The sequence below is a fragment of the Gobius niger genome, assembly GCF_951799975.1.
Source record: "Gobius niger genome assembly, chromosome: 14".
NCBI classification, from domain to species: domain Eukaryota; kingdom Metazoa; phylum Chordata; class Actinopteri; order Gobiiformes; family Gobiidae; genus Gobius; species Gobius niger.
Genome location: NC_136865.1, coordinates 15,441,672 through 15,495,454, shown reverse-complemented (window position 1 = coordinate 15,495,454; position 53,783 = coordinate 15,441,672). Strand labels below are relative to the sequence as shown.

General features: G+C 40.1%; 4 protein-coding genes across 4 annotated transcripts; 2 read left to right on the top strand and 2 right to left on the bottom strand.

The window, feature by feature from the left end:
• Positions 1 to 6,522: 6,522 nt before the first annotated feature.
• On the bottom strand, positions 6,523 to 17,961 carry LOC306973558 (catenin beta-1-like). Its single transcript, XM_079570484.1, has 17 exons — positions 17,818 to 17,961; positions 16,173 to 16,222; positions 14,376 to 14,585; positions 14,061 to 14,311; positions 13,714 to 13,952; positions 13,436 to 13,637; positions 13,215 to 13,359; positions 13,024 to 13,127; positions 12,788 to 12,922; positions 12,503 to 12,706; positions 12,246 to 12,404; positions 12,049 to 12,168; positions 11,814 to 11,964; positions 11,604 to 11,725; positions 7,766 to 7,826; positions 7,497 to 7,692; positions 6,523 to 7,416 (listed from the first exon to the last, which is right to left on the bottom strand). Exons 2-16 carry the CDS (start codon positions 16,183 to 16,185, stop codon positions 7,502 to 7,504), a joined length of 2,307 nt encoding a protein of 768 aa, XP_079426610.1. The 5' UTR covers positions 16,186 to 16,222; positions 17,818 to 17,961; the 3' UTR covers positions 6,523 to 7,416; positions 7,497 to 7,501.
• Positions 17,962 to 19,180: 1,219 nt separating this feature from the next.
• dync1li1 (dynein, cytoplasmic 1, light intermediate chain 1) lies at positions 19,181 to 25,901 on the bottom strand. Its single transcript, XM_079571108.1, has 13 exons — positions 25,649 to 25,901; positions 25,340 to 25,413; positions 24,301 to 24,417; positions 23,988 to 24,218; positions 23,730 to 23,884; positions 23,477 to 23,570; positions 23,145 to 23,280; positions 22,957 to 23,068; positions 22,773 to 22,832; positions 22,633 to 22,677; positions 22,465 to 22,552; positions 22,268 to 22,384; positions 19,181 to 20,445 (listed from the first exon to the last, which is right to left on the bottom strand). Exons 1-13 carry the CDS (start codon positions 25,750 to 25,752, stop codon positions 20,327 to 20,329), a joined length of 1,452 nt encoding a protein of 483 aa, XP_079427234.1. The 5' UTR covers positions 25,753 to 25,901; the 3' UTR covers positions 19,181 to 20,326.
• Positions 25,902 to 27,341: 1,440 nt separating this feature from the next.
• cpne4b (copine IVb) lies at positions 27,342 to 45,672 on the top strand. Its single transcript, XM_079570680.1, has 16 exons — positions 27,342 to 27,634; positions 30,497 to 30,686; positions 32,672 to 32,851; positions 33,999 to 34,070; positions 34,206 to 34,280; positions 34,762 to 34,845; positions 35,011 to 35,100; positions 36,925 to 37,023; positions 37,098 to 37,184; positions 37,837 to 37,896; positions 38,001 to 38,134; positions 38,289 to 38,343; positions 38,543 to 38,594; positions 39,064 to 39,197; positions 40,449 to 40,685; positions 44,808 to 45,672. The coding sequence occupies exons 2-16, from the start codon at positions 30,516 to 30,518 to the stop codon at positions 44,937 to 44,939; spliced, it is 1,662 nt and encodes a 553-aa protein (XP_079426806.1). The 5' UTR covers positions 27,342 to 27,634; positions 30,497 to 30,515; the 3' UTR covers positions 44,940 to 45,672.
• A 1,813-nt stretch (positions 45,673 to 47,485) lies between these two features.
• On the top strand, positions 47,486 to 53,465 carry mrpl3 (mitochondrial ribosomal protein L3). Its single transcript, XM_079571506.1, has 10 exons — positions 47,486 to 47,668; positions 48,799 to 48,980; positions 49,049 to 49,140; positions 49,731 to 49,829; positions 51,194 to 51,293; positions 51,373 to 51,433; positions 51,776 to 51,887; positions 51,999 to 52,076; positions 52,171 to 52,248; positions 53,244 to 53,465. Exons 1-10 carry the CDS (start codon positions 47,580 to 47,582, stop codon positions 53,391 to 53,393), a joined length of 1,041 nt encoding a protein of 346 aa, XP_079427632.1. The 5' UTR covers positions 47,486 to 47,579; the 3' UTR covers positions 53,394 to 53,465.
• Positions 53,466 to 53,783: the final 318 nt, after the last annotated feature.

Here is a 53,783-nt window from a genome sequence, read left to right as displayed (position 1 = left end):
TGTAGTGACCCAGCGGCTGTATGAGTGGTCAGCCTGACGCCTTTACTTTCCATCACAGTGGGCTCTAAGACGCTCCAGGATCAATTGTTTTTGGGGGTTTTCAGCAGTCTTAGAGACCACTGTGATGGAAAGTAAAGGCGTCAGGCTGACCACACATACAGCCGCTGGGTCACTACAAGGTCAAATACGCCCAAATATCAACTGTTTTTTTCCCTATAAAAAGTTGCATAATGCACCTTTAAAGAATTGCCAATGGAATTTAAGGTTTTTGTCAGACTTTGGGCTTTTTATCCATGCTGTGTAACATATTAAAATCAATTATTAAAGAGTCTTTGTGCAAAGTAGGACATAAAATTCTGTGCTGGGATCGTGCTTGATTTACAGGGTGGCTATTAATAATCAATAGACTACAATTGGTGTTGGCCTGGATAGCACCACTGTTGACAACCTCCTTTGTGAAGCAGACAAACAATCTGTAGTCTGATATAGTCGAGCAATAAAACTATAAATAATAAGCAAGGGTCATTTCACTTGATAAAGAACATTTCCTCACTCACCTTTCATCACCTGTATTTATTGTAAAAGTGTGTACAAAAACATCTGAGTGTATAAGGGTTTGAAATGCAAAGTGAATAAAAGGAATGGTATGCAAATTTCGTAAACCTGGCTAGTGGGTGGTCAAACTTCCCTGGGTGGGCGTGGTCGCTACGAAGGAGACGAGCGCGACGTGACCAGCGCACACCGGATGTAAACATGACATCGCCGTGTTGATGATCCCCCAAGGTTGATCCTCTTACAGCCGCACCTTAAGAACAAGCGTGGGACAAGTAGCCTAAGCACAAACTTCGCACTGGGTTGTTGTTGTTGCACGTAGTTAATCACAGGCAACGGTGCGAGCTTTGCACAGTGTGACTTGTTGCACGTTGGCGTCACGCACTAGTCGGCCCAAATGTAAAGTGTGTGGACGTGACCATTTGTGTGGCGATATATTACGGACAGCAGTCAGTTATGCTAATACTGGTGCTTTCTGCATACACGTTAAGTAGCATATATGTTTCTAGAGATTTGAACTCTTCATACTCTTCATTCAACTTCATAAGATTCACAAATGCAGTTTTTGAATGTTTTGACATTTGCAATCAATGTGCACACAAGGTGAAGACATTCATACTATGTTAACTTTACTTGCATGACTATCATTAGGCTACGAGTCAGTAGCGACAGGATATTGTTGCGTTTGTCACTCGGTTATGTGTCGTCCGAAGAATCGCAGAAAAGGTAGCACTGTAAATCACAAGAGGAATCTAAGAAACGAGAAGAGAAATGCTTCCCCAGTGTGTCACATGCTCTGCAGCTGTAATAGTGTGTTTAGCTCGTGCTCAGTGTGTAATCTGTTGACTAGGATATCTGATGGAGGGAGGGGACCAGAGGGAAAAATACAGGGCAGCAGGGCTGGAACTGCAATCTAGGTCGTCCAGCAGTAATCCCATACAGCGAAAGAGTGGGCATCTGATGCCAAAAATCTCTTAGCTTGGAGTCTGTCTACAAAAGTTCTCAAAGAAACAAACATATGCCGATCTGTGGTAACTATTAAAAGCACAAACATAGGCTAATTAAAGGGTAGTTCTACAACTGGTTGTTTCACCATAATGGATTATCCAAAAAAATAAAATAAAAAATCCATTTACATCAACTGCATCACATAGGCTTAACAAACATAGGCCAGGCATAGCTTAATACGATCCACAAAAATAACATAATATACAATACCTTGCATGATACTGTATTAAGCTGTTATGTTATTATGCTGCCCCCTACCGGCCGTCGAAGCTCTTTACGACAGCCCCCGCGGTACTGCTCTCCACATAAGGACTTTTTCTCCCCAATAGATTCCATAGAAACGATGCTGTAATCGTAGCTTCACTGGACCTTTGCATGCAGCAGTTTCAGGTTAAGCAGACAGAGCCTCTGCTCTGATGATTTCATACGTGTCATATTTTTTGGGATCTGTCCAGTTTCCAGTAGGCTTGTCTTGGAACCATAGGCAGTTAGTACTCAGTTACATTTACTTAAGTACATATACATGAGTAGGCCTAATTGTTTGAATTGTAGCCTAATTCTTAGACTAGTTTTACCATTTTTATTTTTTTTATTTATTTATTTAGCTTCTACTTGTCTTGAGTAATATTTTGAAGTATCTACTGCAGGTATCCCTTACTTCAGTAAAAAATAATTGTTGCTCATGTAGCTCAGTAAATTAGTGTCTTATCTAGTGGAGTCGCAGCACAACTGTTTTAAATTGTTTTTATTAACTTATTGTCTGTCATGTCTGTTGTGACAATGTGTGATTTTGTGACTGTGATGCTGAACCAAAGACAAATTTCCACCTCGGTGGACAATAAAGTAAATCTAATCTAATCTAATCTTTAATTTAGCCTACTTTATTCTTAAAAAAAAAGTTTTATATTTCTCTGGCATTTCCTTTGAAAATAGTATTTTATTATTATTATTATTATTATTATTTACATAATTTTATGTATTTTTTTTTACTTGATTTTTATTTAAAAATGACACAACAAAAAAGTCAATTTGTCCAGAAATGTGCTCCAATGATACACTTCCAATGTATTATTTCATTGGGTAATGGTGGAGAGGCTGAGCCAAGAGACCTTAATCATTTTCTTTGCAATTAAAAGTAGTATTTGTAATTGGGAAATGTTACATTGTGATCGGAGGTTGCTCAGGAATATTCCCAATATTGTTCTCAACATTTGGTTCCAATGAAATTTCAACACCTTAACAATTTTTGATTTCACTTTTTATGTCTTTCCAATAGTTCATTAATTTTGGACTCTACTTATTACTTCTTCTTCTAAAAAAAAATCCACAGTAAAGTTACTCTTGAGTTAAAATTTAGCTGCTCTATCCACCTCTGCTTTTTACCAATGTGATGTGTCATTAAAAAAGCATTTACTAGAGAGATTTGAGAACTTAACATAAGAAATGGGTTATGCTCATGAATGATTTAATACAAAATCCTATCCTGCCTAACAACTGAATAAACTCTTTTGCTCCACAGATTCTGTATCCTCACAGAAATCAACCCGTCATAAAAAATAAGACGAAATCACAGCAATATTTTTTGAATATTCCACATTTCTCTAGGCGATGTCTGACTGTCAGGAGCAGCTTCAGAACGACAGAATGACTTGTTCTTTGTCAACAAACCATATCGAATGTGGCCGATTGGGAAGTTTCAAATCTCTTCACTACTTTGATACTTCTGTGTAAAGGCCTGTTTACCCATTAGAGGACGTCCATTCAGATTCATGGTTTGATGCATTAGTGTGCAAATGCTCGACTTAAAAGCAGCCCCATAAGCCACTATGTTAAAGACCTAAACCGTCTTAACAGTTCTCCAGTTTTTTGTTGTAGAGCGGCTTTTCTGGAGAGTTCATTTGCAAAATAGATTTGTGCCACTGAAGAAAATCAATGTGTACTTTTTATAGACAATCTTATTTTAGTTTAATAAAAGTTGTGAGCACATTTATTAGTATATTTTTGACCACATCTAGTAAACTTTATTTGGTACTGTAGGTACTGAGGATTACTGATAAATATAATAGAAAAATGTAAAGTGAGTTTATTTTATATAATGTTATATTTTTCATGAAAAGAAAACATGCCTTTAATTTATTTTGGATTTCAAATCTGTAGCTTGAATAAAGCCAATATTCAGGGTTTATATTGTAGACATTTAAAGTAAAGAGTGATTTTTAGGTATCTTTTTAAGTTAAAAGTCTAAATACAAATTTATAGGATCAAAGAGTTTTTTTCTCCTGCTCAAAGCTATGTTAGGTTATATATATTGTCAGAGAAGAGATGATACCCTAAGTGGAAATAAGCTCTTACCACAATGAGAGAGAAATATATGTTGAGGAAATGAAGTTTACAGGCCATTAAAATGATGAGTTTTGCTTGAACAACTCTCGATTTACAATTTACAAAACAAAGCAAACCTTCACTGAACAGTCAGATTGCCGACAGTTCACGCCCACTCACTCGGCTCTTTAAGATGTAAGTGCTGCCTCAATGTACAATAATCACCGGCCATTTACATGTCTGATTCACATGCATAGGGCCCCCAGACAGTCTAAACGGCTTAACTGAATCCACTTTGCTTTGATTTAGGGAGAGCCCAAGTAATATCATCTTTGGAGCCTCAGTTATCTCTGTCAATAAAAGATTTATAGTTAAGTGACAAGAGGTACAGACAAATCATTTGTTTCAGCCCAATGCTTCGTCTTTTTTGTGTGTGTGTTTGCTGGTTAAAAATTAAAATGGAAAAAGTCAGATTTTATTCTTAAATATCAGCTTGCCCAATTATACAATATAAAAGCATTAGCTAGAATTCAAAAGAAATAGCCCATAAGAAGATAATAATGCTGCTAGAATAATTAGATTAAACATATTAGCTCATCTTGAATTATTGTTAAAACTTTTTTTTCTTCTAAAATGATAGGAATAAAATTATATGTGTCTATTATTTCTATTATATTTGCTGTACAACTCTTAAGTAGCATGTCTGAACTATTCAATACAAACTGCCAGGCAAAACATCTAATTCATTTTATTGTATTATTCAAGTTTTCTACTAATTTGTTTACTTTCTCGTTTGCCTGTCTTACTGGGGACACCTAGATGGCTGCATAGGATAAAGTGAAAGACCAGGTGATCCTGTTAATCTGATGCAAATGACTTTGGATGCACACGCAGCGCTGGCCCCACCTTGAACATTTATGACCCATCAACTTGTGAAAAGAGTGCCATTACCCAGGTGAACACACCCTCCAGTGCTTTTGTCCCATACAGGTATAAGTACAGAGCCTCCGAGCCCCAAGTCACTGCTGGACTCCAAGGACCACAGACATCACTCTCTGCCAGCCAGCCTCAAGATGGTGAACTTGGGATGTCAGCTACCTGCTTTTGTCCCAAAAAGCCACATAGAGCACTTCTTGAAAAGCACAACGTACCTGGCTAAGATTGCTTTGATTCTCCAAAACGCTCCGGACAAAATGCTTACTTTCAGTCAGGTATGAAGATTCATTTAAATATTAGGAAAGTGTATCATTAATAGGCACTAAGTTATTGCATTTTTGTGGTTTCAGTTGCTTTACAGACTGGCACCGCTGATCCCGGAACCAAGAAAATCTGTGGAAGGCAACATACGCGTCTGTCTGTCCAGCAACAATTGTTTTGTTAAGGTAAGGAGTTGACCTTTTTATAGGCTCCTTTCAATTATGTGTGATTTGTGAATAGAGGGTGTTAAATGTGTTTTCGTGTACAGGTCCCAATGACCCCAGGGTCCCGAGACAGTAAAAAGAACTACTGGAAACTGGACACGCAGCAGGTCACAGAGAAGATGGTGCGTCGTCACTTCAGAGGTATCCTGGAGCTCTTCCCTGAGTTGGTCTCCAAAGTCCAAACCCCATCCCCACCACTGCAGCAGAGGCCTTCTGTCTGCTCATCTGGACCTGCTGCTTGCAAACGTGAAGTCAAGTTTAGCAGTCCCTTTTCCATTGAATCTATTCTGAGGAGAGACAGCCCATATGTTCAGACCCCTAGACCATCTCCGGTGTCTACTGTCCCGTGCAGAGCAGAGCCGCAGCCCGGGCGCCCGCACAGAGGGTTAAAGAGGCGCTACAACTGGGACACTGAAGAGATGGAGCGCACGTTTGACCCGTCCCCCAGGTGGCCCGTAGGGGGCAGCACACAACAAAGCGTCATCACATCACACGTGGGCTGCGACCTCTCCTCGTTCCCTGTGTATAACAGTGGAGCCAGCTTCAGCGGCCCACACAGCAGTTACGTCCCAGCACCGACTCTGAGCCCTTTTACATCTTGGGTGTAATGTGTAAAAATTGTAGAGCACTTTGGTTTTGATTAAAATGTCTTTTAAAAATATATGTTTCTTTGTCTCACTCTCAAAGCTGTATTTACATTTCCACATCCAAAATCCATCTCACTTTGAAGACCGATTTTCTGGTTTAGAACAGACTGTTAAAAAAATAAACTCATGACCATCAATGCAGCGCCATCTGAAGAGCAATGGTTCTCAAACGGTGGTTTGTGTACTTGCCACCACTGATGTCAAATTGTTGTAGTCTTACCATATCTTATGTTTTATTTTTTTTTATCTTCATTTCAATATTCTTATAGCTTATTTTTTACTCTGTTGTGTTTTGTTGTTGCATGTCTGCACCGAGAAAAAAATCCTGGTTTGTCAACGTGTTCTCAAACAATGGCAATAAAAACTATTCTGATTCTGACTTCGGCTTCTACAGGTGACTTTATTTTACTTTGGGCTTGCTTAGACATGATTTACATCAAATTTGATCTGGTCTGGCCTTTATTTGTTCTTGCTCCAGGCCTGGTGTACTGGAACATTTTGAAATGGTACTTTTAGTCAACATTTTACTTGTGCCGTAAGGATCCTCCTTAGAATAAAATAAATCAGACACGTTTGAAATCAAATGCCTTTTTATTATTCAGTCGTGTCATAACTGTCACAGCAGGACTACAACTGATTCATCAACCTGGTTATCCTCAATAGCACATAAAACTGGGTTTTATTTGACCAGTGATAGCATTTAAGATTTTCTATCAGACATCCAGTAAGCATACAAAATAGTTAACCTACAAGTGATACTGTATATAAAACACTTGTCTCTAGATGTATCCCCAACCCACCCTTAATTTCTCCCTCTTCCCCTTTAGAACATTTGTGACACTGACATTTTTATGCTTAAACAAGCACATATTAAGAATGCATAATTCTCCATTTTCAGGATTATAAAAAAACTACACAATGATACACTTTAAGTCAAGAGTACATTAAACTGATTATTAGTGTTCTACACATTCTGCCATAGACCTAAAAAAAACGAAAAAAAGAAGTATAATATCACTATAACTTAACACTACATGTAATATATGTATAAAAAAAATAGAAATGATTCTTAATTAAAAGATAAAATGAAGGCTAGTGTGAAGGCAAGCTGGGTCGGTACCATAATAGTGAATAATACAAAAAGAAATAAAAAATATATATAGATGAAAAGATTAAACAAAAAATGATAATACAGGCAAGGCTAAACATGTTTCCAACTAAAACCACCTCATGTGCACCATTTTTTTAACCTGCTTCAATCCCTCTGCAGTGTGATTTCACATCTTGGTACTCTTTTGATAAATCGACTTGCTTAAAACATTCCAGTGGCAACCATCTTTGTCATGTTTCAGGCACTTTCCCAGAACCCTTATTTCTTCATACCTTCAACAACTTTTCAGGCCAATTCTAATGCTTCTTTTAAGATAAAAATGGGCCAACCACAATGCAGGTTCTACTGAATAAAACTGTAAGAAAGAATACAAAAATCACTTTTTATTTCTTTGGTTATAGCTATGCACAGAGTATCAGAGTAACAAAGTCTTACCATTTCTACAGGTCGGTGTCAAACCAGGCCAGCTGGTTGCTGTCCATTAGGTCCTGGGTGTGTCCAAGATCTGGCAATGGATCAGTGTGGTGGCCCAGGTCTGGCAGAGCCTCTGCGTGATAGTCAGCTCCTTCCATCATGGGATCCAATAGAGTGTCCTGTCCATAGGGTGCTGGATAGGCCCGGTATGCTCCATCTTTAAGATCACAGTGCCTCATTATAATCTTGACATCAACAGCGGTGACAATTTGAAAATAAAAGATATCTACCATCTTGTCTGTAGGCCAGTGGGTCCCCTTGAGCACCAATGTCCAGTCCCAAATCTCCAGTCTGTAAAAGTAAAGGACACAGTGTTAAGAATGCAGTCCCAACATACCATATATTCGTTCGTTCTAATACAGTGAAAATGATCATATGTTTAAAAGCACGTGCTGAGCTCGTTTGGAGTGGGGTGTAAAAAAAAGTGCATATGACAAGTTTCAAAAGGGACTAGATGCAAGTTGGTCATTTTATACTCACTACTGCCACCTCAAGTCTTACTCGTAACTGCAGTCTGTATATTAAACTCGTACATGACGGCACTTCGGGCCCGACGTAACAACTTTGTGTGTGACAGTGCAGGATTTTAGAGGCAGTTGTGAATAGGTCTGGGCTCATTCTACACATTAGGACATTGCAACAGTCCCTTTAATGCTTTTGAAAATATAACTTATTTAGAAGAATAGCTGCAAGCTCATCAGTTGCATAATTATCATTTTATTTCAGTGAAACATCAATTTTAAATGAAGAAATCTTAGGCACAAAAGTTATTTTTAGGGATGCACGATAATTATTAGCAATTTTAGCCATTTTTGACATCATCCCCGATAAGCCGATATGTAATTTTTTGGCCGACAATTATAAGCTCAAATTGCATTGAATCTGCGGCTCCAGCTCGCCGCCTTTCTCTCGACGGCCCGGAGCTGCTGCAGATTCATGACAGCAGCAGATATACGCTCTGCCAGAGAGCATTGTTTTAGAGTATTCCAGCAAAACAACGCAGGCGCTCTCCGTGAAGGAAGCGTTTTTTACTTTTTACATTGAAGTTACTTCAACATTTTTACCGCAACAAAATACGGAAATGCTCCACGGACCGGCACTCAAGTCCGTTTAACACTCGAACTGAGTGGATCCTAAACCTATGTATTATCTTTGCATTTCTGAGAAAATAAAGACAATAGCCCCGTGATCAAAGCACTAGCGAGAAAAGTTTTACATTGATGAAATGAGCTTCGTGTTTTCTGCCACATGATGCATAAATGCACAAATTTATGCATCATGTGGCACAAATTAGCCCAATGCAGGAGAGCGTGTCTTGCTTTGGTGCTGTCGTATCTACTTAATGCGCAATGCAAATGTGAATCTGTGTTAGGCACGAATTTCGCATCACTTCTCGTGTCAGCGACAGGTTACAGCAGCACTGGACAAAACGGCAGGAGGAGGAATAAAAGACACCTCTAGATTCAGTGAAACAGGCTATTCTGTCTTTCACCAGTTTTGCATCTAAGAATTAACTATAATGATGTAAACAAAAAGAGAAATACTACTGAGGAAATATTTTTTGGTAGAGTTTATACATTTTTGGCAGAACTGTTACATCGATTTCTTAAATAAAGTGCAAATATATATACACATAATTATTGATGGTTATTATCGGTTAACGGTATTGGTTGACTGGGAGTTATCGGCATAAAGGTTCAAATTTCCATTATCGTGCATCACTAGATATTTTTAATTTTCAAGCTGTTGACAGAAAGTGACAAAGTTAACGTACCATAGCAGTTTGACTCATTTCCTCTGGACTTAACATGGTTGGTATGGCAACAGTTTGAAATTGTTTGCCTCTATCTATGTCACTTCCTGTCTGTGTCCATCACAAAAATGGCCACACTAAAGAAAGTTGGGTACAATTTTTAGCACATGGAGTGACGGATGCGATTTTACAGCGTAGCCATTTTCCAAATCATCTGTTTTTAAACGCATGCATTGATTTAATTAATTCGATTTCCAGGCCTAAAACATAGCTGATTCATGAACTTCATGAACAAACCTCAGCTCAAAAGAAAACCTTTCCTTCAGTTTTATTTAAACACACAAACCTCTCCCATCCAAAACTGTTTCTGCCAAAGAAATGTCAGTATTATAAAACCCTATGATTGCCATTGGCCAAATTAGAGATTGCAATTTTTATAAAAAATTGATAAATTGCCCAGCCCTACATAATATTGTGTGTTTCATGTACAGTACTGAGAAAAAGCAATGGGAGAGAGGAGATGCACGTCCAAGACCCACACATTCTCTCTCACTGTGATACATGTATTTTGATACTCTTATTAGAGACAGTGCTTGAACTTACAATTGCAAAGTGAACATTGCAACATTACTGGCAGATAATTAGCTGAAAAAGTATAACTACTGTGTTCAAAGAGTCTCGCTCATCCGTTTCAAAAGCTGTGCTCTTTGTCCATTTCTTTGTTAAAAGGTTTTATAAACCCTAAGAAAAGTGCTGCGTCTTCCTTCTGCCTGTTTGTTTACTTAGTGCCGCTGCAGTAGCTAGGGCTTGTGAGAAATGTCGTCCTAATTTATTTAATGCAACTTATGCATTATTTATTCAATGCAACTTATAAACGTGCCGGACAAGACACGCAAATCAAATTTCCTGTATGAGTATTGTGTGAAGCAATGTGTGAATCAGCAGGTAGCCAGGGAACTACAGGAGCACCCAACCAGCGCCATAAGTGACTAAATATAACCACACGTATGCTAATCAGCACGAGGAAGAGATTGGCCGAGGTAAGATCTGAACATGTTTCCCGGAAGTGTCTAGACTGTAAAACACAAAGGAACTTCATGGAAGTTCTGTGACACACACAGGAGTATGGGGTCGTGTTTAAAGGTCCTATATAATGCAAAATCACGTCGTGTACGGTAAAACTGGTATAGTTTTTAGACACCGGTGTAAACTTTCATACAGCGGTAGATGAGATCATTTGCATGCGCAGCTGATTTCAGAACCACACAGAGACGCTGCGCTCAGAGTCACTCACAGCAGACTGTGCAGCTGTGCGTCTGATCGGGAGAGAGACGCGAACAAGAGAGATAGTGAATTATTTGAAAACCACCATAGGCAAACACATGTCCCACGTTAATACCCGCAGGTCTATCCCCAGTCTCCTGACAATGAAGACGCAAGAAACTGCACAGAGGCAGGTGAACTTACAGGAGCATTTTACTTGGAGAATAACTAACAATATTATTACTATCTTATCTTGGAAATAGAGATTTAGGTGACTTTAGATGAAGAAAATAAAATACCAGTAAAGCTTTGATTTTTAAGTATTTTGCCGGGTGTAAATTATATCGCCAAATATATCTTAAATTGCCTGTCGTGTCCGCGCTGCTCCTGCAGAGTAAACAAACACGCCTTCTGAGTAAATGAAAAAAGTCATTTTTGCGCCAAAGTTCCTGCGACTAACCAGAATCGCGCTGGTTACAGCAGAGGGACAGGCTAGAGCAGTATGTAAATCAAAATGCGTGCTAGCATGTGTGTTAGCCATTTATGAAGCTGTGTTGCATATGTCAACTCCTTATAACTGAATTGTGAAGTAACTTCACTTATTGCTGTGGTAATTATAGCTCAACTACTGGTAATGTTGCACAGGCAGCATCAACTCGGAGAGGGGCGGAGTTAACTGAATCCAAGCGTCTGGTCTTCAAGGTTGGAAAAAAACAACAACAAAAAGATAATACTAACAAAAAATGAGCACCCCTTAAGGTCAGCACACACTACACGACTTTTCTGGTCGTAAACGATTTGATATAGAATGGGGGGTGATAGAGGTACAATGTATCATAAATGCCTATAGGTTACTTTCGAATTGCTAAAATAGCATGACATAGGCCCTTTAAAATCACTAACTGAATATGCTGAAATCACTAAAACATGCGGAAATCTAACAAACCACCACTCCAGGTTTGTTTTTGATGAGGATTTTAACATTATAACATGGCCAATATCTCAAAAAGTCGATAACACATGATTTACTGAAGGCCATTTGGGAAACCTACCTCATTCCAGGCCATCGGTTCAGTTCTGAACAAAGAGCTGGTCAGTTCCACTGACAGTCGTTTCTTATAGTCTTGTGGCTTGTCTTCTGACATACGGAACAGGACAGCTGCAGCATACGTTGCTACAAAAAATATATATACACATCAATACTACTACAATAGTGATTTAATAAAAGGAAACATGGCTATTTCTGAACAAATTCAACTCACCAACACCCTCATTTCTTGAATGCAGCAGCTCAGTAAGTGGGGCAGTTGCTCCTTCAGCTTCTATTGCCTCTGCTGCTTCTTTGTCCTGAGCTAATTCACAAAGCACACCTGCTGCCACACGCTGGATGTTCTCTACTGGAGAGTACAGCAGCTTCAGAGGGAAAATCACAGCCAGGTTATGTTAAACTTTAGAAATATAAATAACCAACTGTGAGCATTAACCTGAAAGGCTCACCTGAACAAAGAGCGGAATGGTGTTCAACCCTCGGATGACAATTCTGTTATGGACGTCCCGGGCCAGAATGTGCAGGGCACCCGTGCACCCCTCCACAATTTCCTCCATGCGCACTCCCTCCTGTGTAATGGCAAAATATTGAGCAATGCATAGAGCACAGGAAGAACTCTGACACCTTTTTCAGTTTAAACACATACCACAAACTGCTGCTGGTTGCCCCCCATGCTTGTGCGCCTCTGGGTGTCCTGGTGTGCCCTCACAAGCAGCTGCACAAGCCTGGGGATTGCTCCTTGCTCACGCAGAGCACTGTGATTGGCTGGACAAAGAGCGAGATTGCGAATCAGTCCAACAGTGGCCTACAAAAAAAAAATGAAATAATTGTTAGACATGATAATACATTATTCTATACTAAAGCGTGGCCAACAGTGATATAAAAATACAGAAAGACAGTGACCTTTATGAGAGGCCAATGGGATGGAGGGTGCAGTAGTTTCACCACAACTGGCAGACCATAGTGGAGGCGCACAGCATTCTGTGCCATTTCAGCATCCTGGTGTCGGGACGTAAGGTGGCGCAGGGCACAAACAGCAGGCTCCGTTATGTCCTCCCTGTCCCCAGCACGGAGCACTGTTCTCACAAGGGCCTCAATGCCTCCAACCTTATTCACATGAGATGATGACTTAGTTGCAGTTACATAGATTCATTCATTTACATATTTGTTTTATGTGCTACAGTGTACCTGGCAGACCATGAGTTTGTTACTGTAGTTGTTGCATGTAAGGTTGGAAAGGATGCCTGCAGCACATGTCACCACATTGATGTCATCGCTGCCCAAAAGCTGGACCAGAGTTCCCAGGAGACCTTCCATTCCCTCCTGCACAGCAAAGGTGTAAAAAAAATAATAAATACAACATTTCAAAAGAATTGTGCACTGTTAAAATGTGTCCTCAGTGCTCCCAGCAAACTCTCTCGTACCTGTTTTGTTGCAGCATCTGACAGATTCCTCAGAGTCCAGAGGCAGTTCTGAACTAAACGTTGACTGGGGTCTGTCAGATGGAGCCCCAAAGCCTGCATGCCCCCTACACAAGAAAAAACGAATATTAATACTATTACTAAAATGAAATATACATGTTGTACAAGGTCTACAATATTACTAGTGTACATACCAGCCTCCACAATAGCAGGTTTGTTGCTAGAACAAACCGAGAGTACTTTGAGCACCCTGCTGGTGGTCCACAGCAGTTTCTCATATGTAAATGTCCTCATGATGTTGACCAAAGCTTGGGGCCCACCACTGGCCAGAATGATCAGCTAAAAATAAAGTAGGTGATAAAATAATATTTCCGTCACATTGTCAATAAACACAGAAATCAAACTTGTACAGTACCTTGCTTTCCTGATTGCCATAAGCCAGAATCTGAAGGCAGTCAGTAGTGATAGCCAGAAATTTGACATTTGTATTAGACAATAGTGCAACCATTTTCTGCAGCCCTCCTGCCAGGCGCACTGCCATCTTGGCTCCTTCTTGGTGCAACAAAAGGTTGTGAAGAGTGGTGATGGCATAAAACAGCACACTGTCCACAGGAGATCTGTGAATACAGGGTTAATTAGTTTGATTTCAAGTTGCCAAACTGACATTGCATATTGTAGGCAAGCGTCGCTCACCCAAGCATTTTGACTAAGGCAGGGATCCCTCCAGACTTAAAAATTGCAAGCAGCCCCTCACGATGATGAGAAAGATTGTGCAAAGTTCCAGCTGAACAGCGAGCAGTCTCCACATCACCAGTGTTCTGCATGGCACGGACCACAGCAGACACCATCTGTGGAGAGCGCATCAGGGCATGTCGGGATGCCTCCTTCTTTGACAACTGGTGCACCATAACAGCTGCTTTGTTTACAACAACCTGAAACATTGTAGGAAGTAAAAACATTTAATTAAACATTGCACACTTATAAAGCTTAGAATGAAGCTCAGTTAAACAACACAACATTCTTGTTTCATAGATCTGTACCTGATCTTCATCATTGAGCAGTTTAGTGAGCTCAGGTATGGCACGCGTAGCCAGCTCCGCATCATCTTGGTAGTTAATGAGATTGACAACCGCATGCTTTAACATCTGCGAAGGCTCAGCCAAGCGCTGCACGGCTGTAGGGTGGGCAGCATCCAGCTGAGTGGGAGGAATCTGAATGCCCTCCTCCAGGGTCTCAGGGAACATGGCAGCCCTTACACGCTGAGCCCGGGTCATGGCAAACCCTTCGATGTCTGAAAAGGATTTTTACTTTAGTGCGAGTCTTACAGAAGGCAGCTGTATCTGTGAAGCACCTACCTGCAGCCTCGGGGGTGAAGGGCTGGTTAAACTCCCAGTCATACAGAGATGGGTCATCTTCCTCTGCGTCTGGGTTTCCTTTGCCACTCAGAGAAGGAGCTGTGGTGGTGACCCCTGACTGAATGCCTGAGTCCAGGTAGGACTGCTGCTGCCACTGGCTGACAGCAGCTTTACTGTCTCCCATGGCCATGTCCAGCTCCATCAAATCAGCTGTAGATGAAGAAAAGAAAAAGATTGTCAATTTAGAAGCAAAAATTCAACCAAATGTTGTTCCATAAACGTACAGGTTCATGTAACTTCTACATTTTAATATAAGATAAGACTTTATTGATCTCGCAATAGAGATATTCACTTATTACAGCAGCTCTAAAGAAGACATAGCGGGGTGCAAATAGTTAGGATATGTGCAAGTAATAATAATGGCATAAAAGGTATCTTATGCACATAAATGAACAGTAGTACAAAAAAAATCATGTATACATCTGTAATAGATTTACTTAAAATATATCTAGTCCATTCTTTTTTCCATAACTACATTAACAATGTACATCTACAAACATTTCTGCAAATTAGGGCCCAACCGATATATCGGCACCGATATTAGGGTATTTTCAATACTGGCTATCGGCCGCTAAAAAGGCCGATATACCCGAAACCGCTAAAAAGGCAGATACAGTGTATCCTGGAAAGTGTTCACACCCCTACACTTTTGATCTTTGATCTGAAATATCACAGGTACACAAGTATTCACACCGTTTGCTTTGTCACATTTAGAACTGAGCTCAATAGCATCCTTTTTCCACTGATCGCCCTTGAGATTCTACAGCTCTCCTGGAGTCCACTTGTGCTAAATTAAATGGGTTGGACTTGATTTGGAAAGACATACACAGCTGACAGATGCATGACAGAACAGAAACTAAGCTCTGAAGTCAAAGGAACTGTCTGTAGACTCAGAGACAGGTTTGTATCGAGGCACAGACCTGGGGAAATGTACAGAAAAACTGTTGCAGCATTGAAGGTCCCGAGGAGCAAAGTGACATCCATTATTCGTAAATGGAAGATGTTCAGAACCACCAGGACTCTTGCTAGAGCTGGGCCCGTCCAAACGGAGCCATTGGGGGAGAAGGGTCTTGGTCAGGGAGGTGACCAAGAACCTGATGGTCTGACAGAGCTCCAGCATTATTTTGAGGAAATGAGAGAACCGTATGGACGGACAACCATCTCTAACAAAGTCTGATCAGCCGCGTGCTGCAGTTTTAATTTGAATGAATATGCAAAACATTCAAAAAACCTTTTCCCACTTGTCATTATGGGGTATTGTGTGTAGATTGATGAGAAAAAAAAACTTATTGAATCAATTTCTGAATGAGAACAACCTTCTCTGCAGCACTCCACCAATCAGGCCTTTATGGTGCAGTGCTGCAGAGATGGTTGTCTGTCTGTAAGGTTCTGCCTTTTTCTCAGACTAACTGGAGCTCTGTCAGAGACCATCGGGTTCCTGGTCACCTCCCTGACCAAGGCAGGGAGGTCTCCCCCAACGGAGCCCCAATGGCTCCGTTTGGATGAGCACAGCTCTGCTTTATTTTTAATACATTTGCAAAACATTCTTCAAAACTTTTGAAATGAGGCTGCAACATAACAAAATGAGGGAAAAGAGTAGGTGTGTGAATACTTTGCATCTCCGGAACCAAAAGTGATAAGAGACTTCACTCAGAGGGGAGGAGAAACATTGGGGGTGAATCGGGGTATTTGAACATCTTTAGTTAGTTTTGTAAAAAATATTTGGTGTTTACTTACACTGAGTAGCCATTGTACTTGCTGACCCTCAGCCCGTAGATCAGATTTTACTGCAAGAAAGAGACAGAAATTTGACAACTCACTCAAGTTTTCTTGCAAACCTACCGCGAGTTCAGTGATTATTTGTTGACTAGACTGAAATTCACCTTCTCAGTAGTACCCACCACTACCTGCTTACTAACATAGAAGTGACGGGAAATGCCGAGCCACCACCTCCAATTGAGAGAGCAAAGCGGTGGGTATTTCCCGGCCAGCATGAACACAATTCACCATTCAGCAGCAACGAACATCAAAGGCATATTTCTGTCCCTCCCCCCACCACAGCCAAGGCCCGACCTGGCAGATTGGGTTTCCAATGAGCGAAACTACGTACTTCACTCCACAATCACTTCCACGACTACTCACTATAAGTGCACAGCAACATCTTTCCGTTTCTGAAAAAAAAAAAACCATCTACTTACTCTAACCAAAACACAAGGTGATTACTCTGTGAACCAAACCTCAAAACAAAGCATACATACACTTGATTTCACCTATCAAAGTTTCAACAGTCAACTTTAGAAATGTATCTGAATTGTACCAACATAAGGTAAGGTATACTTTATTGCCCCCGTAGTGCAATTTGTCCTCTGCATTTGACCCATCTTCCGATGCTGCTGGGGCAACACGCAAGGAGCAGTGGGCGCCCAAGTAATTGTATTTGCTTTATTGTAATGTGACTATAATACATGTATTTCCTCTATAAATTCCATCACGCACTGAAGCATGTGAGGATGTGTTCCCAATGTCTTAAACAATACAATTCAAGTAAAAAATAAAATAAATGAACAGAAAAGTGGTCATTTCAGCTGGAACTTACACCTGCTGCTGCTCATTGTCACTTTGATGAACATTATGCTACAAGCAAGTCATTTATTCCTATAGTTTCTAACGTATGTGTCGGTGATCTGTTTTTGATCTTGGTTTTAGTTCAAGGGACATGACTGAAGACACAATATCAATGTGTGTACCGATTCTGAAGAGTCATTACATGCACTTACAATTTTAAATTGGTCACACGTGTGTTTGTTTTTTACGATAGCAAAACTGTATATGTGTCGCTACGTGTCTGTGCTTATAAAATGTAGCGTTATGGCTATATTATTAATTAGAGATTGATTTGTAAAAGTATAATTGACCAAAATACACCCGTGATGGTTGAAACTCCTGTGTCTCACTCAATTTATTCCTGAAACTAAACTTCAATTCATTGGACTTTGTGTTAGCTGAATAACCCACCTTCCTTCAACGAAAGCTAACCTTGCGTGCCTAGCTAAGTGCTAGATAGCCAGCTAGCTAGCTAATATAAACAAACCTTAGCTCAAGATTCGCTAACATTACAAGAGCACTGCGCACGTTAGTTAATGGCAATTGCGTTGTGATAAATAGTACACAAACATGCGAGACCTTGACAAATCATCCACATTTACATTGACTCGGTTAGCTTAGCCAGGACGTATGAAAAGTAGATCCAACAAGCTACCAGCCAAATAAGAAAACCCCACCGGAGCCCACTCCCTTGCCAAAAGATGATTTTCCTTGGCGAATCAAACACTGACGCTTTCCAAGCACAATCGAGCGTTATATAAAAGCACCGTATCTTTACCAGTATGGAGTGGTTCTTCCGTGGTTCTTATTAAAAAAACAAATCCTCTTTTACTCGACTGAAAATAGGAGAGGGCTGCTGTGAGGTGAACCGCCCGTTTGAGTCCTAACCACACCCGCCGTGGCTCCACCGAAGATGCAGCTTCCGCCAGTAAGATCTAACGCAAAGCTGGCGGAAGGAGACATGAAGGTATTCTGCCGCGCTTGATAAAATAGAGCGCCATATTAAACTACTACTTCAGCTGATAATAAAAGCTGAGCAGTGAATTGTTGCAAAATTGTGGATTTGAATCGATGAAAATCAGCTAAACAGAAAGCACACGACAAATGTATGTTATATGAGGCAGTGAATTAGAGAGGCACGTTGCATTCATTAGTGAGGAATGTGGTTTATGAGCTGCTACTGTAATTGGAAATTTGGGGGGGTGATGGGTGGTAGAGCATAAGGCCTAGAAATGCATGGCTATATATTACATAATAATAACAATAAATAAATAATACTGTGCACTCGATTATTTCATAAAACCCAACCTGGCTTGTTAATTGAATAGATAAATAAATATTCTAAATGGGTCTTTGCATGCAGCAAAATCAGACAGACCATTCATTTGTGTGTCTATCTCTAAGCATAGATCAAGAACTAATCAGGACTAAACTTGGTGCAAAATAGCTCTGACATGGACTAAATTATTTCTGAACAGGGTGTAAAACTCCAATGCATTAAAAACAAATTAAGTTTAAAATTGCTGATGACCCCAAGTACCAGCACAAGTGCACGTACCAGATTTTATGAACCACAGGTCGACAGTACACAACAGTAAGAGTCAAAGTACATGGTCTCGGACTCAGACAAAGGATGCCTTGTTCTGAACAATTAGTGTAATGCATCTTACAAGTTCTTATACGAGTTCCTCTCTATACATTTATTAACTGTTAAACGATCATATAACATTTGGTGTACCTGCTATAGGCTGTTCTGCAGAATCCTTCGATTCCTTGCCATAAACCAAATCACATTTTTCAAGTCTAAAAAGAAAAATGGCTGTAAATATAAGCTAACAAACTGGTGACAAGCTTACACTTAAGTTATCAACTAACATGTCTTTTTCACACCACTGCAAATCTCTAAAAATGGTCTTTTCAACTTTGCACCATAGTAGACATGCCTGATGTGCCATCTATTTATATGGGCTTTGGAATGGCACGAAAACAGTGCAGTCTTGTAGACTCCTGGTGGTAGCAAGCTCCCACACTGATGCCAAATAGTCTTGGACCACCAGCAGATGCAGGTGTAACTGTGATAACAGTTTGTAAAGGAGTGGGTGTGGTTTGGTTACACACAACAGCCAGACAGTGTACTCCGAATAAATACACCTTTTATTTGAATGGTTAACAGATTTGATTATACAAACGCCAACACAGAGCTCTGAAAGAACAGGACCAATCAGCATGACAATTACTGTACATTCTTGATGTGACACTCCCATATTCTGACCCCTCCCTCCATAACAATGACCAGATTTACCTCAGAATTATGTCTTTCTGTACAAATAAAGCTTAGCTATTCAGCCACTGCACAACTATTGCAGTGTTTTGTTTTTTTCTGTTTTGACCAATTTAATGCATGTAATGGACAAAAGTATAATGTAAAACATGACATTGTGAAGTGGGTCCTCCATAGTGTGTGGATGAATAATTTACATGTTTTCCTTTGTAGTTTGACAGGCAACTGTTGACAATTAGTGTAATGTTTTATTCATAAGCATAGTAATTTAGTTGCACCTGGAAATCAGAAAAAATCATCAACATACAGGTCTAGAATAGAAAAAAAAATCCTTCTATTTATCTTCATGTGCCACATTCTCTCTTCTCACACACAAAAATAATTTTCTCATGCTCTCAAGACTCACACAAGCAAATACTGGTCTGTTTGTCCCTTTGTCTTAAACGTTTGCAATTGTTGTTAACAATTTTGTTTTAGGCATTTCTTTAATCTCTTCTTCCAAAAACATTGGCCAAAAGTGCCACCACATACAGTACAAACATTCAAACAGCCTTTCCTACAGTACCTAAGTGCAGTTTATTCAACATGCTCTTTGTAAATTCTACAGTAAAAACCAGTAACAAGACCATCAATAATTTGATGGATCCATCCACTCCAAACAACTTATTTTGTCTATCCACAAGTGATTCTCACTCCAACTTATGCTTCTACAATGGCCCCAAAATCTATTACAGATCGTCCTGCATGTAACAGTGGCAAAACAATAGCCTTCGCACAACAGCCAGGAAGAAAAAAGATGAAGGAAGAAGAAAGTTTATGAAAGGTTGTACAGAGGAATTGGGACTTCTCAAGTGAAAGGTGATGGAATTCTGTCCTGTCCGAGTGGTTTTCCTCGTCCTTTTTCTCCTTTCTCATCTTCAGAACCACAGGGGAAATGGGGGGGTGAGGGTGGAGGAGTTGGGACTCAGAGGTGACAAAGAGGAACAGGTTTGATGTGTGTCCGTCTTCATGTGTCCTGTCCATCGGTGGCTGGGGTTTCGTTGGCATTGGACAAGTCTACATCAGTGTCTCGACTGGATATGCGGTCCAACTCTGCCTGTACATCACTAATTCCCAGTTTTGAACCTGCATCAAAACAAATCCAATTACTACAAAAAGAGAAAGAAAAATCCTTTTGATCACGTCCATGCATGATCTAAAATATAATTAATATTTTGGTGCATTGTTTGCATACATTACAACTGGCAAACAGGCATGGTTTTAATTAAGGATGGGAGAAGAAGTTTCTTCGGTCTATTCAGTGCTTCATACAAGAAATCTAGTCCATTTACAAAATGATCAGTGTATGCAAATCCAAGACAAAAGAAAAGCTTATCAAAATATGGCAGTAACCAGTTTAGAAGAAACATTTGTCCAGTAACCAAAAGGCTGGGAATTGTATCATAAAAAGCAAAACATGTATCCGCTTCTGTTACTGCAATACTGTATACTTTGTTACTCAGCCTTTGTTAGCATGCTGTGATGGCAGGCATAAATGAATGTGCCACAAAAAGAAATGTAGGGAAATAATTATCATGAGCAGTTTACAAAACAGTCTGTTTCTTGCAAGTTTTGTTTTTATGTTGGTGTAAAACCTTATCCAGTGGTAAAAGGTAATGAAAAATGTAAAAGAATCTGTATAGATACTGGTTAACTTAACACTGCTCAAAGCAAGCCAAGAATGTGCGTGTGAATGCTCTTTGTTATAAAATTACATCAATCATTTTTATGTGTATTTTCCCCATATACTGCAAAAAATGCAAGAAATCTAAATAATGAATTTTAACACATAAAATACATTGCTAAGAATGACTCCGCACACCCGGGAGGCGACAGGTGCGTAGAAGGCAGGGCAATGAATGCAAAAATTAACAAAAGCGTCCGCACACCGTCTCACTCATTTATTGCTGCAACGTTTCGGTCAATCTGACCTTCGTCAGGCTTGAGGACAGCCCCTTCTGTCAGGTATTTTATAACCTTAGGTACTGCCCCCAACAAATAACAACCAATCAGGTATAGGCCATGTGTGATCTCCACAATCGAGTGATTGATTCACATAATTATTCACATTGATTCACATAATTATGTTTTAAATTAAGTTTAAAACAAAGTTTCCTTCCATTCTGAGCAGTTGGGAGAAGTATGCGCCACCTTTGGTGACGCGTTTCACGTGTTTATTCTGAAGAAAAAAAAACCTGTTAATTTCTTGACGTTTTTATTTATCGTCTTTATCTACATAATTATGTTATAATTATGATTTTTTTTAATTAAGAATATATGCTGTAATTATATGTTAAATATTGGCAATGCTTTATGGGTCACTCGATTGTGGAGATCCCACATAACCTGATTGGTTGTTATTTGTTGGGGCCAATACCAAAGGTTATAAAACACCTGACAGCTAGGGCAATCTTCAAGCTTGACGATGGTCAGTTTGACCAAACGTTGCAGTAATAAATTTCTTGAAGAGTGAGCTGGTGTGCGGGAGCTTTTGTTCATTTTAACACATAACATAGAAAGGGTTAATGATTTGCCTCAAGACAGACTCAAGCAGCAGTGATTGTGATGTAGTGACTCTCACACACCTTAACGTGGCCAGCATCCTTTGACTAGTGTGCACGCACACACATACACACAGTGTGAATGATATTAATGAGATTATACAACAAATACTATGAGTGTTGCTATGAAAGAAGAAGTTTTAAACACAAAATTATGTCGATATGTTATGTTTTTGGTACAAAATGGCATGGCAAGGCATGTTTATTTACACCACACAGTCAAGGACATGAACCAAAACATGGAAATGAGCAATGGTAGGCATCAAATTATGATATATGTGTGCCAGGAGTATACAGATGAAGCCTTTTAATCTTAACAATACAAACATATACAGGAGGGAAATTACCTGATTTCCGTACTGTTCCAGGAGTGTTGTTACCGCCCGTCCCAGGACCACTTGATCCAGCCTTTTTTGTCAATAGACTGTTAAAAAAGTTGGCCAAAACACCCTCACTAGTCTGACCTGAAGCATAAATTGACAACCACATAAATGACATGCCACTATAGTCAGTCATTTTGCTGTAGGTTAAACCTTGGACTTACCCGCTTGAGGCATTGCATTTGCAACATTGGCTGCTGCTGAGCGATTACTTGTTCTCGGGGAACCAGTGGGTGCTCTGCTGGTGGTGTCCTTTGAACATCAAAAGTGCATTTTACAGTCACTTTAGTGAAGGTAATTAAATTAATCAGACAATCAGTAAAAACATTTACCACTGGCCGTCCTGTGGTCACAGCAGGCTGTTTTGCTAGCAGAGACTGCAAATTAAAAAGTAAAAATAAAAACCTATGAACATCTACCTCGTAATGAATAAAAACAATGCCTAAATCTACAACGTAAAAACAAGCCTGACCTGAAGTTTCACCAGAAACACTTGGTCATCTTCAGCTTGGATCTCCTTTTCATGGACAATCTAGGGCAAAAAATGTTAATAAACTAGTGCCATTTCAAATCTAAATAGTTTAAAACATATTTTAAATGGTAGTTCATACTTTTGAGTTATGTAGTTGGACAACACAATTACAACTATGCAATACCTTTCTGACCGGAGGCTTGACTATAACATCTTCATAGCCGTCATCTGCTTTAATTGTTTGCAAGTTTTCATGAAGGATTGCAATTTTCTTTTCATTGTCCCAACCTGATGGACTAGTGGCAGAGAAAAAGATCCATAAACACAACACTCAAATATTCTGGATGAAACGGTCTAAGTAATAAGACTTACATGAAAACAGCATCTCTTTCCACTACTTGAGCAGGACACTGAAAAGGAAAGCCATAAAGTCGGTGAACCAAGTATTTATAAAGCACATCCAGATTCTTCATCTCCTTTACTGATGTGTACACCAGAGACGCCCCATCTGACATGACTGTCAAGGATAACTTCTACAGCAGTAAAGCCACACATAGAAATTCAAAAATAGGACTTCAGAGCAATGACATACTCAGTTTGCACATCTTTCCACAAAGCAAACTTCCTCAGAATCACAATGAACACCATTTAAACTTTGGATAAACTAGGAAAATAAAGATTTTGAGCGATGTAATGAAGGATACACTGTAGACAGAAGTGTCGGACGTGGGACTGAATAAAGTCAAGGTGCTCATCTCTGTAGTCGTGCTCTTTCTCCAATGTGCTGATTGCATCACACTGGGGAAGGACAACACATGGTCAGAGGCTGTGAGCGCAACCAGCACATATATTTCTCCATACAAAGTAAAACAGCTTTTTCTTTTGAAACCAATTGTACCAAAGTATAGTATACAAAATCACAACACACCTATAGCCAAATAAAATCTTGTGATTTACCTTGGTGCAGACCACTACAACTGGTATTCCTAGGTTATGTGTTAATGTGTTGTCGCCTAAGGGTAGAAGAACACTTTCTTCTTCTTCATTCCTTCTTTGTGGTGTGCCATCCTCTCCACTACCTGGCTCTGTGTATTCCTGAAATTGCTTTACAACTATAATTGAAAAAAAAGAAAGAAAAAAAACATTTTTTTTTTTTACATTTTGTTGTAAAATGTGAAGAAACACACGTAAATGTTATCACTATTTTAGACTTACTTTTATGTTCTAGCTCCCGCAGTGTTTCCGGGGGAACTCGGAGTTTGTCAATGTGCTCTCTTGCAACAGCTGCCCATTTTTGCAAAGAGTCCAAAGCATTCCATGGTCGTGACATATCAACCGTTATCAACAGCAGTGTGTCACTGATTGCATCCACAGGTATAGCTACTCCCTGCAGACCTTTGTGATAGAGGTCTCCGTCTAGGACCCACGCATTGCATCTTGTGTGGTCTAAAAACACAAAACAGAATTTTAAAAAGCTCAGCATATGTTTCATAATTTCTATAAATTTCTACATAAATTTATGGATTACCATCAATGTCATCATCATGGACACTGAAGTAGAGGTATTCAAGGCCACGCCCCTTCATATACTCTTCAACTCCTTGAAGTTTTGCAACTAAAGTGGTTTTTCCTGAGCCCACCTCACCTTAAGGATTAAATTGTATAGACATTTATTTCCACCTTTTGTTCATATACAAAATATAAGCATGCAAAAATAACAAATAGTTGAGCAAATCGTTCCTTGTACAATAAAACAAACAAGTAAACAAAAACAGACAGTGACGATGTCCTACAAGAAGTACATTTGTAGGGCATAACTGTAGTTTTATGTCTGGTAGAGTACAGTAATGCCAAATGTGTTTTCATTCTTTGTACTATATTTCCTTGCAGTGCATCTAGGCCAGGTCATCGTTGTAAATGAGCATTTGTCCTGAACTGATTTACCTAGTAAAATAAGGAATGAATAAATTCAATTCAATAAGGCAGACCTGAGGGAATTTGGCCATTGCAGTAAATCTTCTCTTAGGATGTACTATAGGTATGTCATATTTGTCTATACCGACAGGGGGACTCGTGAAAACACTGGATGTTGTCGTTGTCAGCTTCGTCCCCACTACAATCCAATCTGCTGTAGTCACGGTTTTCATCGTGCACATGATCAGGATATTCATGCGTTTGTCATCAGGGTTAAGCGAGAAGGCGGGGATGAGTCTGAATGATATTGACCCAGCCCTGGTGGTTGTACACGATGATCATTTGCTATCAGCATCCTTCTGGTGCTGCTACTAGCATCACTCAAGGCTAGAATGACTTGCACTGCATCATTTGGGAATGTGTGATACGAGAAGTGCATGTGCTAAAGACCGATTCATAATATCATAACATGCAACGGTCTAACCTTCAGGACACAGACAAATACACTGTAAATTAAAGCATTTCAATGCACCATCAAGCCAAGCTGCATTAGGGCATCAGGCAGACCAAGTGGGTTGGAGATTCCTGGCTAATCAAGCTAACGTTGCACCTTGGTTAGCAACTAAACTCAGACATATAACATGGATACCTACCCATAATCAGGACATTTTTGCCAGCGGGTAGTTTTGATCTTGAATGGGTAGACACTTCACTCAGGATCGTCGACCTAAAACAAACACTCCACGTTATAACAAACCCCACCCAGCCTTTATTTTCTACACACAACAGACAACGACTGACAGCGAGAAGCTAATACAAGCTACTGCTGTTGTGTCTAGTGGCCAGTGTCTGGTCCTGATGCTAGCTAGCTTTATTAGCAGGCTAGCTGTCAAACCAGCATCATCTTGGCAATAGTGGCCACTCACCCAGCACCACTAAAAACGTCTTTTTTCTAAGCCTACCACAAATTTTGCCCGTCATCATCTTCTGGGTTGGAGTTTTCCAGTGTAGCCTTTGGTCCAGTTGATGAGGAGGATAATAATGCACTCCTCCCTGAAGTCGCCATCTTCGCACGGCTGGTAAACCGAGCGGGGCGCCCGGATGTAGCAGCTCTGCGCTAAACCACTAGCCCCGTGTCCTGTGTCTAGCCATGGGGCCGGGGCGTGGTCCGCTCATCCATGGGTCTCCTCACCGCACAAAGCCCTGAACCCAATGCGCTTCACTCTCAGCTACGTGTGGGACTAAAGGGTACCACTTACTTAGGGTTCTGAATCAAGCTCGCAAAAGGCAATCACAAAATTTGGCCAAATATTTTTACTCGAGTAAGAGTAACGTTTCTTTATAATTTAGTCAAGTAGAAGCGACCCAATTATTAAATAAAAGTTTCAAAGGACTTTGTGAAAATGTTACTTGTATGCACTGTAGGCCTATTTTTTGAGCGTAAATGTTTGATCTCCCTAATGTTTCAGTGCTATAATGACTAATGAGAACAACACTTTTAATTTTGAATGCTTTTGAAAACTTATTTAGAAGGATATCAGTTGCAAGTTCATCAGTTGCATAATTATCTTTTTTTTTTCAGTGAAACAGCAATTTAAAGAAGAAATTTGAGCTGAAAAGTTAATTTTATTTTTTATTTTTCTTATTATTTATTTATTATTTTTTGCTGACAGGAAGTTACAAAGTCCCATTGGCCTAACATGGTTGCACGGCAACAATTGTTTGCCTTCATCTATGTCACTTCCTGTCGGTGTCCAATAAGCAAGTTAAGATAGGCTATATAAACATCACAAAAATGGCCAAACTAAAGAAAGCTGATTGATATCTTTAGAAAAATATTCAATATAATTGTGTTAACCTGTAGGGTTAGGGTGAGCAATTAGCCTATTTAGGCTATAGGTAGGCCTACAAATCTCAAAGCGTATTGACTGGAGAGATTACAGCCCATATGCCAGTGTGATACCTCATCTGAAAGCCTCCTAGTTTTGAGATAGATGTGAGAGTGAAACACAACTTACATCACATTTGCCTAACCATAACCCTGATTAGGGTTACCTAACCCTAGCCCCCTGATCAGGGAGAACGGTAGGCTATAGGTAACAGGTTGAGCAACAACAACAACAACAACAACAACAACAACAACAACAACAACAACAACAACAACAACAACACAAATGTGACTGATGTGTCATATGTTTATATAATGTGAAAATCGTGAATTTCAAAGAAAAAAATAAATCATATTGAGAAAATCTCCTTCATATGATCGGAAGGTCGGGGGTTCGACTCCTGTAGGTGCACATTGTTGTGTCCTTGGGCAAGACATTAACCCACCTTGCCTCCCGTGTCTGCATGAGCGTGAATGAGTGAGTGAGTGTTGCTTGCTGTGACGCGCTTTGAGTGCCTATGATGGCAGAAATGCGCTAGCCTAAAGCCTATGTTGACGCGATCTGGTCTTTCAGATTCACACTGCGTGTACTTGAAATGATCGCGTGTGGTCTCAGGTGTACAGCCTGAACAGTAGGAAATCAAATCGCGAGGCTGATAAATCGTCAAACTCTGGACCTGAATGATCTGTTCCAGGAAGCGAACACAAGATGGCGCTGACACTCCGTGCGCACTGGCTGCTGGTCCCTCGGCACGGTGCGCTCTCTGCGGAGCCCGATGGAGCGAGAGGATTACAAACTCCTGTTAAGTGGTGCACTGTCCTCCTCCTCCCCATCTTTTATCCAGAGTCAAGCCAAGCGCACGGAGCACATCCTAGTCGTGGGAACTAGATCCAGCTGGAGGCAGCGCTAAAGCGAGTTGCCATCTGCAGTGGTGGGTATAGGAAAACATTTAGACAAAGAGTGAGGGGAAGGAGATGGGTCCGGAGGCGGTGAGGTATCCGTGATCGTCAAGTAAACGGCGGTGAAGTTCTCTGCGCTGCTTGTCTTCAGGTCGTTGAGGTGAGTTTTTCCCCATGGGTTTAAAAGCACCCAAACACTTGCAATCCTTTTTCATGGACTAAATTAACTAATGTCTGACTGTTCTGTACCCTCTGAGTGCGTTTCATGTCATTTGAGGTGTTTTTGTGAATTGATTGGTTGTGAATAGGTAAAGATGGAATCCTGGTTTAGCAGTTTATGTTAGCTTATAGATTGTTTTTAGAAACCAACATTGTCACTTGGCTTGGATTTATTGAATTAACCTGCTATAAGCCATTTTTAGTCATTTTTCACTTGCATGTATCAGTTTTGTTTTTCCTTTCTCATCATCTTATGCATCACCCACAGCACATGCCCTCCTGCCTTTCTGCCAGCTTTAATAGCCCTGTGAGTTTGTAGACTGCTGTGCTGATTCCCCTCAGTGTCTCTTCTCCTAACCCAACCTCCTTTTCTGTGTCCATCCGTTTTGTTTAACACGCCGCTCCACTGTCACCTGTCATGAATACTATGCTGTATGGAGTTGTGTACTGTCCCATCGTTGTAGTGTCTTAAATGCCTCTTTGCCTCACATAGTATTGTATAATAATCAATGAAGCTTTACAAAAGGGGTCTTGTTCCATCCTGTGGGCATTATAGTTATGTGTTGTCATATATTTCCAAAATAAAAAGGAAATGGATTATGTATTTGCACTTTGAGAGGATTTATTCCTTGTTTGTAGATAAGAGCTGTTGAGCCTTGGAGTTATTTAGAGATGTCTTGCATCGCTCAACAATTTGTGGGGTACGCAGGTGGATTATTTTTGATTTACACATTTTCTGAGCAAGCAAGGTTGTTCAGAAAGCAATCAGTCTCATGTTCACATAAATGCCTTTAGCGTTATCCATAAAATGTATTGTGAGAACATGCAATGCAATCTGTCATGTGCAACTGAAAAAAACGTAGCTCACTCTTGTGCGCTTGGATTTTTATTCATGGGGGAATATTGATAATTATGCAGTCTTAACAAGGACTGCACTTTTATTACAAATGATTGCTGTTGGGGTTGCAACAATTGTAAAAAAAAAAGAAGAAAAAAATCCTTTTTGTCACAATCCTAATTTAAATGTTAACGTAACTGTTCCTAGACACTGTAAATCTCAGTGACACCAGTTTATTTCTGGAACGGAGTGTTAAACTTTGCAGTTCATGTTATTGTACAGTAATATAATTCAATGGAATAATATTTCTGTTCTTTCTGTAAACTTGAAATCTAAAGTTGTTGCCAAATAAGGAATTGCAACACTTTGTGACAAGGTGAAATCTAACACTTCCCTGTCACCTCTGTCTCACAAAGTGCAACCCATGTGTTAACATAACACAGTAATCTCGACTTGCATGGTAAAGATGGCTTTTGCATCCAGCTCTCAAACAGCAACTGGCTGTATAAATCTTCCACATTCCCCGTCACTACCAGTGTCATCTGCTGTCAACCGGAACAGACAGGCATCGGCTGCTGACTGCATACACAGCGCAGTGCCCCATACACCCAAGACACGGACAGGGCTCCTCCACACAGCCGCGTTGTACATCACACCTGCTCTGTGTTCGCCAGTATACAACAATTTGGGGTACTTCTCTAAAAATAATCACTGAGCCCGCACGCACACGCATGCACACACACACACACGCATGCACACACACACACACACACACACACACACACACACACACACACGCACACACACACACACACGCACACGCACACACACACACATTGGGCATGAATTATGGAAGAAAGAGGAGAGAGAGAGACATTCAGGTCAGAGTCAGACCCAGTTCTAAGAGCTCCGTTCCCTAAGGATGATACTACTAGACCGCTACATTAATATTCAGTTTGTACCATCCAGCAGACCTGTGGTTATCCATTAGTTTGAACTTACTGGATGTGAGGATTCCCAACAAATTTCCCCAAAAAAGTACATTATGCCTGTGACAAATAATTACCCATACAGTACATTTCTTAGATAACTGGGGATCAATTTTCATTTCCTAGATAACATGCATATTTGTTTCATCTCTTACAGTAAAGCATGTTTTTTACACTTTGCGTGGCTCGACAGCATTTTTCTAAACAGATTAGTACTCAGCGCCATGGATATGATGAAACATGCAATCAGTTATTTGTCGACTGTTGCCATATATTCACACCGGTTTCTGCGCACACGTCATCAGCAATTTTTGATTTCTCAGGGTTCACTCACAGGTCAGAGGCTGTGCTCCTAGTCGATAATAACAATCTTCGAACAACGTTTATAAAAAAATGGCAACATGACAGTCTTTGAGGCAATTAATTAGGCAAAGTCATTATAATGCACCAGTGTGGGCAGACGATCCCGACATTTACATAAAATACCACCTCTATGATCAAGCAATAATGCAATTTGATGATTTAAAGTGATGGTTGCATAAAAAGATATTCTTTCTTTCGAACTGTCTCTTTCTTTTTTGGTCCATTTTGTAAACCAATCTGTTCTGTAGAAACCTGAGCAGAGATCCTGTGATTTGTTCATTACTCAGCACAACACACTTGGTCCCAATGTGTGCGCCTGTTTCTTGTCTAAAAACATGCATACGTGCACAGTTTATGAACCTGCTGGTTAATTCTAAAATCCATATTTGTGGGTAATTGCGCGTACAGTAATGCGTCTTTGTATGTGTGTCTTTGCGGGGACCTTCTCTTGATACTCTGTGGCTCCAGAGGCCTGACCTTGTAGTGCTGTCTGCTTAGTCAGGGCCACTGCAAGCCACTGCAGTGATTTTCTTCTACCTGGGAATAGAACATGTTAATGATCTTATGCGGTCTATATATAATCCTGTGCATTCTCTCTGTTCTCTCCTTACAGTGGTGATTGTGTGTTCAGCATGAGTAACATCTACGAGTCGGCCGAGGCCACGCTGGGCTTCATCAGCTCTCCGTGCCTGACCAAAGTGGAGCTGAGAGTAGCGTGCCGTGGAATCTCAGACCGCGATGCCCTCTCCAAACCGGACCCCTGCGTAGTGCTAAAGATGCAGTCACACGGCCAGTGGTTCGAGGTACGATAATGCTAATGGTTTTTGCAAAAGGGCACAGTATGTTCTCACAAGCAGAATTACAGCGCAATTACACATCCCCAGGAGTCGTACGAGTATGGAAATAGCCCACTGACCCACATATAGTTGAATGCATTTATTCTAATGAACAACTAAGCACAATCTGCTCATTCAACAGTTGCAGGAGTCCAGACACTCTGGGTGTCTTTTTGATTTTGGTGCACCGGGACATAATTTAGGCAAACCACTTTAGAAATGCCCTGAAAGTAGCTCAAAGCAGGGATCAACAATGTTCATGCTTCAACAAAACATTCACCATCTATGCATCTATTCTATTGTAATTAATATTCTCCACAGCCATACATTTTATATAATAATAATAAATAATGTAGCAATATACATTTAAGCTATTACTTCCATAGATTCAAAAAGGAACTTATAACAATGCATAGGTGCATACACAGAAAATGCTCACACCAAATCAACTTAGGTGAATGGACACCCAAATTGCTCTCAGTCTGGAACCCTGATGCACTGCTGTTCTAATAGTTCTTCAGATTTCCTATGTCTAACATGAACATTTCTTATGTAAAATTTCAAATCAATTCCTTTCTGTGATGTAAATATAATAACTATATTCATCCTACTATTTTTATTAGGTAATTCATCCTCTTAGGTTGAACATGTCTTAAGTGCTGCTCTATGAAAATGACAGTGTGTGGCTTCTATTTGATTTTCATCCCACTGAGTCTGTCCATGACCCAATAATGTACTTGTCACACGGGAAAGGTTGCCACATTGACTTAACGACCCAGTTGCTGATGATTTCTCATACACGCACACACACACACCCAAATACATTTCTGTGCAGAGAGCACTTGAAATAATTTGAAAACGTTATTGAATTCACGTCTGACTTAATAGGTTCGTGTAATCAAGCGACTGTTGTCATGCAGAGGTGTGATTGTGTCATTTCTCACCTGTGCCACTGGGTTCTGTTTACATAATGGATTCTCATTGATTAAACAAGAAAAAAATTGCTTTTACAGACTCATTTAAAATGAGTTTTAAATGTTTTTTTTTGTTTGTTTTTTTATGTTGAAATGTACTCAGCATTCAAAACAGCTTATAATTAATCCTGCAAATATTTGTATTTCTTTATTTCTTGTTTTGTATTGTTGAATGATTGCAGGCTGCTGCTGGAAAAGTATCATGATTATTTCTGCATCATTTAAAAGAGTCTGGCCAATGCTTGATCCTGGTTTTGATTCACTATGTGGGACAATCACCATATGGTTTGTTGTTGTAACATTAGCAGAGTGTTAGCTGATGCAGGGAAGGATATGCACTCTTTGAACAACTCGTCTAAACTCTTGAACTGTGCTCGTCTAGCTTCTGTGGATGTGTTACAATAAGCCTTTGTGCGAATGTGGAGAGGGATAAATGCTATCGCTGTCCATCAGATGTGATATTTTTAATTGGATAATTGTTTTGTGTTGTTTGAGCTTGTGTGTGTAGTGTGATATGTGTGCTATTGAGGTAGTAATAGCAGTGCTTGTGGAGTTTTGTGGCACTTGTAGTGCCTTTGTGTGAAAGGGTTATCAACAATGGACTGAGACTCAGTTATTCTTCTGTGCTGGATTTGTTTTGATGGCGCCTCTGACAAAGCCTTTTTTGTGGCTTTTGGTTGTTTCTGTGAGGCAGTTAGAAACATTTGAATCAATGTTACAATTATAGTTTATTTTTGTAAAGTCAACAGCTTGTGTGATTTCTGCTATCAAAGAGAATCTATATTCTTGATACACCGGTTGAGAAGTGTAAACAATGTGGCAAAGCTGTTTGCTTCAAATTGCTTCAATGTTACTGAGTTTTGCAATCAGTGCAGGCTGGCGGTGGGTGAAGTGTACTGTGTTTAATTCAAAATTCTGTTTCATTTAAAAAGTTGTGTGATCATTGTTTCAGTAAAGTGTATTGTTGATGTGACGCAGGTGGACCGAACAGAGGTGATTCGCAGCAGCAGTGGCCCTGTGTTTTCCAAGATTTTTCTTGTGGATTATTACTTTGAGGAAGTCCAGCGGCTTCGGCTTGAACTTCATGACATCAGCTCTGGAAACAATGGCCTCCGTGATGCTGATTTTCTGGGAGCCATGGAGTGCACATTGGGACAGGTGAGTGCTCTCCGGAAACAGTCAGCACTTGTCCTGATGGGAAAATATATGGGATGGAGCCTGCTGGAAATAGCTTCTCCATTTAGTGTTACTCAATACATTCAAGGTTGCTGTGTGTAAGTGATGCATGCAAGTACACTTGCAGCTCCTGTTTACATGAACGCAGTTTGAGTGTGTCTGAGACCCTGACATACCTCTGACATAACCAAGTGTTTTTATTGCACCCGTGCACCTCAGATCATAACTTAATATTGTAGGTAACTAATAAAGTACCAAGACTTCTATAATAATTATTGTATTTTTTAATTATTTTTATTTATTTATTGAGTTTTAGCTAAGGGAAGTAATAGTGAGTCATTTCAATGTGGATGTTCGAAGATCGTCTGATTTTTGTTTGTGTCTTGTTTTCAGCTTCTTTCATATTCAGTGTTAAGAGTACGCTGACAAATGACCTTAATGGGTGGGATGGAAGAATGGGTCAAATGCAAAGGATGAATTTTACAGTATAGTACAGTTGTTGATTAATGACAAATAAAGCGCCTTAACCTTTATGAGCTCCTCCTCCTATTTTTTTGCATTTCATCCCACAACTCATTATCATAGAGTTGTCAGAATTTCTTTTACATCGCTACTATCCTATTGCCAATCTTTCATTCCATTTAGGCCTATAGTATATACTCTCTCCTATAGTGCGTACATGGCTGTTCTTTTGTAATATTTTGTGACAGAGGATAAATATGTCAAACAACCAAATTTAATGACTCATAGTAATTGTCATGGAGTTACCATGAGTAATGTGATTTGGTAGTTTGACATTATGTTTATGTCACCATTTGCTGATACTCGGTTGGTGGGTTTTTGGTCCTTAATTCTGTTAATTTCACATAACACGGCTCTCACTGTGTGCTCCAAAACATTCTCCACTTCAGGATCACGATGACAACTGAAAAAGGGCCAGCTCTTTTATAAGCTGGCAGGGTATACTTGTGATGAAAGGAAATAAAAATACAATTTGACAGGTGTTGAGAAAGGTGACAGCGGTTCAGTTTTCTTTCTGTTGGATGTCTACTGTATGTCTTATTTTGTGAGAGGAGAACAGCGCTGATACTGGGTTTTGTCTCCTTGTTTTTTGTTGTTTGTGTTTTAGATTGTCTCACAAAGGAAACTGACCAAAGCCCTGCTCAAACAAGGCAACACAACTGGAAAGTCTTCCATAACGGTAACATCCTGTCGCGCTCTCAGGCACTCAATAATTATTTCATGGTGTTGCCTGTTCAATTTGTTCTGTTCCTCATTTCCATCTCATTTTCTTCTTCCTTCCTTTGGACTTCGCCCCACCTCTCCGTGTGCGAAGGTGACAGCCGAGGAGTTGTCTGGTAACGATGATTATGTCGAGCTCTCGTTCAGCGCTCGCAAGCTAGATGACAAGGTCTGTGCATATGAGAGAGCAGTAGCCTTACTTCCTGCTTGAGACACAAACGACAAATTAATATTTAGAGATAGGAGTTTTTATGTGCACCCCATGAGTGTTTGTCGGAGTGCGTGGGTGGAGCACTCTGGGATTAAGGAATGAAGTACACACACAAGTAATGTTGCATTAAAGAGATAGCTTCCCTTTCTCCAAGTCCTACAACCCACCCCAACCCTCCACCCACACAGATAACTTTATTAATTTCTTCCACCATGTGCACACACATGGACACACGCAGCTACGGATGACTAATCTAAAGAAGTTGTGCCGAAGGGGGGAAGATGAAGACTGAAAGCAAAAGGGGAGTGGAGCAAGAGTGGGGAAAGAATAGGGAGAATAGAGGGGTAAAAGAATGATTTTGTTAGTGCATGAATGATTTATGGCCATCAAAGAAAGTTCTAAGGCAATGGCTTACTCGCACGTTTCTCTCTCTTTGAAGGATTTCTTCAGCAAGTCAGACCCCTTCCTGGAGATTTTTAGAATAAATGATGACGGCACAGAATCGCTTGTACACCGAACTGAGGTAATTACATGAGTAAATGAACCACATTTCCACAGAGCATTAAACAAAATTAAAAGTAATTCAACTAATTTTGCTAAAATTAAATCCGGAAAAGGCATTAAAAGCATTAAATTAGGCTTGGTGATTTCAGCTTATACCCTGATTAACTGTTGTCTGTGTGCACAGACGGTGATGAACAACCTGAGCCCAGTGTGGAAATCCTTCAAAGTCTCTCTGAACACTCTGTGTAGTGGAGACCATGAACGAGCGCTAAAGGTGAGTAGTAATAGCAGCTCATTACGGAGGCACAGTCATTTTTATTTAGCCTAAGAACAGTTTGTTAATGTTTTAGCCCCTTGAAGCCCACACATCAGCATGTTGGTTTATGCACTGAGGGACAAAGCCATATAATGCAGCAGATCTTTGTGCGGGATGCTTTTCTTGATCCAGATGAAAATATAAAAGCATGTCATATACAGCAGTTGCTTTTGTACACTAATGGGGTCATTTACCATGTGTTTGCTAACGTGCAAAATGTGTAATATGTGCAAAAGCGGAGCAGTATCTGTGCATTTTTGCTCACACAGTATATACTCATTTATGTATCAGATTTGTGGCCGTAATACAGTCATACGCATAATTTTGAATGTTTAATTAAGTGCAACACGCCCACAAAATAGCATCATTTATTTTTCAGCTTGCACATGATATTTAGCACATCCCTTGATACATGGCCTTGTAGATAGATGTGTGGCTAAAATGACAGAGCGATAAACATCTCACTGTACTCACAGAAGATCCAGGGTCAAGTGCTGTTCTAAGTGATATTTAAAGAACTGTGCACATGTGAAAGAGCTCAGGGGTTGTCCTAATGTCCCACCTTTGCTCTGCAGAGTTGTGCATATTGTGTTAAAACCTCACGTCAGATCTTAACAGTTATTCTTTCCATGAATAAACATGAGCTTGTTCATTAAATATTCAAAGGCGTCTTAACTCGGCATGGCTCCTGACAGCAGGAGAAAGGGCTCACACACACACACACACACACACACACGCACACACACACGTGCGAGTGGCTATGGTTTCCAGGGCTACCTGTTTGAAAGATCAGAGCTATAGTGTGAAATGGCAGAGCTGAGATTTCTATTCAGACCAGAGCTTCCTCTTCAGCAGGCTCTTAGCTGGCCAATGCATAAATGCATTACCCCTTTCTGCTATGTCTGGCTGTCTCTCCTCTGTATTGGCGTTATTGGTTTCATCCCTTCACTACTTTCCTCCACGTCCACGTGTCTGTACGTCCACCTACTCTCACAGTTGTTTGTATTCGATGAATGAAAGCTTCTTCGCTATAGCTCCTTGCAGTGTGTAAGCAAGGGCTGTGAGATAGGAACCACCCTTCGCCAGCCGACATTACAATCCAAAAACTAAGCACAATTGATGACACTGTGCACACTTGAGGTGAAGCCTCTCGGAGTCTGAAGTGGCCCATAGGAAATAACAGGATTACAGCCTCTTGAGATTTTTAATCAAGGCTCAGTTCAGATCACTGGTCACAGTCATGACCTCATGAGAGAAGGTCACAGAGCTCTTCAGTGTAATGACTCATTGACTGCCATTAAAACCCCAGTTTCAGAGCATTTCTATATTTCTTCGTGTGTGTCTTGAGCTGACAACTTTATTGACAAGTATTGATTGTTGAGGCGCTGTGGGACCACTCTCAAGATTTTTTTCCTTTTTGACGTGATCGTTTTCATGCTTTCTGATTGCCTCAGCCTTGGCCTTTTTGACCAGTACATTTCACCAGTGATTGAGACCATTTATCTTGTCTGCTCCTTTGAGAGCAACAAACTATTGTGCGTAAACAGGGACCTCCTCCTCCAGCACACACAAAGCGGTGGCTTAAGCTGCGTTTCACTCAGCATCCTCAGATTAATATTTCACCGCTCTATTGCCCCCCCACTAACACCTCCTTATCAATCTTTCAGCATGGCATTTCCCTGCATGCCTTCAAGTGCATGTATGTGTGTCGAGATGACAGTGTTGCAGCAGCTCTAACTGAATTAATGGCCGAAATATGCATGTGTGTACCTCTTGTTCCAGTGCACTGTGTGGGACTGGGACTCCAATGGGAAGCATGATTTTATAGGCGAGTTTCAGACTACTTTTAAAGAGCTGAGAGCAGAGCAGGAGGGCAAACAGGTAAGTACTCAAATATCAAATACAGGGGGTACTGAAACATGTTCTGACATTTTCCTGAACATGTAATTGAATAGATTCAATGGGAGTGCATCAATCCAAAGTACCAAGTGAAAAAGAAGAATTACAGGAACTCTGGCATGGTCATACTCAACCATTGTAAGGTAAAGAAACATTTAATGATTTTATACAATTTTGACCACATGCAAAGGAGAGAGTTGTTTTTACTATTTTAAAGTAAATTGCAGAATATGAGCTTCATGTTGGAACGCAATTAATAATATTTGCTTATCTAGATACCAAGTATTTTCAGCCGACTAAAAGAAGTACAGTCTTCTTTTGCTCATAATAAGCAGTATACTACTCTGGGTCCTGTGGGATCTACTGCATACATGAAACATTTCTTACTCATCAAAGGTGGAAATACGCTTAAATGCCAGGCCATGAATAATGTATGATAATATTGGCTTGTCATCAGATTTCATCTTCATTAATACACCTCTCATGTACAGTATACAATTCAAGTTTGAGTCTATTCCAGTCTCACCTTTTACATCCTTCCTCTGTTGGTAAACTTTATTTTAGCACAGTATTAATGTAAAATCACATTAGCATTTAAAAAATTCATTTACCATTTGAATGTCGTGGAGACAACAGCACACCAAAGAACAAGTACAAATACATTTGTATGTTTTGCCTTTGGGATGTCAACACACTAATTAAAGAAAATAATGGATCTCATCATTTTCACTGTTTTACATGACTGCACTTTGTTTAACAATGACACGCTCTGAATTTCCATCTTTCTCCCAACAGATTATCAAAATGTATTCCTTCCTGGATTATATCATGGGAGGTTGTCAAATCCAGTTTACAGTATGTTCTCTCCAGTGCAATTCCACAACATACAACATGTTTTTTCTATGCCCGCTCACGCTATGTGACTACATGTGTGCGATGCTATGTGCTTTCCATCCCAGGTGGCCATAGACTTCACAGCGTCCAATGGGGATCCGAGAAACAGCTGCTCCCTTCACTACATCCACCCATACCAGCCCAACGAATACCTCAAAGCGTTGGTGGCTGTCGGGGAGATCTGCCAGGACTATGACAGGTTTGAAAATGCTCCCATCAATCATAATTTATTCTCACACGCGCCCAACCCAGATATTCTTCAGAGGAGTGTCCTTTTGATGAAAAGGCCTCGATAAATCACAGAGTTTATCTTAAGCCATATATTGTTTAGCCCTCCTTCTGTGTCTTTCCAGTGATAAAATGTTCCCGGCATTTGGTTTTGGGGCGCTGATACCGCCTGACTTCAAGGTAGGACACTGGCAGTTTGAGAGACTGTCTTGTTTGTTGAAGTAGCAGCAGGGGCTTGAGCTCTAGTGTAGTTCAATATTTTTAGATTTTTATTTTTTTTCTTGAATGAAGGCGGCACAGCTTGCTTTTGATCCAGATGAAAGGCAAATGCATCTGTCAACCTGTAAATTCCACTGAACGTGCTGTCGGTGTGTTGTAGGTTTCGCATGATTTCGCTGTGAACTTTGATGAGGATAATCCCGAATGTGCTGGTAAGGCCCATGCACATTCATTCATTTTCACCAATGTTGTAGACTCTACTGCCAGTGCCATTTTTCTCCCCCTATACTTCATCCCCCTTCTCGCAGTTTGTCGCTGTCTGGCGTTCAATCCACACATACAAACACACTGCTCCGCGAGTCGTCACTAAGCTGCAGGCGGCATTTGGGCCGGCTCTAAGATACAATGAAACATAACACTAATCTCTATGTGTGAAATGGGCTTCTGCGCTCTTTTCCCAACATAGCTACACTGCGTGCTTGTTATGTGTTTTCTGTATCTCTCTGTAACCGGTCAGTCACCTTGGAGTAACATTACATGCGGCTTATGCGTTTTATTTTAGCATGTAGTTTTGCACGTACAAGAGCCTCGACAGTGTGAGGTCAGCGTTGTGGCTACACAGTGCATAAAGGAAGACAACCAAGTCAATAAACGTTGCTGTGTGTGTGCGTTCTCATATAGGAATCCAGGGCGTAGTGGAGGCCTATCAAAATTGCCTGCCTAAGATCCAGCTGTACGGCCCCACCAACATCGCCCCAATCATCCAGAAAGTGGCCTCTTCAGCCTCTGAGGAAATGCACACCAAGGAGGCCATGGTGAGACAAACAATGAGAAAACAGAAACAGAAATAAACTTAAGAATATTTTACCTATACATGCTTTTCAGTCGTGTGACTTTTGTTGTTATGGTGGCCATTTTGAATACCGAAGTAAAACTATTGCATGTTACACTATATGCAGTGTAACATGTAACAATATCTGTACTCAAGATGAAAATGAAAGACAGCTGACTGACAGTGACATTTTTATTTACTCGTAGTCATTGCTCAAGAAGATAGCAGTAAAAACACGGTCCCAGAGAGTGCATTTATGTGAAGAAACCAGTGAGTCAGTGTTTAAGCTGCTCAAGATGATTGCATGCAACCGGTTAGCATTTAGCTTCAACAGCTCAGCTCTGACCTCCCCAATAGAAAGCCCTGAACCACACTCAAAATATCTAGCCTTGGCTACAACATGTGACAGAGGTCAGAGCTGAGCTGTTACTGTAGTATTTCCTCAGTGTTCATAGATGTGAGCCACACATGTTTTTATCGTGTTGAAGTCAATGGTTGACGCTAAATGCAAACAGCAACATGCTAATGTCTTGAGCAGCTTAAACACTGACTCAGACTCAGAGATGCTGTTGACATGATAAACTGTAAATCACAGAGAAATGTTTTCTGTTTCCTCTTTGATGTGTTAATTTAGTCTGAGGGGTGAAGCAGATCAATAGTAAATCCTGCTGTAGCTCGACAGAGCTGCAACATCTGTACTACATTTGCTGGTTATATCACATAAACGTGTGCACTCTGGGGCTGTGTTTTAACTGTTATCTTCTTGAGCAATGATTACGAGTAAATGCCAAGGTCAATCAGTTGTCTTTCATTTTCATCCTGAGTAGAGATATTGTTACATGTTGTAGTACTGCATAATGCTACTTTGGTATTCAAAATGGCCGCCTATCCGTGATGTCATTGGAAACGCATGTATTGGAATTTCAGCAGGGACAGGACACAATGATGTGACACAAATGAAATATTACACTGGCCATTCAACTAAATAAGGCAAAAAGGCATTAAAAAAATGCTGGAAAAACAGTTGTGCAATTGATTTTTATTTTATTTCAATCATACATTTGTCTGTCTGTGTCTTAATGCATCCCGCCTCTCCCCAGCTCTTCAGCGAATTAGAATAAGTTTTATTCAAATTAGCCTCTCACTGGAAGTCACTTTCAAAAGATATCGAACCCCATCAAGAAATCCACCATCTCTTCCCACCAATTTTTTCTGTTCCCTCCTCTCCCACCAGGAATACTTTATCCTGCTGATCCTGACAGACGGAGTGATCACAGATATGGCAGATACGCGGGAAGCCATCGTGCATGCCTCCCACCTGCCCATGTCGGTCATCATCGTGGGCGTGGGCAACGCGGACTTCACCGACATGCAGATCCTTGATGGCGACGACGGCATCCTGCGCTCGCCCAAAGGGGAGCCGGTCCTGAGAGACATCGTGCAGTTCGTCCCCTTTAAGGACTTCAAACATGTGGGTGTCAGCAATATGTCTATGAGATCTATGTGTGGTTTTGTAGGAGATTTAGATATAATAAGATAGGCCTATATTCTCAGAGGAACAACAGCAATATTGAGAAATAGGGCAAGCTAAAAATACTGGCTATTTAGTCAAATGTGACAGCGCTAGAGGATTTTTGCCTGTTGCTGTTTTTATTGCTGTCAGTCAATACAACATAATAGGGAAATGGACAAAACCACAAGGTTGTTATATATATATATATATATATATATATATATATATAAAGTAGGTTAATCAGGTAAGACATACAAGTTACAAGTTACAGTACCAGAGACACCTTGTTTGAAAGTCTTCTTTGTGAAACAGGCCAAGGCCCCTATACAGACCTCAAGGGACTTCCATCTTTCATTCAGTGTATTTGTGTTTCTACTTCTGCAGAAGACTGTATTTTACCCTTTTTAATACTTGGATGTGTGATCTTGTGGCATATGTAGTGCTGTGAATCGATACATTTTTGCGATTAGATTATTCACACTTTTGATATTTGTCTAATCACAGTATATTTATGAGATAAAACACTCTAAATGAAAGCATTTGCTCACATTTCATGAACAAACAAAATACTATTTCAAAAAATCTATGTGAAATGCCCACTGCTTACACTTTGTAATTTGTGACGCAGATGCTCTGTATTTTTGCAAACGTGTGTGCGCTCTCATACAGGAGTGCGTTTGATCAAAACATATGATGCCATATGGCATTAATCTATGATTAATTAGTTAGTACTTTATTGTCCCCATAGGGAAATTTGTCCTCTGCATTTGACCCATCCTTTGATGCCGCTGGGGCAATTTGTCAGGAGCAGTGGGCGACCGCAGTGCAGCGTCCGGGGACCCATCTGCAGATGTTGAGCCAGGCTAATGGTCAGAATCACCTGACTAGAGGATTAACTTATGTTATGATTAATCTTGAATTAAAGACAATGACTTAACTTTGACAGCCCTAATAATTATGTGTACGGCATAAAAATGTTAAATAATACAAATTATGGCTTTATTTAAAATTGTTTTATGTTTTACTGTCAGGGCCCTGATAGCATAAACTATAAAACATAGATTTAGATTTTGTTGCACCAGCTCACCACAACATTGTATTCCATTCATTGATTATACTTGAAAGCAACATTCAATAATTCAATAATGACAGCAACACTCAATAATTGAAAGAGTGCGAAGCTGCTGGCACTAGCAAATATTAGTCCAAAATAAGGACAAGCTCCCAGCTTTAGAAGTCCTTTCACAATGGATCTGTGCTTGTGTGTAGGTGTCTCAGTAGGAGTGGGATGTGGCAGTAATATGTTTCGTGTGCCCGTCAGAACAGATCAGCTCTCTGCCTGATGCTTGTGTGTGTCACTGTGTGTGTCGAGTGCTATTATCTCAGTTTGCTTTGACAGCGTCTGTGCGCCCCAGTCTGTTACGGTGAGTTTAGTCTGTGACAGGTTGAGAAATTATCCAATTACAACAGTGCTAAACAAGGAGTAAGGGTGAATGTCTCGAGAAGCTGACAAAAGAGTACACTACATGTAATCTAAAGTACAGTAAAGGGCATGATGTGGTGAACAAAAAGATGAGCAAACTAAAGAGTGGATAGAGTCTGTGTGTGGCTTGGAGTGGTCAACAAGAGAGCTGAGCTAAAGACAAAAGGGAGTGAGGGAGTGTGTGACAGAGGTGGAGAGGTGATTTTCTGCTCTGTCGTTTCTTTTCAGAGGGGATTAGGAGGACGAAGCTGCCGTGTGACAGGCAGAGAGGGGGATAACAGGTAGATAGAAGTGAAAAGGAAGAGGAAAGACGGCTGGCAAGGATAGGCAGAAGGGGAAGTCTGAGATTAGCATTGTTTACAGTACAAGAATAAGCATTTTGAGAAATTTGACTACCGGTAATTTATATTAATTTTGGCATTTGGAGTTTTGTTGTACATACAGTGGGAACCAGATGTTTACATACACTATATAAAAAGACTAATTTGCATTTTTTTTCTCACTGACTGGAACCAGGATTAACTTTTAAAGCCACTTTGTAACCAGTTTGTCTGTTTGCTTCATTGTCCATTTGAAAGACCCATCTGCGCCCAAGCTTTAACTTCCTGAGATGTTGCTATAATATTTCCACATAGTGTTCTTTCTTCATGATGTCATTTATTTTGTGAGGTGCACCAATCCCTCCCGCAACAAAGCAACCCCACAGCATGATGCTGCCACCCCCGTATTTCACAGTTGGGATGGTGTTCTCAGGCTGCAAGATTCCCCCTTTTTCCTCCAAACATGACAATGGTCATTTTTTTATATTTTTTTTCATCAGACCACAGGATATGTCTCCAAGCATTAAAGTCTTTATCCATGTGTGCATTTGCAAAGTTCAATCTGGCTTTTTGATGTTTTTTTTGGAGTAAGGCCCTCTTCCTGGCAGAGTACCCTCTCAGCCCATGTCGGTACAGTACTTGTTTCACTCTGGATAATGACAAACTCTTACCAGTTTCAGCATCTTCACCAGGTCTTTTGCATTTGTTCTTGGGTTGAGTATTCACATTTCAGACCACAGTACGTTCATCTCTGGGACACCAAACCCACCTTCTTTCTGATCAGGATAATGGCTGGCCATTTTCATCTTTTTTATACTTGCATATAATTGTTTGAAATTGCACCAAGGATGAACCAGACTTGTGCTTCCAAGGACATGACATCGTCATCTGGGCTTTCCCAAATTGTTAAAAGGTATAATCTTAGTATATGTAAACTTTTGACTTTGTATAAAGTAAAGAAAAAAAAATCTAAAATCTATCTCTCATTCTTCTAGCATTTAGCAAATAGAAATAATTTGGAAAACTCTACCGTAATTGAAGAAAAGTTAATTCTGGTTTCATGAAAAAATGCAACGGTGTTTTTTCAAATAGTGTATGTAAACATCTGGTTTCCACGTAAAATGAAATAGCAGCAATGATCTTAATGATCTACTTAGAACTATGTCAAGCTTGACCATCCGTAGCAGGGCTCCAGACTAACATTTTTGGTTAGTTGAACCAGTATGCCCAAGTATTTTCATTTAGGTGCATCAGGGCATAATTTAGTCACACCACTTTACAAGCGCCTGAAAGCTACCTACAGTAGGATTAACAATATTGAATATCTAGCAATTTACTTGATAAATTAATCTTCCAAAGTTTGCGCCTAGAGCACTTAGCGTTCTGAGGCTGATAATGGAGGAGAACAGCGGTGAGAGGAGTGAGTCTGTGTTGTTTCCTAACTGGCGTGATCTGAAAATGCTCATCTGAGTAAATTCTCCTTGGCAATAGATGTGCACATCAGTGTTTTTACGGTGATAAGCAATGGCAAGGACTTGTGAGTGGCAACATTTTGGTTTCATAATTTAAGGGTTCCTTGATACATTTTACAAAAGGATAAATGTTTAACGATGGTCTTTTTAGTTTAATAAAGCTGAAAGGTTTGGGTTTAGACAATTTAAAATATGATGTATTATGCAAACAAATTAGTTGATGGAATTATGGTTTTGTTTTCTCATGGCCGGTGAATTGACAGGTGCACAAGTGCAACCAAGGAAAAAATATTTCATTTTTTAAATTTTGTTTGTAATTAACAACCAGATTTGGTGCACTCATAAACTGTGTGTAGGAATACTGTATGTTTTAGCATATCTTGTAACTAGTAGAAATACATTTTAATGACACTTTGAAATTCCACTATAATAGTTAAAAAATAAGGTTGTTTTGTTTTTGTTAAGTTACTAAAACAATAGCCCTGCAGAGTTAATGATTAATTTAGCATGGCACAATGATTAAAGTGATGCACTATAAGGGTATAACTTTGTCTTTCCTATAAATGACATTCTGTTGACATTTTGTCATTTGATGACCACCATATTGGAGCCAATCATGCTCCTAGAGCACAAAGGGTGAAAGAACGGATGTTATGAGGGTTTGTCAAATAAGCTTGTCCAATTACATCAGTCTCACTGGTCCTGGCCCATAACAGGATATGGCTGAACAGATGTGTTATGATGCTGGGTGTGTCAATTTATGACCTCATGACCTCAGTCTTTCTCAACATGTCTCTGTGTTTAGGCCTCCCCGGCTGCTCTGGCTAAAAGTGTCCTGGCAGAAGTCCCAAACCAGGTGGTGGATTACTACAACGCTAAGGGCATCAAACCCAAGTGCATCTCTGACTATGAGACGACGAGAACCTTCAGCCCCTGACAATGGACTACTTTTGCACACATCAGTATAAACCATACATACTGTACATTGATGTACTGTATAAGAGATATAAATATAAGCACAAACATATACATAACTACATACAGTAGTCTAGCTCAGAGATTAGTTTGTTCTGGTGAAACAATTTGAACTATTACATTGATGACTATTGCATGCTTGGCCTCAATGGCATCACATTGGGTCTGATAATACTACTGCTTATCCAAGAAATCTTTTTAGAACAAGGGGCAGTATCCTGAACCAGCATGCACTCAGTCCATAGCCCACCCAAAGAAATGACGCTGCTACCTTATTAAGATAACTAGCAAGTAAAGTTGTGTGAGTAGGCAAACCCAAATATAAAGCTGCTTTCAAATGCTAAGAATTAGCATTACAAATGCTATTTATGGAATAAAAATAGTGTTCCTAAAGTGTACTGCATAAATGCATGCATAACTGAGCTTTGTTAATATCCATTATTCTGTAGCAGCTTGCTAGTTATAAAATAAAGTAATGCTGTGTCATTTGACATTCAGGATTGTCTTGGGTGTTTGGGGTTATTTTCTACAGATTTTTGGTTCAGATTTGTTGATATCTGAGCAACACAATAATTGTAATAATTTCTTAATCTTCTTATATTGTAAAGAGTTTTGAGAGGTTAGATAAGCGTGCGTGGTAGACACTCATATGTGCTGAAAACTGTTTTATGTATTATGCATGTTTATTACAATAAAGGCTACTTGATTTTCATGTCTGGTGTTGTCTGTATTTAAATGCATATTTATAGAATATAAATGACTTCAAATTGCATATGGCAATTTATGGAGATGGGCAGATTGAAAAAGAAAATAGAAGAGGCAGGTGGTGGCCTCACCACTAGATTTATTTCTGCCTGAGCCCCAGTCGAAACAATTTGTAAATGCAGATCCCCACTGCGGACATATCCGGGCTATCTTTCACCTCACATAGAGGGAAAACATTACAAACTGCAGGATTGCAATAGAAAAATATTACGCACTCCATACATAGAACCTTACTGATACTTTAGCTTAGCACAGAAAGCTTCTATAAGATATTAGCTCATTTAATATGAACAGAACACCAATCAGAATTGTGCGAGAATAAAATTAAATAGCTATTTATCATATTGGGCCGCGCTGTACAGTCGCACTATCTCTGTCGTAGCCATGACTGCGCCTACCCTCAGCCACTGAATGTTTTTGCCTGCTTATCAGTATGACGCTCGACAGGGTTTGTATTCCTCTTCTTGTGGAAACATAAGCAGACCGGTCCCGCACCAATGGTAAATAAAGTTCTCTCACATAAGACATCCAGACCCTTGCCTATTTTTCATCTATCCTCTTCCTTTCTGACACCGTTGTTTATTCTCTAACAATAATATGTAAACAATTACACACACAAAAGTATTATGTGCTGCCTCACCTGAACAACAGGTGACAGCGGTTAGTGCTTGTGCCTCACAGAGGGTTCTAGGTTCGATCCCCAGGTCAGTGCCTTTTAGTTACGATCTGTACAGCGAGCTCATCTGTGGGGCTGCTCTCAAGAACTACGGCAAGTGCGGTTGTGTTTTGTAGTGGAAACAAAAGCACGTACTGGGTAGTTGATACGCGCAGACCATGGCGGGTGCGGTAGAGTGATCGGGATGTCGTCACATCCGTTGGCCGATTTTACGTTTTCATATTTGATAAAAATGTTATTAAAATCCTATGATTGGCCATAACAATGGCCCATAAACAGGGCATTGCTTCTCTTGTGCTGTAACAGATCTATCATTTTATAAACCAAGTTAGAGGCCTGAATGTATCAGCTGTTGCCTACCATTCACCAAAACATCTGGCGAAAATTGCGGACGTAAACAATAACAGTGATCGCTCGTATTGAACAACGTTTTTTCTGTGTGTATAGATTATGCATCTACCACTAAAAGGGCGTAGGCCTCTGGGGCCAGGACTCCCCTGAAAAAGAGATTTTTAATTTCAGTGGGCCTATGCCATTTAAATCAAGGACAAATACAAATAAATAGATAGTTATATTATTAATTGTATTAAAGAGCAGGTTTAAAGGAACAGGCCACCATTTTTACATACTGAGATGTGTTCTTACCTGAGCTTAGACAAGTTGATATGTACCTGTCTGGTCTTTGTGCGTGCCCGTGGAAGAGCTTGGTCGCTTTCAACTTCACCCACGTTTGGAGCTATAGGCATACATTGGGAGAGGTCAAACGCTAACAACATCTTTGGTTGCTTTGCGTGACTGAGTGCACGCACTAAGACCAGACAGGTACGCATCAACTCGTCTAAGCTCAGGCAACCACATATCTCAGTATGTAAAAATGGTGGCCTGTTCCTTTAATAAGATAATATTGTAATATATATGAAATATTATCATCATCATCATCAACAACAACAATAACAATAATTATAATAATCATAATCACAATAGTAATAGTAATAGTAATAGTAATAAGTAGCTAATCTTTGCGGAACCATTAGTGGGATTGGCCCCTACACGGACATTATTTTCTTACGCACCGGAAGTCGCAAGGGTGACATTTGCACACAGGGCAAATACGAAGGCATGGCTATCAGCAGTTGTATAAATTTTGTTTGATTTGCTCGTATGTTTACGATCAGAATGGCTGGATGGACCTGTCGCTTTCTTCTTCAAAGAGGAGTTGGACTTCTTTCACCTCGAGCAGCGTCTGAAAGGTAATGCTAACCACACTCCTCAGCCTCTGATGCTAACTCTGACAGCTCTCTGTTGTGTGACTTTAGTTGCATTACTTCAGAGGTCCTTTTGTACGTTTTACTATTTTTAGACGTATCAAACTTATTGCTCGAACATATGGGTTTTAGTCTTGATGTGTTTCTGGGTGTTCATCTGTAGTAAATCTTATGAACACCAATCATAATCATGATAGGGTTCTTTCAGAGGGAGATACCATGCACCCATCTCATACTAGTCTTGTATTGGTTCAAGTTGTGCGGGGAGTGTTGGGTCACAGAAGACATTGATGTCCCAAGCTTTTCATCCTTGACACCTCGTAAACATGTTTTGGTTAAGAACCCAAATGAAATGAATGGATGGTCTGTTGTTATGCAATTTCCTTGGAAAAAAGAAACGATCCTCTGTCTTGTTTGCCCACCCAGACAAGGAAGACAAACAACTTATTAATTGACGTTTTTTCTCTTCACCTTTTATCTGTAGGAGGTACTAACAGGTCTGCTCGATCTCGCATGTTTTCTGTAGATTTTAGTGGTTATGGTTACCACGTTCATTAATGACGAACACTACGGTTTAGAAAAAACATGTTTTCTTTGGGAAGTTTCAATAATCTAACTTTTACCAAATAAACAATACAAATTCTATAAGATATCACCCTGTCATAGATAAATGTTAGTTTCTACCCTTCAGAATAGTGACCCAACTGGGTATTATTCTGTTTCCGGTGAATATTATCTTTGTACTTACCGTAAAATGGAAATTCTGATGACAAATGGATGAGCCGTTGTATTCACATGGAGCTGTTGCTAGCAAAAGAGGTAACAAATTGAATTCGCAAATCATTCACACAATAATGGGTGGGTCATTCAGACCACTCAGCTGGGTCATTCAGACCACTCAGCCGGGGCATTTAGACCAATGGGTGTGGGGCATTGGGACTGAGGCATTCAGGCAATGGGGCAATCGGACTAGCACCCTATTAAAGCCTCATGATTTAGAGATTTAGATGTATCTGCTCATGTTCTGGAGAATGTGTGTACATAGTATCTTGGCAAAATGTTGTAAACCTGTTTATTAGTGCTTCATTTAATGTAACATTTTATTGATCTTTCAGGCCTTACCAGTTGGTGGGCTGTATACGGACAATAAAAAGCACAACATGGTTTGAGGAGAACCTCACAGAAGACAATCAAGAATATATGAGAAAGGCTATAGGAGAAGATTACAGAAATATGACTGCTGAAAAGCTCAACCCACTTAAAGATGAGCCTTGGCCACGTCACGAGTGGACAGAAGGTAGAGGTTGTTATAAACCACCAGTGCACTTACATGCTGTTGCTTGACTTAATTTGTGTCTGGCTCAGGGAGCAGAAGAGTTGGCTTAATTGCTGTGAAGTTGGGCATGGTTCCCATTTGGACAAAGACAGGAGAAAGACATGTTGCCACAATGTTACAGGTACAGTGATGTTTATGTTTTGGTAACACATGTTTGAATGTATTGAATGTAAAATACTTATTTAGAGAAACAAGACTGACATAAGCAGTTCTAATTAAATAATCAAATTTCAAATAGAGGATTTTTTTTTGTAACTATGTGTTAAACAATTAAAGAAATGTATTCATAAAGATGGAATCACAGACCAAGTAAATGCAAGTTCTGAAATTTCTATTAGTTCATCCCATTAAACTGACCCCAAGGATGCCATTCTTGTTTGTCTGCCATCAATAATGCAAACCAAATATGTGGCCTGATAAATTGGATTGTTCTGTGGTGCGTTCGCTGAGAATAACAAATACTGAACACTTTAAACTTCCCCCACAGGCTTTCCTTTTGTATTGGCACTGCTTGATCATTTTGCAAAAATAAGTATATATGTTGTAGACTTAGTCTTAGTGTGATATCAGTGCTGCACTTTGGGCAGTTTTTCGAAGTGTGTCATTATGTACATGTAACGGATTCGAAGCCAGTTAAATATCTACTCCAATCTGGTTTTACGTATGTGTTTAGGATGCCATGTCCACTGTTATTTTTTTGTTCTCTTTCAGGTCCAAGACTGTCATGTAGTTAAGTACCTCTCCAAAGAAGAACATGATGGATACACAGCTGCTTTGTTGGTTGGAGGAAAAAATGTTTCGCCGTTCCATGTAAGAAGTAATTTAACATTTCCTGTCCGGTCCTAAATATAGAAAAGATTTGTTTTAAAGCGGACACTATAAAGTTATTAACCTGGGCTTGGGTAGCATACCTCCTGAATCTCGATGAGGACACAAGCCAAAATATCTCAGCCTCGGCAGCACCAATTTATCGCCTCTGTGTGCCCCGGTGTTATGAGGGAGCAGCACTGAATCACTGGAATACTAATTAATGAATAATTGTTTAGCCACAGGCATAATTTAAGAAAGAACAAAGGAAATGTGGAGTGAAAACATGTTTGCAAGCAAAGAAATGCCTTGTAATAAGTTCATTGTTCATTTTTTTTTTTTTTGAATAACCCTGACTTTGCAATGTGTGCCCATGCAAGCTCCTAGCATTTCTATGGCAATTCATAATTTGTTTCCGAAAATAATTTGACTTGGTCAGTGTACACTTTGCATTGTTTTGTAAAGAAAATATTTTTTTAATGTAAACGCAGAATCATTTGAATAATTGCCTATTGTATTGTCTCTTGATTTAAAAACTTGTATTAACTTTTTCATATCACGTTTAAATAATGTTGCGCAAACAGCTATCATAACTTACTTATCGTAGCCCTCTCGTATTATACAACCTTATAAACTTTACCCATTTAGCCATGTACTATATCTTATATCATAGCTGTATTTTTCCCATACTCATTTGCATGATTGGCTTTATATTACTTAAGCAAGTCGGAAATAATACACGCCCACAAACCTCCAGCGGCTTTCATTTTCTCTCAGCTGTCTAAATGAACGCAGCAATGAGATTTTTATTGCCACTGAGTTTCACTAACTGCGACACCCTCCCTTCATCTCAAAGGAACCGTGATGGCCTTAATCAACTGTAGCTTCCTATTACTGACTGGACTATCTATTGGGGAAGACGGAGAATGCATCAGCCCATTTAGTCCCTTGGTCAGCTTAGACGATACATTTGGCTCCATCTTTTGCGCATCATCATTCTCTAGATTAAGGTCTGATTTATTCATTGCTGCTGGTCAGATACATTAACGCCTGTTTTGAGATTTTACTCTGAATGCCTCTCAAAGCGCACTTCAGTTTGGAGTTTGTCAGAGTGAGGCTCTTTGGCAGGAGCCTTTTCAGTCAACAGAAGGGGGAGAGGGGGGGCTGAGATGAGAGGGAGCTGAGTGAAGGCAAATGTCAGACGTTAGCTGCCAAGAGTATGTGCGTGGTCCGCTGGCATGTGAGGTTGTAACAGACTATCGGCCAATTTAAAAATGTTAAAGTCCAAGTGGGGGCCAGATGCATGCTTGTGTGTGACTATTTTTAATGCCCATCCATAACCTGCTATTATTGATCTTGACTGATAGAGGTCGGAGTCGCAAATTGAGATGTTCAGGAATGCAGGAGTGCCGCCAAAACAGAAAGTCAGCACCTTTAAAGTCTCTGATAATGCCATCATCAAGCCAGGTATTTGCACCACGTGACACTGTTGAGCACTGCTGTCCGATGCCCAACAGTGACTTTCAATGCCCTTTTCTGCCCTCAGGAACCCCTCTGTATGCAGCACATTTCCGTCCAGGCCAATATGTGGATATAACAGGAACAACGTAAACCAGCTTTTTCACCTATCTGTCAAAATGTCTTTGATATGGAACTCGGCTTCTCTGAACCTCATGAAAAACTAGAAATATTAGCAAAGACCTCTGTGCAGTCAGTAGATGTGTCATGTTTAAAAAAAATATATATATATATATATATATATATAATTATAGTGATTTTTTTTTTTTTTTACTTTCTTTCCCCGAGCCTTTATGACTAGAGTTCTTTTTGGTGTCTTATTTTGCTATGGATGTCCTTAGTGTATTCATAATGATCTGAATACACAAATGCTAACAAACAAAGTCCGCTGAAACTATTTATAATTGATCCATTATGCACTCTGTGTCCAGAATTGGTAAAGGCTTTCAGGGCGTAATGAAAAGATGGGGGTTCAAAGGCCAGCCGGCAAGCCACGGTCAAACCAAGACTCATCGAAGGCCGGGAGCATCAGGACCAGGAGGGGTGAGGCACGCACATACTTGCTCATGTTCTTGTAAAGTGCTTATCGCAGCCAGATATGAACAGTTGGCTCCCACTAATCCACTAATTTGTGTGTTCGTCATCTGTGTCCAGGATCCAGCCAAAGTTTGGAAAGGGAAAAAGATGCCGGGGCAGATGGGCAACGTTACCAAAACAGCTCTCGGGCTGAAGGTACATGCTCGGTGTGCTTTGAACTTGTGCTGTCCTTGATTGTAATTACTGTTCAATATTCCCATGTGTCTTCTCCTTATCCCTCTCCCTGCAGATATGGAGGGTCAATACTAAGTGTAATGTGCTTTATGTGCACGGCTCCGTCCCTGGACACAGGAATTGCTTAGTGAAGGTAAAATAATAATTATGCTTATCCAGAGTGAAGTTAAATGTCAAAGGCCAATCCACGTGCTTAGTGTAACAGTGGAGACAGGTGACCTTGCACCTGTAAGTGCCATCACACCTGGAGACCGTGTGATCCATCTTTATCTGCAGTGTGCTGCATCAGCAGTGTGTGTGAGTCTGTGTGAGTGTGTGTGGACCTTAATGATCTCCATAATATCCCAGCATCTATCTTCATGCACAGCATGTGGGCTATGACTTTTACAGACACACACAAACATGCAGATATTTGTTTCCCTGGTGAACGGTAATGAATACAAATGTGTGTGGCTTTTCTCCCACTCAGCGTTTCTATTTTACATTTTTTTTGTCTGTAGGATTTTAACCTTGATATTGCATTAATTTCTGTAGTGTCACCCCAAGCCACAAATGACTACCCTTAACATAACCTCGAAACTCTTATCTCCCAAATTGAATGATTTATGTTGTGAGGACATGACTTTTGTTCCCATAAGCCAACCAGTCCCACAAGTCATTAATATTCCACAGTTGTACTGCTTCAGCATACTGTATGTGCGATGTATGACCAATGTCTACAAATGCATTTACTATTTTTTTTAAACGTTTTTATTAACGTATGGCTTATTTTTGCATGTATTTAAAATATGGAGAGGTTTTGTCTGTGAAGCCTCAGCTGTTTCCCTTTTGATTTTGAAGCTGCCCTTTATTCCTGTGTTTCTTTCTTGTGTGCACTGTGCAGTAGTTAACTTTGTTAAATGTAGTTCTGTAGAAGAAAATCAGGTTTGTGCCTCTCTTGAACTGCACGCATCCTCAGAATTGCTTCATAAATCTATTTTAGTACTCTGCGCAGTTAAGATGATATGGTGTATGCAAAACAAAGATAAATTAGTGAAGGCTCAAATCCTTTATTTGCTCTACACACAACTTCACAACAATTATGTGCTAATAAACTAGTAATTTATGGTTGCGTATGTGACATTTCAGATACGGGACACAGTCTTGCCGACCCGTCAGTCCAGTGTGTTGAGCCCGCCTTTCCCCACATACTTCACAGAGGAGGAAGAGGAGCTTTCGGAAGACCTGTATGATGAAAGCCTGTTTGTTCACACAGAGCCTTCATTAACGCTCTCATAGCCGCGCACAGACTGGCCATCTGTTTTATAGCTCCAAGTGTCTCTGTCTCATGTAATTAAAGTGGTAAAGTAAGTCCTTGTCACGTTACGACTCTTCTCTGTGTGTGATGAAACAGTGCAGCTTGACTCTTCCAAGTGGTTATCCGGTTATTATAGCCCCCACTTTTGCAGAAACCATGGTAACTGAAGGAGTGATGTCACTAGAGGATCCCCAAGCACAAAGAGAAAAGAAGAAAGACAATCAAAATAAGGGAGTGCCCAGCCTATTGCAGAATGTGCAATATCTATGCAGGACACAGACGAGGAGTGTTGTAGAATGCTGTGCAAAAGTGTCATTGAAAAGCAATGAAGGTTGAGGTTCAGCCATGAGTGAGCGGGTGGTATGGGGCAT

What these genes read in the sequence shown, in the direction of transcription:
- LOC306973558 (XM_079570484.1), bottom strand. An exon ending in CCCATTGGCCTCTCATAAAG is followed by an intron (nt 12,405 to 12,502) that starts GTCACTGTCTTT and finishes TTTTTTTTGTAG; the next exon opens with GCCACTGTTGGACTGATTCG. An exon ending in ACTGGCCTACAGACAAGATG is followed by an intron (nt 7,693 to 7,765) that starts GTAGATATCTTT and finishes GTGATCTTAAAG; the next exon opens with ATGGAGCATACCGGGCCTAT.
- dync1li1 (XM_079571108.1), bottom strand. Translation starts at nt 25,752, where the DNA reads ATGGCGACTTCAGGGAGGAGTGCATTATTATCCTCCTCATCAACTGGA. An exon ending in GCGGGAGCTAGAACATAAAA is followed by an intron (nt 23,885 to 23,987) that starts GTAAGTCTAAAA and finishes TTTCAATTATAG; the next exon opens with TTGTAAAGCAATTTCAGGAA. An exon ending in TTGTAGTGGTCTGCACCAAG is followed by an intron (nt 23,571 to 23,729) that starts GTAAATCACAAG and finishes GTCCTTCCCCAG; the next exon opens with TGTGATGCAATCAGCACATT.
- cpne4b (XM_079570680.1), top strand. Translation starts at nt 30,516, where the DNA reads ATGAGTAACATCTACGAGTCGGCCGAGGCCACGCTGGGCTTCATCAGC. An exon ending in TGGAGTGCACATTGGGACAG is followed by an intron (nt 32,852 to 33,998) that starts GTGAGTGCTCTC and finishes TTTGTGTTTTAG; the next exon opens with ATTGTCTCACAAAGGAAACT. An exon ending in GTTGTCAAATCCAGTTTACA is followed by an intron (nt 37,897 to 38,000) that starts GTATGTTCTCTC and finishes TTTCCATCCCAG; the next exon opens with GTGGCCATAGACTTCACAGC.
- mrpl3 (XM_079571506.1), top strand. Translation starts at nt 47,580, where the DNA reads ATGTTTACGATCAGAATGGCTGGATGGACCTGTCGCTTTCTTCTTCAA. An exon ending in GTGGATATAACAGGAACAAC is followed by an intron (nt 51,434 to 51,775) that starts GTAAACCAGCTT and finishes CTCTGTGTCCAG; the next exon opens with AATTGGTAAAGGCTTTCAGG. An exon ending in AAACAGCTCTCGGGCTGAAG is followed by an intron (nt 52,077 to 52,170) that starts GTACATGCTCGG and finishes CTCTCCCTGCAG; the next exon opens with ATATGGAGGGTCAATACTAA.